The following is a 72,089-nucleotide window of genomic DNA, read 5'->3' as shown; positions in this document are numbered from 1 at the left end:
GGAAAAGTTTTGAACAAAGATTAAATTTTTGATAATTTGAGGAGTAATAAGAATATTTTTAAGAACAAGAGGACGATACAAATTATTTTGAGGAATAATGGAATGTACCGAGGTACTAACATGGATTTTAGATCCATTATCGACTAAAAGCGAAGGTGAAATAAAGAATTTATCGTTAAGGAGACAGAGTATGCGTATACATCTGAATGAAGATGTGTAGCCGCTCTGGTATACACGTTCCACCCATTGTTGGAAGGATATGTTAAGCTTGTAGTCTTCAACATTTTGGGCAAGGTTGTAGCTTGATTTGGGCTTGCTGAACTGGGATGTTGGAACTATTAATGTATATTGTGTATCTTTCCTTGTATTTTATTGTAGACCATTAGTTAGTTTGTTTATATCAATTGATAAACCCATTGTATATTGTATTTATACTTATTTGATTAATGAAATCTTGATGAGAAACATTTGTTGGATTAGTGTCCAAGTCCATAACTATTTTGGTATGTACTTGACCCGATTATGAGCATGGTCCTTTTGGGTTGCCTTCACCATAGCAATATGTAGGATGAATTAAGGAGAGAAAGGTTTAAATATGATTTATTAATATATTATGAGAATAATATATTAAAAGAGAAATCATATTGTTTGATTAATATTAGTCAAGAATTTATTGATAATTAATTTTTTGGCTAGAAGAGATTAATTAAATATAGGGGACTAGACTACAATTATTGGGTAATTGAGTTGTTGGGCTAAGGAATGCTAAAGGAACAATGGGTGAACGAAATTATTATGGGAGCCCATCATATTTTCGTTCGTGGCCTTATCCCAAAAGGTTCCATGGCCTGCTTAGAGTTTAAGATGTCCATTAGGGTTTTGACTGAAACCCTAGCAGCCCACACAAGTATATAAAGAACCCCTTAGGCCCCAAAAACGTGGTGAACTGAATCCTTAGGGTTTCTAGATGTTTTTGGTTGCCTCCTCTCTTCTCCTTCTTCATCTAGTTGCTTAGTGGTGTTTGTGACTCCATTAGAGGTGCAACACTTAAGGTACTAAGCTTTCTGAAGCCAATCAAAGCAAGGAATTATTGTTATTACAATATAACAATCAAAGGTAATTACTAAACCCTTATTTCAGTTCTTATATGATAGATCTAGGGTTTATAGCTTTGGATATTTAATTGAATGTTCATTAGCCAAACTAGATCCAAAAGATATTAGGATTTGCATGTACACCAAAGGAATGATGTTTTGCTCAAAACCCATCAACATTCATCAAACATGGTATCAAAAATTTTATGATCTTGGATCCCTCCCAGCCGACCCTACTCTTTTCTCCCTTTCTATCGATCATACCTTTCCTTTCTCCCTATATACGTATATTCTTCTTCTGTTTTTTTTTTTTTTTTTTTTTTGCCATGGCTAATAAAACCAAACCCTTTATATGCATTCATGTCAAATCCTATGTACCCCTTATACTAGAACTCATTAAATTGAACTATGATGCACGAATTGAACTCTTCCTTACTCATTTTTACGCATATGGTGTTCATGGATACCTTGATGGCTCCATTAAACCTAAAGACTCAACCGATGCAGATTGGGACAACCTCGATAATCTGGTGAAATCTTGGCTCTATGGATCTATGATGTACTCTCTCCTTACCATGATCCTCAAATTGCACTACTAATCATTCCATCTAGACCTCCTTTAAAGCACTTTTAGGAAAACAAGAATTCATGAGCCATCAAATTACACAATGAACTTTGTGCTTTGGTTCACGACGATCGTTCTATAACCAATTACTATTAGAAAATGAAGGCAATTGTTGATTTGGTTGGCAGTATTGATGCCCCGGTCCTAGAGAAACCCTTGGTTACCTACATGCTCAATGGTCTCACCCCAAAGTTCAAGAACATTTCCATGCTTATCAACTACAAAGACCCACTTCCTTCTTTCCTTGAGGATCGATCTACCCTAGTCTCCAAAGATTTATGTGTAAAATGAAATCACTCCTCTTATCCTAGTTATTGTGATCATGGTTTCGTCCCTCAAGTGTTCATTGCCAATAACACCAGACCCGATTCTTGACGTCCCCACCAAAATTGATCGTCCTCCAGTCGGCATATCGGAGAATCCTCTATCAAGTCATTCCCAATTTTCTCTCTTCATCCGTATTTGGCGACTGTTTCTTGGAAAGTTTAATTTGACTTCCCAATGGTGTACTTCTTTGTTTTTCATCAGTCATGCTAAACTTCTTTAGAACCTTTTGGATATAATTTTTCTTTGAAAGCTTCAAACTTCCAGCAACTCTCTCTTTGACTATGCTCATCTTGAGAATTTGTTTCGCAACTCCCAAGTCCTTCATCTAAAACTCTTTGGAGAGATGTTCCTTTAGTCTATTGATTTCCTGTATGTCTAACCCAGCGATGTGTTGGATTAATGTCTAAGTCCATAACTATATTTGGTATGTACTTGACCCGACCTGGTATGGTACATTTGGGTTGCACTTCACTGATACAATTTATATGGATAATCTTTTGAGAATAGTATATTAATATTTTATAAGTTCTAATATATTAATATGGAATCATATTATTTTAATTAGTATTGATCAATAATTAATTTAGAATTAGTTAAGTGATCGAAATGAACTAATTAAATATGGACTCTTAGATATATATGTGTGATGGGCCGTTCATTTAGGGTGGGCTAAGCTTTTATGGATAGTCCACGGAGTGTTTAACCCATAGATCATATGAAATGAAAGATCATAGGTTTAACCCTAGTCTCCACACTATATAAAGATGTCCTTGGTTGGTGAAATGGGCACTAGTGTGGGTACACTAAGAGGGCTAGCTGATTTCACTAGGGAGAACCAAAGTATCCATATTCTCAAAGTCTTCCAAAGTGTTTTGGTGATTTCTGATTCCACTTGAGGCTTCGAAACTAGTGGAGCTAAGCTCTTAAATCTTTAAGACATCAAGCTACTCGAAAAGGTATGTCATCTAACTAGTCTTTGTAGTATAGTTGCCTCATAGTATGCTAGTTAGGATTAAAGCCTTGGAAAGTTTTTATTTACATGTATAATAGAGAAAACATAGATCCAAGGTTTATAGGGTTGCATGTACACCATAGGAGTGTTAGAATGCTCAAAACCCAACACAATGAACATATCATCAACATATAATAAATGAATAATGTAAGAGGATGTGAACTTCTTCAGATAACACCGATGGTCCATCTCACATCTCCTGTACCCAATTTTCTGCATGAAGCTATCAAACTTTAAACGCGACTGCCTTGGGGCTTATTTTAGTCCATATAAAATCTTCTTTAGTTTACACACCATATTATCCTTACCCTTCTCCAGGAAACCTTTTGGTTGGTATATGTAAATATCTTCCTCAAGGTCATTATGTAAGAATGTAACATTAACATGCCGTTGTTCTAGATGTAAATTTCCAACAGCCACAATACTCAAGACCAGTTGAATAATAGTCATCTTCACAACTGGTGAGAAGATTTCATTGTAATCAACCCCCTCCTTCTATTGGAAACCATTTACAACTAGTCTGACTTTATACCTCTTGTTTCCATCAACTACATCCTTGATTCTGAATACCCATTTACCTTTTGTTTCCATCAACTACATCCTTGATTTTGAATACCCATTTACTTTGCAAAGCTCTGTTTACAGCTGGTAATTTAACCAAGGACTAGGTATGGTTCTTGTCAAATGAATCCAAATCCTCATTCATGGATTTCTTCCATTTAATATAGCTTTAGCACCTCAACATAAGATTCTAGCTCTCCATTTAATTTTAGTAATAGGTAACTAACTGATGAAGAATATTTGCTAGTGGGTCTCCGATCTATAGTCAATCTTCTTAGATTACGAGTTTCAATCTGTCGGATTTGGAGCTTTGTTTTTTGACCGGTTTCGGATTTTGGTTTCTAGGTCTTCATCATCTTCAGAACTCTCACTGACTTCATTATTTAATGTCTTTTTAGTACTCCTATTTTTTCCTGAGCCTTCACCTATTTTAGGATGTAAAACATCAGCATCTATCAATTCTTCGAACACTATCTTCTGAATTTGTTTGCTCTTTCTTGGAGCTATAGCTAAATCATCTTTATAGAGAACATCTTTATTAAAAGTGACATCTCTAATCATCATCAGTGTCATGGTTTGGTTATCCCATCATCTATAACTCATATCATCCAGCTTGTACCCGATAAATATACACTTCTTAGCTTTACTTTAAGTTTGTCTTTTTCTGCATATTTAACCTTCACATAAGCATTACAACCAAATACATTAAGGTGAGATAAAGATAGTTACCTTTTCTTTGATTCATGTTCTAGGAAAATAAACCCAATGGGGGCCCAAGGGTCCATGGTTTATAAGGTAAGCAGCTATGCTCATTGCGTCTGCCCAGAATATTTTTGGCATCCCTACATGTAACCTCATGTTTTTAGCTCTATCGTTTAATGGTATGTACATCCTTTCCACAACACTGTTTTGTTGAGGTGTTTCTAGAATAGTCTTTAATGTCCTGATTCTGTGTTTTGCACAGTAATTGGTAAACTCCTTGTTGCTATATTCACCCCCATTATCAGAATTCAGACATTTTATCCTCAGATTTGTCTCATTCTCACAATAGTTTTGAACCTTTTAAAAGTACAGAAAAGGTCAGATTTATTTTTCAGAAAGTAAACCCATATATTTCTCATTGCATCATCTGTAAAGGTAACCTACTACTAGGAACCTCTTGTTGATGAAACTGGTGTGGGACCAAAGACCTCAGAGTATATCAGCTCAAGCTTCTCTGATTTTGGTGGTTGACATATCTTCATGAAAGTAACTCCCTTTTGTTTACTGAATACACATGGTTCACATAATGCGACCCTCACATTCTTTAGTTCTGGGATCCTACCCTTTGAAGCAATAATATTCATTCTCTTCTCACTCATATGGCCAAGTATTTGGTGCCATAAAGTAGAGGACTCCCTATCTCCAATAGTTGCATTTTCTTCTCCTAACGTCAACTCCACCATATATAGAGTACCATTCTTATTTCCTTGAGCAATGACCAAGTTTCCTTTAATAACCTTCAATTTACATTTTGCAAACTTTACATCATATCCCTATTCATCCATCTGTCCCACTAAGATCAACATTTTGTTCAGATCAGAAATGTATTTGACATCCTTCAAAATCTGGGTAGTACCCATTGATGTTCTTAAAGCTACATCTCTGATACCAGTGATCTTCATAGTTTTACCATCAACTAGACGAACAGTACCATTGTAAGGTTTGACATTGCTCATGATTTCTTTGTTGTGGAAAGCATGAAACGATGCTCCAGAATCCATCACCCAAGACTTGACTGAATTTTCTATACAACAAATCAATGCATCATCATAGTCTTCAGCCGCATTCATCTACTTCTTGCCATAATCTGTAGGAGGTTTAGGGAATTTATTTATGAAATGTCCTGATTCATTACAGCTCCAACAAATGATTTCTTTTCAGCTTCTTGATTATCCTCTGATCCTTTACTTTGATCTTTTTCTTCTGTATCCACCTCTATTTTTTTATGCCCCTCTCTTTCTTATTGAGTAAACTGGTGGAACCTTCTCCTATATTCATTCTCCAAACATCTTCGTCAAGAATTAGATCTCTGATGCTTTCGAATGCGAGTTTTGTAGTTTCTGAAAAACTACTGACTACCGTAACTGATCCAACCCAGGTTTTGGATGACGAAGATAATAATGATAATAAATCCTCGACTTCGTCTTGGAATTTAATTTTAACGGAATCGAGTTAAACTTATTAACGTGTTCTGTCACAGACTCTCCTTCCTTCATTTTCAGGTTTACCAATTGTCTGATTGAGAAAACTTTGTTTTCTTCGAATGGCTTTTCATATATGTTGGACAACCTCTTTATCAAACCAAACATGGTATTCTCATTGACGATGTTGTATGCGACTTCGCTAGTGATAATTTGACAATGCCAAGGACCTGTCGATCTGGCAAATTCCATTCTGCCAGATCCATCTTCTTAGGTTTTTGTTCAGATAAAGGTAAGTGTAATTTCTTCTGATATAAGTAATCCTCAATCTACATCTTCCAGAATCTAAAATCATGGCCTTCAAAATTATCGATCTCCACCTACCTGTCTTCTTATATAAGTAATCCTCAATCTACATTTACCAGTTGTTAACAAAAGAACAAAACGATAAACGAAAACAACTATGAGGAATACGAGAAATCAAAAACAAAAATCAAAGCACACAGAACACATAGATTTAAATGGTTCACACTATTTTGCGATAGATTACGTCCACTATCAAACTAGAGAGAGAGAGAGAGAGAGAGAGAGAGATTATTCCACATACGCTTTTCTGCTACAACGTTATAGATATAGCTATTCATGATTATATAAACTAGAAAATTTGACCTAAACATTTAAAGGGCCAAGCCCTTTTTGAAAAAAAAAACAAAAGAAAGAAATTGGCCCACCCAAGGCACACCCAAGATCTTGAGATTGGCTCCCAAAATAAAAATATTCAGTCATTAAAATTTCAATCCTGATGATTAGTCTCCATATTTAACATTCTTATTGTCTATCTTCATGTTGATGATCAACTCCTGACAGGAAAAAAGAAATTTTAAAAAAGTGATGATACATGTTTTTTAAATGACACATTTGGATCTCATATCATATTTTCATGGCGTACAGATTAAACAAGACAAAATTATGGTGTTCATCTATCAAAAGAAATCTGTAGAGCAAATTTTGAGGAAGTTTCAAATGGAAGAGTGCAAAGCAGTGAGCACCCCAATGAATGAGAAATAAAAGCTTAGAAAATAAGACGATGTATATAAAGTTGATGAAGTTTAGTTCAGGAGCTTAATCGGTCGTTTGATGTATCTCAAAGTGAGAAGGGTAGACATTCTATTGCTATTAGTATTTTATCACGATTTATGCATTGTGAAAGTGTGATACATTTTAGGGAAGCAAAAAGAATATTAAGGTACATCAAAGGTACCATCAATTTAGGAATCAAGTTCGAGAAAAATGAAAGATTCAAGCTGCATGGTTTCTCAGATTATGGTTGGGGAAGATTGATTGATAATATGAGAAGCACATCAGGCTACTATTTCATACTAGGCCTATGTGTTTTCTCATGGTGTTCATAGAAGCAACATATTGTAGTGCAATCTACCACATAAGCAGAATTCATACCAAATACAAAAACAATAAATCAAGTTTTATGGCTAAAAATGATTTTGTGTGATTTATAAGAAGAACAAAAAATTAGCGTTGAGGTTTTTGTTGACAATGAAGAGGCTATTGAAATCTCCAACAATCTGGAATTTCATGGGAAGACAAAGCATTTCAACATTAAGCTCTATTTGTTAAGAGAAGTGTAGTAAAAGGATGAAGTCACTGCAAGTGTACTACAAGTTTGAGGACCAGCTAGCAGACATCTTCACAAAACCACTTTCGGTCAACAAGTTTAAAGCAAAGTGTGTTGAAAATATGCTTTAAGGAATCCACTAATGAGCAATAAAAGTACTTATGGTTTCTCTTAGTTTTGATTTTTATTTGAATAAGTTTAGTTAGGAGTTAGTGAAGAGTTATTCTCTAGTTAATTTTCAGTTATGAATAATATATATATATATATATATATATATATATATATATATATATATATATATATATAAGCCATGTATTTCAATGATTTGGGTATTTCAATTTCCCAATTTAAGTCTTTGCTTAGCTTATCTCTTGTGTTCATTTTTGTCCTGTTTAAAACCTTTTTGCTTCCTTTTGTTTATTTAGAACTAACAGATTCGATGTTGTCAAGGAGATCTACAAGTGACTTAAATCTTGAAAAAATAGGAAGCAATGTTAGATTCGTCCGGTTTGATATTTCGCAACTCATTATCAACCTCCATAGCATTTGCATCATTGTAGGTTTAAAAACAAAGATTCAAGATCCTTCCATATTTTCCAAGCAGAAGAATTATTCATCAACACTATCTATAGCTTATAAGAGAGACTGAGAAACGGTGTTGTACATCTACATCTTTACAATGTCGATCCTTTCCCATTATACATGATCTGATATAACTCAAAGATTTTTCGTTATGTTCTTCCAAGTACATATAGACCCAGAGGCCATTACGATGAGTTTCAAATAACTCTTACCAAGCATCATAATTGAGACGTTCTAATTAAAGAATCAACAGAATCGATGCCTTGATGTTTTTTATTCCATAAGATTTTTCGTAAATATCTTGTTTATCAGTTGTGTCACCTTCACCCATTGATGATAGATTACGGAAACAAAAAGAAGCATAGATCAATTAGAAATGGAAAAGTAGTGAAAGACAAAGATTAATTAGAAAGGGAGCAGTAGTGAAAGACAAATATCAAATGAAAGAAAGAAGAGAGGGAACCAGAAGGGTTTGGCATCGGAAAGAGGAGATCAGTGGCTAGGGTAGAGAGAATTGTTGGGTGACAACAAAACAAGTTAAGAAATTCATACAAATATCAAAACAAACTTCAGTGAACTTATGAAAATAAAACTTCTGAAAATGTAAATTAAGTGAACACGATATTTAACGTGGTTCAGTCAATGTGACCTACATCTACGGGTGAACAAGAGAGAGAGAGAGAGAGAGAGAGAGGGCTTTATTAACTTTCTGAAACTATTACAAGCACTCAAAATTGTATCTCACTTTGAGCTGTCACAAAAATCTAGTAATTTACAATGATGGGCGTATGAACCTACTTATACTTGAGGGATCAAACCTAAAACCCTAATGGGCCAATCCCATTGATCCATAGGCCCATGAATGGTGACAACCAATCATATTCCGCCATGTAGCATCTTCTGGATCATTTTTCCATCTTGAGCATCATAGAGGACTTCATAACATACTTGGCTCATCAAGGACCAAGATGGTCCATCTTGTGCCATCATGGCGCAACACGAATATGGATGACGCAAGTGGTTTCAAGTGTGGGAAAAGAACACCAAGATTGGAGCAACAACACCACCATGGCGCAACAGGTACATGCATGGCACAACGAAGCCATGCATGGCGCAAGAGCATACCTCATGGTGCAAGAAGGTTCCTCATGGTGCAAGAGGGGGCATTATGGCGCAAGAAGGAATGTCATGGCGCAAGAGCATCCTTCTTGACCCATCCCTTTAACATATGGAGAAACAATGTCCCCTTGTTTCTCTACAACACTCCCAAGTGCTCCAAAGCTCTTACAGGTGCTCCAAAGCCCCTTCTACATGATCCATTCCTTTGGCACTTGGTCCATTCCTCTGTCACACAATCCATTCCTTTCTCAGATTATCCATTCCTTTATCACATGCTCCTTGAACCCCAAGTGCTCCATTGTGACTTAAGTGCTCCATGTTGGACACGACTTCATACCTCAACAATATCCCACTTGAAGGCTTGAACAAATTCATTTTCCATTCAAAGTCTTCATCATTCTCTCAATCTTTCTCCCTTTTTACGCTAACCGCCATCCTCAAAATCTTGGAAGGGTAGCCGAATCCATGCCTGTCTTCAACTTTTCAGTGGTACACACCTTAGTATATTCATCTGCTAATTTCTCCATACTAAGGATTTTCTTCAGCTTAGTAGCCCCTTGGTTCATTGTCTTGAACTCTCTGGTCAGCCGCATCTTAAGCTCATTAACCTTCTGCTTCTTGGAACCAGCAATTAACATGTCATCAAATTTTAATACGAGGAAGATGTATGAGGAGCTTAACTTCTTCAAGCAACAACCATGATCAACCTCACACCTTCTAAACCCATTCCTCCTCATGAAGTTATCAAACCTTAAGTACCACTGCTTAGAAGTTTGTGTTGGATTAGTGTCTAAGTCCATAACTATAATTGGTATGTACTTGACCCGACTCGGCATGGTCCATTTGGGTTGCATGGCATCGGAACATTTGGATAGAACGTTTATGAGGAGAGGAAATTTGTTACATATTAATATATTATAAGTTCTAATATATTAATATGAGATCATGTTATTTAATTAGTATTGATCAAGAATAAATTTGGACTTAATTTAGTGATCAAAAGAGACTAATTAAATATATGGGGATTAATTGTGTAAATCATTCATTCTTATATATGTGGGCTTATGATCCATGATTCCTTATATTGGGTTTAACCCATGTGGTGACCCATGGAGACTCCATGGAGGTTAAAACCCATGGAGCATAAAGAATGGGTAAAGTCATGGGTTACATGGTGTAACCCTAATGTGCACACTATATAAGGACCCCTTTGGCTTAAGAAATTGGCACTAGTGACACATATATGAGGGCTAGCCAATTTGAGCATGAAGTGTCTCCTTCATCTCATGGTTATTCTATGTGGTTGTGATGTTGTGTGAACCATTTGAGGTGTCACACTTGGGGCAATAGGCTCTCGAGCTTCATGGAGTCAAGCTATATCAAGAGGGATGTATTCTAATTAGTTATATTACCCAAGTATCAAAAGATTGTATGCTAGATAGGATAATACCTTAGCATATTCATATTAGCATGTATAATAGAGAAAACATAGATCCAAGGAATTTAGGGTTGCATGTACACTTAGGAGTGTTAGAATGCTCAAAACCCAACAGTGGTATCAGAGCCTAGGCTTGTTTACAATTATCCTTGATGCAAAGTACTGAAAAATGCTGAAAAAAATCGATTTCAGGGCTGTCTGGGCACTGGACTCGCCGAGTCCATGAAGAAACTCATCCTACTCATCAAGTAGGTTCATACACTCAACGAGTGGGACCCCCAAACAACATATTTTTGATTTTTAAGGATGGAATTGGACTAGAATCATTACCCTAAGCTGTTTTTGAACCTATAAACCTGTTTTTGATGTGGTAATGTTCATTCTAATCCAATTTCAAAGATAATTGTCAATAATTCATGTTTTGTATTATTTTAAGGATTAGGCTAATTACATGAAAAAGTTTGATTTGAATTATCTTGTTCTTATGAGTTTGTAACATCCCAAAATTCCAGGCCAAAAATTTTATCTTTTTTTTTTTAAGTAAGTTATTACATAAAACCATCAGTATAAAAACATTCATTATAATATCTCGTGACAAACCAAAGTGTCGGTAATCAAAACATATTATCATAAAACCATATCGAAGTGTAATCCCAAAGATCTCATGTGCGGAAAACATAGTGTGATGCGCTACGATTGAGCCAACTCCTTTCCTTGAAAACAAAGTACCTGAAACCAAAACTGAAAACCGTAAGCACGAAGCTTAGTGAGTTACCCAGATACCACATACCATACAACCCAACTGATCCATACATGCCATACATAGCCAAGAGCCATACATAACCAACATATCCATAATCAAGTAAGGTGCTATGTGCCAAACATAGTCTTGCTAAGGTGCTATGTGCCAAACATAGTCTTACTAAGGTGCTATGTGGCAAATATAGTCTTGTGGTTATGCCTGGGGTCATTCCCTGGGTCTTACAGACAGGTGCCAAGGGCCAGCCCGTAGTCTTTCATGCAAGTATCACAAAGACAACTATACATACTACTCTACTAGGCTACTCCGCATATAGTGTGCCAGGAGCCACCTCCTGGTCTTTCATACACAATGGCATACAGTGCGCCAGGAGTTACCTCCTGGTCTTTCGTACATATTGCCTAGGGCTAGCCCCCGAGTCTTCCTATCATACATAATAACATACTGTGTGCCAGGAGCTGCCTCCTGGTCTTTCATGCATAATGCCTACGGCTAAGCCCCGGGTCTTCCTATACTACATAATAACATACTGTGTGCTAGGAGCCACCTCCTGGTCTTTCATGCATAATGCCTAGGGCTAACCCCCAGGTCTTCTTATCATACATAAACTAAATGGGCCGGCATTGGTGCCTTAAACCCATACAAATAGTGAGGAGACTCACCTGGTACTGCTGAACTTGCTGGTAATCCCCCTGGCTGTTGTCTGACAACTCTCTCTGAACTGCTGCTCCACTAGCACCCGAGCTACCAATATCAATATAGCACTTAGTCTAATTGTTCTCCTTGGACCTCCCAACTCCTTCTCCTTCTTCTTCTTCTTCTTCAAAGCGTACAAATTACTTCTCCAAGGCTAGACCTTGCTCCAAGAAAAGGATATGGTGGCTAGGATTTGAGGTTCTGGACTATAGGGGCCGCAAATGAGCCCCGGGGCAGAGAATAAGGTGCTTAAATAAGGTACCAAGTCCCGAAATTAGGGTTTTCCCAACCCATACCAGAATCGTCGAGTCCACTTGCCGACTCGTAGAGTCAGTCACTTACTTTACCCCCGGATCCCACTTCGACTCGTCGAGTTCCTCCCTAGACTCGACGAGTCGACCCTCTTTAACTTATGGTTTTCCTTTCCTTTCTTGACCTTTCTGATTTCGGGTGTTATAGAGTTGCTTAGATTAATAGAAAAGTTATGTGAAATTGTTGGTTTCAATCCAAATTAATTTAAGAATTGATTCTAAAATGTGCTTTTGTAACTTGTCCTCATGTTATTTGAAAAGTCACATTTAAGATTCATAAAACTCATAAATATTTCCATAGGTTATGAACAAAGAAAAGTCATATTTTTTTAATAGTTTAACGTCTTCCATAACTTGTCCTCAAGTTATGGAACTTGAAGAGTTTTTGGATTAAAACTACTTTAAACACATAAGTTATGGAGATTGAATAGTTTCAAAACTCACCCTCAAGTTTTTGAATTTTAAGAGTTTTCCTGTATGAATGCTTTAATTCCAAGTTAAGCCCTTAGAATTTTAAAAGTTCAAATTCAACGCTTATACTTTATAATATTATAAGTTAATAATATATATATATATATATATATATATATATATATATATATATATATATATGTATGTATGTATAAGAGCAAGTCTTCTTACTATTAGTAGGCCTCATTCATGAAGCCGTTCTATAAGGGGTATAAGGTTACTACCTATAAAATGGCAGTTTAATGGGTGTCCACTCTCACCCACCGCTTCCTTGACTGGTGGAGGGTCGTTAGCCGAACAAGTAGGACAAGGGCTATAATTCTCCCTTCATTAAAAGTATTAAGGATAAATATAAAGTAACTAAATGTTTTTATAATTCCCAATCTTCGTTTCTTGAGGAAAATGTGAATAAGGTGTTAATCGATGAAATTACACTTTGCACTTTGCTTAAGTCGGTTAGTGGAGCGTGTGTGGTTAACCGACACACTAGCTTGATTTAACAAGGTAGGCAAATGGTAACATAATAATTGTCATAGTATCGGTGGAGCACGTGTGGTTAACCTACACATCGATTAAGGGGTAAATATTAAGGGTACCAAGTAATTTGCATGGTTACTTCACACCTTGTTTTGTGATCCTCGGCATCCCAGTCACAGAACCTGAAGGGCACACTCGAGATTGAAACATGCCATTGAATAGTTCAATTAATCTCAAAAGATCTAGGAGTTTCAAATCTAATTAAAACCTAATAAATTATTTCATTTTTCATAGTGGAAATTGGTGAATCATCATTCACCTACCTTCAAATATTCTATAGCTTGGATTACGGAATCCCACTTCCAAGTTATAAAATATTGTGATGGGTCCTAGCCTTAATATTTCATATTGGGTGTTATATTAAGGACTTTAAATTAACTATCTTGAATATCTCCCAAAAAGATGTATGGTTCAGAAATCTATGATCTTCCCAAATCTCTTGAAACTTCACCTACTCCAACTATTCTCCCTTACCCACAAGTTCAAGGTCACTCAAGCCCTAATGGCAAGCAAGGTCTATGTGTGCTCACATATTGGAGATGAAGTCACATATTAACAAGCTGGGAGAGTGGGTGTCAAAGTCTTAAGAAAGTTGGATGTACAATCACTTTCTAAGTCACATAGTGAGTTACCTTTGGGACTACTATGAAATAGACTGTGACATGACCCTTAATGATCTTATCTATTTGCTTGGTGATGCTGAATCAACAATGATTTAGAGCTTTGGTAAAGCAAATTTGATTAGTAGATCAACTTCCCAAACAACCATGGACATTGACAATGGTAACAGTGGATATCTAGTAAAGCCTTCTCTTCCTAAGGAAAGGGATTGACCATGGTCAACTCGGTTGACCAAAAGGCAAAGAGAAAGGCAAGTATGCGATAGTCCCATGTACCATTCCCAAATAGTCCATATGTTCCAAAGGAAGAGGCATTGGTTGCGAAGCTGCCAAATATACCTGAAAGATCGTAAGGCTGGTAAAGTCAATAAGTTTGACTCTACTTTAGGTAAAGTCCACTATCTAACTCAATTAAATTTCTATTTTGAGATTCTTATTACATGTTGTAATTGGGTCACATGTTGATGTTTTAAAAATCAAAGGAAAAGTGAAGGAAACTTAAAGAAAGAGTATGCTGAATCTGATCGCGAAGATGGATTTATATCGCTTGATTGAAGATCGGATTCTTGAGCTACTCTTAGGATTTATGATAGATTGCTAGGACACATCTAATAGCATAGTTTTCATTTAAAGTTTCATTGTCATGAAAAGTTTTTTCCGCATTTTATAAATAAATAAAAGTTTGTTTTACTTTATTTTATATCTCCTTGCAATGACATTTATGAAAACTTGATGTTTGTATGTTTCTAGAAATATTGAAAATATGAATTTGATTCTTTCATTTGTGGTAGTGTCTAAATTTACCAAATAAGGAAAGCTTCTCATCATCCATGTTTTTTGTTGGATAGAAACTTGGAATCATACAAGTTGTACGGTATGATGAATGAGAACTTTCAGCTTTGGAAAATTAAGACTAGTTCCTTGTTCACATGCATATGTAAGTCAAGTGAAGGACTAAGGGATCGAGTACACATTCTTGTGCACTGGTCAAGTCCACCACAAAAGATCGATAAGACTATTCGTCATGATTTACTAAAGTTTAGTAAATATGGTTATACTTACAGGCTTAAGTATAGTTCTGAAGCATTGGAAAAATTTCAGTGTATGGCAGGACGGATAAGAAGAATCAAATTAGGCAAAAGGATAAAAGTTTCTCAAATCTGAAAAGATGGGAGAGTATTTTAGTATCATGTTTTGTGTTCATCTTAATGATTAAGAAACCATGTCACAATTGGTCCTCTAAAGACATCTTAGTGCATTCATATGGCTACGAAGAGGAATCAAGAATTGCTGAAATGGTTAAGTCAAGAAGATGAGTCATACTTCATTCCAAAAAAAAAAAAAACAATTCTTAGAGTCATACCCCAAGATTGTAACTTGAGTGACACATCTTAAAGAAGGTTTATAATACTAGAAAAATGTAAGAGTAAAGTGTGTCCCACTCTTGTACATTTGAAATTGGTAAGTTGTGATGTTTTGGATAAAATAGAGACCAACTTAAGGCCAATTGCGTGAAGTGTTTGTCTTGATAAAGAATCTGCACTATCTCTTGAATATTTGGCAAGATAGCCTTATATGTCAAAAGGACAGTGGGAGTCTTAAAGATCCTGAAAAAAAAAATCAAGATCTAATCAAAAATAAAAACCTATAGTTTAACACTAGCACACGACGTGAGGTTTATAACCTATCATGTTGACATATTTCTATTTTTGTGCCCATTCTAGGTAAATTTGGCTTTGCATATGAGTTCTTAGAGTTCTCACATGGTTGCATAAGAACTTGGAAACAATGGCAGGCCCTTCAGCTGCCAGGTGGCAAGAAATTCAGATTGAGTTCAGTCCATTTGAGTTTGGATTTGTCATTATCCTTCTCTTGTGATTATGGCTTTGACAAATCCACATGGATAAGAACACATACACCATAAAATCTAAGTGTCATAAGGTTTCTCTCCGATTCATGAAAATGATGGTGAGGAAACACTTTCACTAAGTAGATATTATGTAGATTTCAATTGTGATATTTGCATTCTCAAAGTCATTAGTGGAGCATGTGTGGTTAACCGGCACACTAACCTGGACTTGTGAGAAATGGCAAAGTTCTAAACAATTGCGACTATGATTATCGCATCCCTTTTTATAGTTCTAAAATTCTTTAGACACACATGTGAGCTATCTAAGGAAAGGTGTGTGATATTGATAAAGTTTTATCCAAGCATCTCGTATCAGAAGTTTGAACTTTGGTAAGAAAGTCAATAAAGTATTGATTTCTAGAAGTCCAACTGATTTCTAAGTACATGTCAAAGCTAGTGGGAGCATGAGTGTATTGCTAATAATGATCATGTTAGTGGGAACATGATAATTATGATAACGTTGCAAGTTAGCAATGTTAATTATAGAAAACAAAAGTTTCAATTCATTGAGTTGTAGGGGTTAAAAAGTTGTTTTGCTATAATTAAGGGAGAGAAAATTATACTTCATTTCAAGTCTAAAAGCTTAGATTGAGGTTTTTAATCAAATTTAGTCAATGATATATATATATATATATATATATATATATATATATATATAGATATATATATATATATATATATATATATATATATATATATATATATATATATATGAATTTTGTGTTGGAATGGCTCAACATAAGGAAATTCTATATATGGGTACATTATTTGCGTTCTAAAATCCGATTATGATTACGACATCCCTTTTCATAATTTGAATTATGAGATCTTAGCAAACAGAAATATTGTAGCAAAAGGACTGGTCTAGTATCATGTCTTTATGTGAGACATCATGAATTGTGTCCCATATGCTTCAGATATAGGATCGATTGCATGTGCTATAATATTCATCCTTTCTAAAGTTTTCCAAATGTCTGGGGCATTAAGAAGGGAAAAGGTATAGAATTGGATATGACTAAAAGGATTACATAATTTTCGAGGACAATCTAAGGTTTACCAAAGATTGGTTGCTCACGGACAGTTGGAAGTATAGTGTTAATTTTGGAAGGACCATATTGATATATTCTGAAAAGAGGCAACTCTTGTTCAAGAGTGATAGTCAAAAGGGGAACATGGAAATGTTCCCATAGGTGGAAGTTATTCATTAAATTTGTGTAAGATTAGGATACTTAATGCAAGAAGAATGTTCAAAGGCAGTGAAATTTGAATTTGAGACTTCAGTTCCATGGAGTTGGTCTCCATAGGAATACTTTGTAATGTATGTTGACAAGTCGTTGTGACTTTGTGCATAATCATTAAAAGAGGACCAATGCATATAAGTTTAGAATCTAACAGATTTAGGTAAATGGTAGGAATTTGGAATTCTTGCATTTGCAGTAAGGAATTGGGAGTGTGAAATGAAAATCATTGGAATTATGTTCAATCTATCTATTTCACAAAGTAAAGATCATAGACAAACTTAGTATGCATACTTGGTGTATGGCATGACTAGTGTTTAGAAAAACATAGTGTACATGCTTGGAGCATGGGACAACTATTGTTTTAATTCAAGTATAAAGTTGATAATTTGAAACAGTATGCAATGAATGATGGGTAATCAATATGGTGATAAATAAAAGATGTGCTATCTATATTCATAAGTTCTGAGACCATATTGGATTCGATTATTCTTGTGTTTCACTTTGCATGTTTTGACTTCCAGAATAACTAGGTTTTTTTTCCTGAATGACTAAGTTATTCAAACCATCCACAATCGGTCATATGTTCGAAGTAGATATGAATCAAGACTGTCATGGGTTAGCTTGTAGTGGTCTAAGATGTTGGACAAAGTGGTGCTACGACACTCATGAGTGGTCATAAGTTCCGAGTATTGGATTCAACCCACGCTCATTGAAATCAGTTCATGGATTTTATCACGAGTGGTCATGAGATGATTATATATTATATTCTTCAAACCTAGAGATATGAGTTATTACTATGAGTTGGTTATACATTGATTGCACAAAACCAGATTGGTAACTCGATTTTATAAAACATGCCTTTGTGTATGATTTAACAAGTAGTAGAACAAGCCATATGAGTTGAAGTTTATCCATTCGTTTCACCTTCGGGATAAAAGCGATATATGTGGGCCCCTCGATGAATTAGTGATGACACCCCGAAGTGCTTGGCCAAGCCAGGACTAATGTGATTTGTTCAATTAGTCGGTCGTCATAAATCGGAAATCAGGAAACAGCAAATGGACAGAGAGAATGATTTATAATCCATTTCTCAGTCCATAAGATATCTAGAATGGAGGAATATATGATCCCTTATCTAATGGGCAAGTCATTGACAAAGGTTTGAGTTCATCGACAAGGTCAGAGTTCAACAGCGGCTTTTGAGAGCTACGATTGCCAGTTAGGTTTTGAAGTCATACTTAATAATAGTTTTAGACTTATCCAAGTGGGAGACTGTTGGATTAGTGTCTAAGTCCATAACTATAATTGGTATGTACTTGACCCGACTCGGCATGGTCCATTTGGGTTGCATGGCATCTATACATTTGGATAGACCGTTTGTGAGGAGAGGACATTTGTGACGTATTAATATATTATAAACTCTAATATATTAATATGAAATCATGTTATATAATTAGTATTGATCAAGAATAAATTTGAACTTAATTTAGTGATCAAAAGTGACTAATTAAATATATGGGGATTGATTGTTTAAATCATTCATTCTTATATATGTGGGCTTATGATCCATGATTCCTTATGTTGTGTTTAACCCATGTGGTGACCCATGGATACTCCGTGGAGGTTAAAATCCATGGAGCATAAGGAATGGGTAAAGTCATGGGTTACATGGTGTAACCCTAATGTGTACACTATATAAGGACCCGTTTGGCTCAAGAAATTGGCACTAGTGACACATATATGAGGGCTAGCCGATTTGAACATGAGATGTCTTATTCTCATGGTTATTCCATGTGTTGGTTATTTTTTGTGAACCATTTGAGGTGTCATACTTGGGGCACTAGGCTCTTGAGCTTCATGGAGTCAAGCTACATCAAGAGGTATGTATTCTAACTTGTTATATTACCCAAGTATCAAAAGATTGTATGCTAGATAGGGTAATACCTTGGAATATTCATATTTGCATGTATAATAGAGAAAACATAGATCCAAGGTATATAGGGTTGCATATAGACTTAGGAGTGTTGGAATGCTCAAAACCCAACAATTTGCTTCATGTCATACAGGTTTCTTTCTTCTTGAACACCAGATTTTTCTTACTAGCTGTAAGAGCACTTTCTGGCTGTGCCTTCAAGATGTATCCTTCCAAGTTATCATAAAGGATATCAGTTGTATTGACATCTAGGTTCTCTAGATGGAGATTTTCAGAGGCCACTACATTTAACATAGAAGTAATTGTAGTCATCTTCGCAACTGGAGAATCGTCCACTCCCTTCTATTATATTCCCTTGACCGCCAATCTTCCCTTGCAAGTTTTACGACCATCTATCCTATCCTTAACATGAAACATCTTACTGCTCTACAGTCCACTCAACTTGTCATCCATAGCCTTTTCCTACTATATGGAGTTTATCCTCAAGGCCTCTGGTTTTGACCCATCCTCACACATCAACATGTCATTGGTTGATGGAGAATACCTCACTGGAGTACTTTGCTTCATGGTCCTTTGAATAATATGTGGTTTGATCTTTGAAACACCTACATCTCCACCCTTATAACCATTATCACCATAGATCCCACTATTTCTAGGTTTATTAGAGCTTCCACTACTTCTTGAACATCTACATATTTCTAGGTTTATTTATCACCATAGATCCCACTATTTCTAGTTTTATTAGAGCTTCCACTACTTCTTGAACATCTACATATCCTTTAACCAAAGATAGGTTTTACATGATAATGGGATCCTCCCACTAAAGAATATGAAGTTGGACTGTAAACACTAGAATGAACTGAAACCGACTTCCCAAACTTACATGGATTTCCTATCTTCGCAAATTTGACTTTCTTCTGTCTGCCAATAGAACATGGCTAAGAAATATCTGTCACATTCTTCGATTCTAGCATCCTCCCACTAGATACAGTCTTCCTCATTCCATCCTCACTCATATGAACAAATCTTTTTTGGCATAGCGTGGATGTTCTAATTCCTTCAACGATGCTTGCTTCCTCTTCAGAAACCTCCACCATATACAGTGTACCATGTTTCCGACCCTTAGTAATGATCAAGTTTCCCTTCTTCACTTTCCACTTGTGATCACCAAATGTAACATGACAACCTTGATTATCAAGTTGTCCAACTCAACATAATCTTTAGATCTGAAATGAACTTGAAATTCTTCAAAGTACAATCTGTAGCCAGAGTCATATTGAGAACCAAATCTCCGACACCCATGATATCCAAAAACTTGTTATCTTATAGCCTGGCATTCCCTTGGTAATGCCTAAAGTTCTATATCACATCTTTGGAGTGACTAGCGTGAAATGATGCACTAGAATCCAAAACCCATGTTTCTATTGAATTTTCAACTGAACATATGAGTGCATCACCTTCAAAATCTTCTGCCATATTCATCTCCTTTTAGCCTTTATCTGGCATGAGAATTGGGCAATGACTTTTGACATGACCACTCTCTTTGTAGTTTAAACAGGTCACGTCTCTCCTGTTGTTCAGTCCACCTCTCCTTCTCGAATTCGACCTTCCACTTCCCGAACATCCTCTGTTGGACCCCTTCCTCTATCTTCATTACTTAGAATACTATTTGAAGCTTCTCCGACACTCCATCTACATAAATCCTCACCAAGGATTAAATCGTGAATGCCTTCAAATGTCAACTTAGAACCCCTAGTTGAGCTGTTAACTGTTGTCACTATACCGGATCAACTTTTAGGCAAAAATGATAATGATAGCAATGCCATGACTTCATCTTCAAATTTAATATCAACTGACATCAACCTTGAAAAGATTGAATTAAATTCATTAACATGATTAGTCACTAAGCCACCCTCCTTCATCTTCAAATTTACCAATTTTCAAATCAAGTGAACCCTATTCGCAACTAAAGGTTTTTAATACATGTTAGATAGTGTATTGATCAACTTATGAGTAGTCTTCACATTGATAATGTTGTATGCAACATTCTTTGCCAATTATAATCTCATGACACCAAGTGTCTTCTGATCTAACAATTCCCAATGTGCCTGCTTCATTTCTTCAGGTTTACTTTTGGATAATGGTCCATGTAAATTCTTTTGGTCCAGGTAGTCTTCAATTTGTATTTTCCAGAAACCAAAATTGTGCCCATTGAATTTGTCGATCTTTACTCTCCAGTCTTGAGCCATAGCTTTGATACCAATTTACTAGGTGACAACAAAACAAGTTAAGCACTTCAGGAAAATATCAAAACAAATTTCGGTGAACTTGTGAAAATAAAACATTTGAAAATGTAAATCAAGTGAACATAATATTTAATGTGGTTCGGTCAAGGTGACCTACATCCACGGGCGAGAGAGAGAGAGAGAGAGAGAGAGAGAGTGAGGACTCTATTAACTTTCTGGAACTATTACAAGCACTCAAAATTATATCTCATTTTGAGCTCTCACAGAAATCTTGCAATTTACAATGCTGGGGTTTTGAGCCTATTTATACTTGACGGATCAAACCTAAAACCCTAATGGGCCAAGCCCATTGGCCCATGAATGGTGACAACCAATCATATTCTATCATGCAACATTTTCTTGATCATTCTTCCATCTTAAGCATCATAGAGGACTTCATAACATACTTGGCTCATCAAGGACCAAGATGGTCTATCTTGTGCCATCATGGGGCAACACGAATATGGATGGCACAAGTGGTTTCAAGTGTAGCCCAAAAACATCAAGATTGGAGCAACAACACCACCATGGCGCAATAGGAACATGCATAGTGCGACGTAGCCATGCATGACGCAAGAGCATACCTCATGGCGCAAGAGGAACCCGTCATGGCTCAAGAGGGAGCATTATGGTTCAAGAAGGAATGTCATGGTGCAAGAGCATCCTTCTTGGCCCATCCCTTTAACATATGGCACAACAAGGTCTCCTCGTTGCTCCATATCACTCCCAAGTGCTCCAAACCTCCTTATCCATGATCCACTCCTTTCTCAGATGATCCATTCCTTTTAACATATGGTACAACAAGGTCTCCTCGTTGCTCCATATCACTCCCAAGTGCTCCAAATCTCTTCCAGGTGCTCCAAACCTCTTTATCCATGATCCGTTCCTTTGTCACTTGATCCACTCCTTTCTCAGATGATCCATTCCTTTTGTCACACGCTCTATGAACCCCCACCCCCCCCCCCCCCCCCCCCAAAAAAAAAAAAAAAAAAAAAAAAGGTGTTCCATTGTGGATCTAAGTGCTCCATGTTGGACAAGACTTCATACCTCAACAAGAAGTTAGGGATAAGATCTGATACCATGTTTCCTGATTATTCTCCGATTCCCCTTCTCATTCCAACACTATATATATATATATATATATATACACACATGAAGAGGGACACAAACATTGACAAATACATGGGCCAAACACTATATAGAAAATACATTAAAATAAATAATAAAACACTAACAAGTAGCATTTTCCACTAAGGTGCATGAATGCATATGTTTCCCATGAGACCGAGTCATGCCTACAATCAGATATTACAGATTTTCTAAGACATGCTTCTACGCATTCCTTCGTGGCATTGTCTCTTCAATGGTCTACAAACCTGTCCTGATGGCTGCAGCAAACCGTCGGCCTGTTCCGAAATTAATTTTTCCCATTGTTTGGCGAACATTAAATTATAGATCCATAATTCAGCTAGCACAATAAAATTAACAAAATGTAAAATAACGTAAAACTTAGCTTGAAAAAAATACAATGTTACATAATAAGAAACAAATCACAATCTATAACTGTTCACTTTGAATCTTCATCGTTTGGAAATGGTTATTTCCGTTGACTCACAAATAGCTGCAGCCATCTTGGTTTTTCCGCATCATCCCGCTTGGTTCTTATTTGGTTGGATGTGGTGGTGTACTAAATGCATTGGGATAGAGTTTATGCCCCACAGTACCAACAATTTCTCTAATAACAGACGTCTCATTATTCCTGGAAAAATGATGTCAATTCTAAATTTAGAAAGTCTCTTAGGGTAGGAGTATATTGCATCAATTTATAACTTCATTTGCAATACTTATGTCCTGTTTGGTTGGATGGAAGGGGATAATGAAATAGTGGAATATACAAGGAAATCAAATAAGCAAAAGCTAATGTAATGAATCATTATATTCCATGAACATTTTTAATTCTTGCTATCTAGAAATTAAAAGCATTTTTGTATGAATTCTTTATATTATATGTAAATACAGTATATAATTTTAAATCTATTTTATATATTGCTTTAATCATAATTAACAAACATTTATTTAAAATACTATAGCTTAAGCATAATAAAAGGTCACTAAACCCCAAATAAGTGAGACTAAAAGTGATGTTTTTTCTTATGTTCAAAATAATAAAAATTTGACATCGATTTAAATGAGAAAAAAAATTAAAAACAAATGGTATATCTAGAAATGTTACATAAAAAATATTGCAATTTTCATTCTATTTCATGTGGTCGAAGAAAAAGAATAAACCTATTAACAATGTATTTAAAATTAATAAAATGTAAGGACTAAGGAATCACTCATTCAGAAATCACAATTGGTCCATTCCATTCCATTTTGGGAAAACAAATAGTTTTTTTTTTTCATTTATATGGAATGAACGATTTCATTTCTTCCCTAATTCCATCACCCCAAACACCACCTTAAGTAATAGATAAAACGTACCTAGAAACATGGAAACCGGGCAAATTAGCAACCTCTGTAAGTGCTGCCTTCCATCGATCCACCTTCCCCTTCCATGTAGAAGAAGTTTGATACCACCGTAATGCAAAAAGTCTCTGGTGTCCCCTAACATCTGAGGCTTCAACATCATAAAACACAGGTAAAACAAAATGATTTAACTTTGCCCTTCTCTCAAGGATCAACAGTAACTCATCCAAGCACCGAACTGAACTTGCATAGTTCTCCGACAATACAACAATGGATGCCCTTGCTTCGGAGTTTCTAAGGTATCCACCTCCAGATACGAAATGAAGAGAGTATGGGGAAATTTGAATTCCTGCTGTCACTAACCCATCACACAAATGATTTTTGAATCGAGTGGTAAATATGTAGTCACAACTCAAGTAAACATCAAAGCAGCTAAACTTTTTCCATGGAGAAGCCACTGTGCTCAAAGAAGATGCAACTGGAAGTTGACCCAACAGATCCTGAAATTTATGAACAGACAAGTGGAGTGGGTGAATACATGTTTTTGTAACCCTTCTTTTAGCAAATAAAATTATGCAAATGGTCCCTATGGTTTGGGGTAATTTGCATGAGTTATCTCTAACTTATTTTTTTAACTCGGACTTACTGTTTGTTTTTGTTACGCCTTGATCCCTACTGTTTGTTTTTGTTACACGCTTGGTCCCTTTTTACATTAAAAAACTATTATTTAAATAGGAAAAAATTGTGGGATAGGTAAGGTAACGTGAGGGGTGGGATTGGGGATGTGTTTATTTAAATAAATTAAAAAATCAAGTGAAAAATAGTCTTTTTAGGTAAAACAGGAACCAAATGCGTAACAAAAGCAAACAATAGGATCTTCCAAGTTAAAAAATAAGTTAGGGGCCAAATTCGCAAATTACCCGAAACCATAGGGACCAGTCGTGTAATTTACTCTTTTTTCTACTTACCTTTGCTGGCGAGTCACCAGATTCAGTGGCAGCTTTCATCTCCTTAATGAGTAAGCTCGATGATGTGATCTCCACAGACTGTTTGGTTGTATATTTGGCAAATACAGAAAGGGTAAATATCAAATACACTGAATGATTGAACCATTTCTCGATGATGTTATATTACCTCTGATTCTGAGACACTAGATTCAGATCTAGTGGCAGATTTCATCGACTCCTTGAGTGAGCTTGATGTGAAGTCAATAGTTTCAGTAATAGACGCTTTAGACGTGTCCACAGTGTCCTCAGGCTGTTGCTTGTAAATTTGTAAGTTGAGGAGAAGGTAAAATTCATATGTGAGACAATACTAAGCTCTTTTCTGTTTAATTATTAGGCTTGATGTAAAATTACCTTTGATGCAGAAGCAGAAATCATTGATGGGATCCCCAAAGTTTTACCAACATGAGATGATTTTGACATCTCTCCAATCTTGTAAATTTGCTCCTGTTTGTTTCGATAAACACGAATAAGCAAATCTTGGTTTATCATCAAACTAACATCAAAATATTAAAACAAAAATCTACCGATTCAGAAGCATGGACTATGCATTTAACAGTTTTCAATTCTATAAATGACTGATTCAACTGCTGAGGTCTCCCTGTCTTTCTCCATCCTCGTATCTCTGCAACAATGTGTGATATGAGAAACATCCTTTAATTTGTGGCATAAAATATAATTAGAAACTGGCTAGAATTAGCTTGAAAAGAAGAGTATACCTGTACAGTCAACGGTATCACCAACTAAAATCTTAAACCAATCAGGAGTCAGTCTTCCAACCTCGATAAACTCAAAGAAATCACGGCGACAAAGATAATATGCTCCTGTTCTTAGTTGAAATCCAGAATAATCTCCACCAAGAATTTTTACCCATTCCATGTCATTTTCCAAGATCTCATTTACTACCTCATCATCATCATGTGTGTACACAAGGCTTACACCACACTCGAGTATCTCCAACCCATTCATCACAGTGGTAGAAACATTAACTCTATCTCCAACTTTCAATGTGTTTCCAATTGGCCAATAGCTTAACCATATACCAACTTCACCAGATGCAGGTTTGCCAAAGACTATGGGATTATACATCAAATCAACACCATTGCTAGTGGTGATTTTAGTGAACCATGCCCAATCCTCACCTGATGTTTTATACTTGAGAATTATGTTTAATCCCTTAAGCCTCCTATCCTTCGGTCCCAAAGGCACGTTAAATGACAATGATGTGGATTCTGATATATAATCAGGTGTCATATTAGGATCATTTATGTCTGGTAGAGAAGTGCTCATTATGTTGAATTCATACAATATCTGCACCACACACACAACACATTTCAGGCATTCATATATTAATAACTTTGCAGTTTGTATCTTTGTGATGATTTTTAGAGACACTAACAGCAAACCTGGATACACAAACTTCTGCCTTTGGTGAGCTCATCATCTCCAACCAGGCACACCTTATGATTTTGATGTTCTTTTAGCCATTTCAAATGTCCCAAATCAGTTTCATCAAGTTTGACTAGTGGCACCAGTTTAATAAATCCTTCGATTTCTAACAAATTAAGACAGCCTTCATAGCCGAATTCTTGCAATGTGAATCGACATGATTCGAAAGTTACTCTCTCCAATGACTTACAGTAATATACATACAATTCTGCAAGTGTACTTGGAAGACATAGAATCCATTTAAGTCTTAAGCACCAAGTCAAGTCAAGGACACGGAGATTTTTAAGATGATTGTACATAGGCAAGAATTCGAATAGGTTATTGCCTAGATTCAAGTATTGCAAAAACGATTGAATACTGAAACACAAAGGAGAAGAATCAGTACTCTCAAGGTAGCAGTCATTGAGGAATAACCGTTGTAATGAAGGTGGCAAGGAGAAGGTAGATAGTCCTTTAACTCGTTCATCAGAAGTTGAAACTTTTAGCTCTTTTAACGGATTTGTATGCTGCATCTTCCATGAATTCTCCCACAATGTTTCACACCCTGTCATGTTCAATAGAGCAAGACTCTTAAGCTGTTGAATGGTTTCACAAACATGAACCAAACTGTGGCAGTTCCAGAGAATCAGAGTCTCAAGATTAGGGAGTCGGGAAATATTGTGGATTTCGAGTAACTTGTGGGAGTCTTTAAGATTGAGAATCTGCAATAATGGAAGAATCTGTTGCAAAAAGTAACAAGAATTACTTAGTATGTAAATCCACGAAAAGACCATAAAAATAGAGAAGTTAAAAGGCCATGAAATAAGAAGAGGATATATAGTTCCCTACCATGGGTGGTTCAAAGACTTCCAAGCAGCTATAGCTCATATCTAAAGCAACCAAGTTCCCCATGAATAAATCAGAAGGTATGGTTCTTAAATGGAATCCAATCCAGCAGAGCCATCTTAGTTGTTCTGAAAAGTTTTCGTAGGATCCGGTTACTTGCACAAATTTGAGCTGGAGCAATTTCAGGTTATCCATGTTTTTAAGCGAATCTGTCATAAGCTCTGTAATCTGCAAAGTTAGCAAAAAAAGAATTAGTATCATTACCTCATATCTATAATTAAATGCACCAAACATACCCTAAGGGTCATGATAGTATGCTTAAGGTCCTGATTCGCTGTAAAGTGAAAATTACTGAGATAAATTCAGATACATTGTGTTCTATATCTCCAGCATGACAAGAGGTAGCACTATACCGAGTTGAGCTGAGCTCGAAAGTATTGATTACTACATCAAACTCGAGCTTCAATCAAGTTTTAGTGTGGAATCGAGCTCAAGATTGGTGCCCTATTGACTTGATTACACCCACCACACTTGCATCCTTCCAACAAAGTTGGTGAGGAATAGGTATACATATTTAGGGTCTACAAACTTTCCATCAAAGAAAAATATCAACATATATTTTACCACAATCCCCCTCCCAAAAACAAAAGAGAAAAGACAAATTACACGAACTATGATCTACTAAGAAAATCTTCATAATTTTTTCTTTACATATAAAGAAAATGCATCATTTTTAACTAATGTATTACCTTGAATACATTCTTCTCTTCCTTTAACATTTGCATGTCAAGTGCCATTCCTTCCATTGTTTCTGAACCCTAAACATAAAAATGACAAAGCTTTAGTCTTTTAGATGAAAAGCAATCGTGCGAAAGGAAAAATAGGCTTCCACATTGTATATATTACGCATCTCACCTTTCCTTTTCTTAACACATCATAGGATTCCGTATTAAGCCACACTCTACTACGTTTTGCAGGGTCTTTGGGAGATTCTTCATTGACTATCGTTCTCCCCATCTCTTGGAGTAACCGATGCATCATTACTTTTTTGTTTGGTGACACAGAAAGAAGGCATCTATTAGTTAGGGTTTTAATCCCAGATAATGCTGAGTAATCATGCTCTAATATCTTTACCACATAATCCAAGTCTGTGCCAATAAAGAAACAAGCAATATGCAAAAACAACTCCTTGTTAGAGTAACGTGGCAACGACTCATAGCTCCTCCTGAGTATACGTTGAATTCCAGAATCAATCTCTCTATCCAATAATTTCAATGTACTTCTCCAGTGAAGGATGTTATCTGTCTTTGGTATGTCTGCACTAACAAATAAAGACGAGCCCAACACTTCAAGAGCTAGTGGATTCCCTTCACAATAACGTATTGCTTGTATTGTGAGCTTCTCGAATCCTTCCATGGGAATTTTTGATCTAAATGCATGACGACATAAAAGCTCAAGTGATTCATCGTCATCCAATAATTTCATTTTGTATTTTCGACACCTCAAAGATCTGGGGCCAAGCCATTCTTCGGTATTTAGAACCCTTGTTGTTATAATAATCTTGCTTTGTGTATTAATCATGCTATTCCCAAGTAAAGCTATTAACTGGCCCTGTTCGACAATGTCATCAAGAACAATAAGTGCTTTTTTTGTTTGTAAGGCTTCCTCAATCTTACACATACCATGAGAAACACTAGGTATTTTTCTATTCTTGCCCCCTAAAATGTCTCCCAAAAGTTTTTCCTGTAGCTCACATAAATCACGGGAATCTTTGCATCTACTACCTATGTCTTCAAGGAAACTAATGTTTTCAAAAGTTCGCCAATTTGAATCTATAATGTACTTGGCCAACGTTGTCTTCCCACTTCCTCCCATGCCACAAATTGCCAAAAATTCTTCTTCAGATTGCTTTAGCCAGGAATTGATATCTTTATGACGAGTGTCCATCCCTGTTAGATTTTGTGGAAGACTAACCAATTTGAAATCTAGTTTATTGTGAATTGTATGAACGATATCAGCCAAAAACGTCGTTTCAAGCCTGGAACAATAGAAGGAAAATGACCAAGTTCAGCACATGGCATTTAAGTTGTTTGATGCAACCAAAGAAAACTGTGGGCGATAAACAAGCATTACACATGTATAATCAACTAATGCATGTTTAAATTCAATCATAGTTCATACTTTTAGAGACATAGTAATTCAAAAATTACATTAGAAGAGTATGATGATATAGAAGAAAATATAAAAGCTTGATCACATATCAGAGAAAACGAGGAATGTGAGCAAACAAATTAAGCAAAGTATATTAGATATGTGGGTATAAACTATCAGCCAAAACGTGTTTTGGAAACTACTCTAATGTTTTTCATGTATGTATGATAAACTTCAGGGTTGTACCATTATACCCTTTCCAGCAGCAGACTTAAATTTCCCCACCTAATATGTAATATTCCGTTTTGTCCTTGCTAAAAAAAGTAAAAGTTACACAATTACCATTATATTAGTGTTCCCCGCATATCTTGCATAATCCAAAACTTTAAATGATACAAAGATAAGTTGATGAAGTGATTAGGTCAAATATAACGTGAAACAATATATTAAGAATTTAGAAGAAATTTTGTTGTGAGAAAGTGTAGTATCGCAGTGTTGTTTTGATCAAGAGTTCAGTCATATATAATCCCTACAAGGCAACATATCAGTGTTATAAAAGGAATCTACGTAGTCAAAATTTTGAGCTAAACCAACTTTTTTGTCGGAATTTCACACTACTAACAATAAGAAAAATATTATATATCAATAAGGATGCTTTTTCATTAACCATTAAATTATAAGTAATAGATAAAAGCATACCCAGAAAGAACCATGCCCTTCAAATCAGCAACCTCAGTAAGAGCTGCCTTCCACCTATTCACGTTATCATCAGTCCACCTTGTAGAAGTTTGCACTTTTATGTCAAAAGATTTATCTTGTTTTCTAACATCCATGGGGTCAATATGATAGAAAACAGGTAAAACAAAATGATTGCATTCCCTCCGCTGTTCAATAACCAACCAAAGCTCGTCAAGGCACCATGTGGAAGTTGCATAATTCTCCGACAAGACAATTACTGAAGCCCTGGATTCCATGATTGCTCTCCTAATTTCCGGCTTCAGTTCTTCACCTCTGTTGATTTCATCAGTATCCCTAAAAACGCGAAGTCCTCCTCGCACTAATGCCGCATAGAGATGATCCGTGAAAGAATTGCGAGTATCTTCGCCTCTAAAGCTTAGAAACACGTCATAACTGCAGCCGTTAGCCATGATAGTATAAGAAGTGGAAGCAACGGATAAAGTCTGCGGGGATTGAATATGAAAAAATCAAACGCCGTGGTCTTTCTAATAAGCAAATCAAACTTGGTGTTATCAACAACAAGAGAATTCTTGTTGTTTCCTCTCATCCACCGTCACCAACGATGAATCCGGCATTTAGTTGCCGTTTAAACCATAAACGACGAGACGCAAGAGGATATGGTTTCTCATTTTACATTTTATTTTTATATTTTCTGATTAAAAATACAAAAGTTAATAAAAATACTTAGAACCAGGATCACAACTATAACAAAAACACACGCTAAATAATAAAATAATGATTTTAAAAGTCATATACTTTTTAATTTTAACCATACACTCAAATATAAAAAATATATATATATTTTTATTATTTTAATAATACATAACTCATAACTTTTATTTTAATATTATGAAATTAGAAACATAACAATAATATCTTTTTGTTAATTAATAGCATAGATCAAATAATGATAAAATAACGCTAACATTTATTTTATATAATTTTCAAAAATGTTAACTATTGCATTACTTAAAAAGTTAAAATTATTGAACTCTAAGGTTGAATGTTGTCGTGCTGAAAGCATGACATATCCAACTCATTGATATTAACGTTTTTTATTTTATTTTATTATTTTTAAAAAGGTTAGAGCGTGGTGTTTATTGATAAATATAAGACCTTCTGGTATGGGGCATCACCCTACACGTGATGTCTTATGTGGCATAGAAAGCCACATGTGAACACCGCTCCAAAGATGGGTGGGTGTCTTGTGGTGTAGTACCAGTGTCTCGTGGTGTAGTACCAGTTGTGGAAGAAGACGAGTGTTGTGATTGGTGGAACATTTGTTTGTGTCTATCTCTCTCTTCTTCACCACCTATTCACTAGTAAAAACCATTTTCACAACCTAGCGGATTGGTTAAAATAATGATGTGGCTTCTTTTCACTCTCTTCTCATGAGAGAGAGAGAGAGAGTAAAGAAAGAATGAAACATGCATCATTTGCTTCACACTTTATCGTCGGTGGATGGTTATTGTCGGTATAATGTCGCCGACTAAAAAAGAGTTGTGGGGTAGTGTTTACCGTCAATAAAGGTAGCCAAGTTCGCATACCGATGGTAAAAATATTACCATGCCATCTAGCCTATGGAGCAATAGATATCAAAATAAATTCAAGAGGATAAGTCCTAATCATATATTCTTTGAGTTTCGTGTTTTCCACTTGTATGGGACAAATCGAAACAACTCATAAAATTAAGGAATTTCATAAACACACAAAATAAAATCACATCACAATTAAAAATACAAACAGAAATAAAGAACACACAAAATTTTAAACTGAGCTATGCATGTCTAGACAAAATAAAGAGAAATTTTGATTAATAATTGTTGTTACACATATTTTTTGTATTAGGGTTACATTAATATAGGAAATGTCTATTTATTAAGACAAGTTGACCTAAAATCTACTTTGATTCGGACGTAAGAAAAGTCACCTACACATCATTTAACAGTCGTACACAAAAACTGCTTCTCGAGAAGCGATCTGAAGACTCAAGTGTAATGACCCATACTTTTAATAATATTTCAACACAAATTTTATGGAAATTATCAGAGTATTTAACATTGTTTAAAAACCCAAAGTTTCAAAATCTTCAATGCGTTTTCAGAAAACATATACGGGCGAACCAAACATTTTTTAACCACACTTAAGGCAACAATAATAAATGCATGAAACAAAATTCCAATCCATGTTCTTGATGCTTCTAAGTGCACTCTCTTTAAGACTTTCTACCTACACCTAAAAACATGGACATTATATATATCAGACATGTTGTCTGGTGAGTTATAAACAACATATAATACATAAAACTAATTATTATCTCTTTACTTCTCTTATCTAATTAGTCACACATATGTCAATCACATACAGTAACCATCCATCTCTACTCTAGTAACAAATTAACCGGTCTCTGTCATCTCTACAATTTTCATGCAAAAACTCCAGACAATCTTCATTCTTGGGATCCCTATCTTTTATTCAATATATACATGTGCACATAATATCATTGATGGGTTTTACATGTATTAACATGGATAATTCCTTAACACATAAGGGTACACGCAACCTAAAGATGTAAGTCATAACACTATTGATGTAACATTCTATCGAACAACAAGAACACTCTAACCCTAGGTAATTTTGAATAATATAGAAGGAAAACATACATTTTGATTGTTGTAGTAACAATCAAGAATCCTTTCTTCAATAACTTGGAAGCTAGCAACATAAATGTCTTGCGTCTGATGGTTCACACTTAACACTAGTAACAAGAAACTTTTGAAAGAAGAGAGGGGATGTTAAATTTTCAGCCTAGAGCTCTTGAGGATCAAGTGGCCAAAAATTGTAGCCTAAGGGATCCTTTTATAGTGCAACCTTGAAACCCTAGATAACCCTAAATGAATAAAATAATATTGATTCAATTTGGTAATTATACGGCTTCCTATTTATCTGCAAGGAATATTCCAGATACCTTAGAATACCCTAATTTCGTCCACCTCTTTCCAAGGAAAGTTCTGGACTCTTTCTTGTTCAACTACTGAACAATTGCACTTTAACCCTTGCACTTTTAATTAATACAATTAATTCCAAAATTAATCTACTTAATTATTAATTAATTATTATTATTTCTAATTAGTATATTATTTCCATAACATATTAAAAAATTCATTTATTAATCATATAATAAACCAATAAATCAGACACTCTCTCTAAAAGTCATCATATTCAATTATTAGGTTTAAGGGCAACCCAAAAGGACTTTACTAATAATTTAAGATAATAATAATTCAGTTATTGGCTTAGACACTTAATCCAAAAGTCTCTCACTTGCATAAGCCTATAACTGTAATTACCAGTATAACTTCTAAATTAAACAGCAAAGAGTGCTTCCATACCAACTGTTGAACTTTGAAATTAATAGAAATTGGTCCTAAGATAAGTGATCAAATATTCATCCATTTTACTAGATATCATATTGACATGAGAAATGGATTAGAAGCAATCTTATTGTCTAAAATTTTGTTTCTCAGTTTCCCGATTTGTGATGATGACATAAGACTTCAAATTGAACACATCAATTGAGTCATGGCTGACCCAACACTTTGATCGTTGATTCTTCCCCAATGAAGCTGCTCTATTTAGATAGCCATCTTGGTAATGCTCTACCTTCTATCTCGTTCATCTTGCTACTCATTCTCTCTTTGTATCATGCCTAAAGAAAATAAGGCCCCGAAATCCAGTCTTAGTGATCGTATCTACGATGTCACAATTATCAAATCCTATGTTCCATTGCTTTTCGATCTTGATAGGTTAAACTATGACTCATGGAAGAAATTATTTAAGAAAAAATATATTTGGTATAAGGTGTATAATCCCTTAACAAGAGACTCATCTAGCACTATTGATCCCGAGTGGGAAACTATTGATAGTATAGTTAAATAGTGGATTTATGGAACTCTAACTCAATCAGTTCTTCAAGTTATTATCAACATGGATGGCACCGCCAAGGAAGTATGGGAATACATTGAAAGTTTCTTTCATGAAAACAAAGAATAGAAGGGTATTGAACTTAATGACAAACTAAGAAATATTACTATTGGTGACTTAACTGTTTTGGAATATTACACTCGTATGAAGTCCATCTCCGATCTTCTCACTAACATCAGATCTCTAGTCCCAGAATGTACCCTGGTAACCTATGAAATCAACGGTCTGTCTCAAAATTTTGTCCATATCAAACTTTTTTTGGGTAACTCCAAACCCTACCCCACCTTCCTTGTGTTACAGTCCACTCTCACTCTCGCAGAACAATCTATAATCAAGATCATGCTCGCCTCACATCAACCCCACCAGTACATCATGATCACTCGTCCTCTCTTACTATCCTCAATACCGAGCTTCAAACCATCTCCTCCACCAATTCTAGCACCAACAACAACCATGGAAATCATAATTTTGATTACTCTAATGGTCGCAGTAGTGGCTGGAATTATCATGGTAGCAGATAGTATGGCCTCAATGGCATAGGAGGCAGTAACAGACAAGGTAGTGGGGGTGGTGGGTCCTCATAACGTCATTTATATAAACCCTTTGTTCTTGTACGAAAACATGATATGTATATGGGAGGAGTTTTCCCCACTAGTTAAGTGTAGGTTCCCAAATTAAGTAAGATAATACATAAATAATACTATTTCAAGAATTTACAAAGTTTATAAATTCGAACCTTATGAGTTTTACATATGAACTATATGAATGCTTGTACATGGTTTTGAATGCTAAATTTAACTATTTTATGTTTTTCACAAAGAGTGATATGACTCCATTTTATATGATGTGGTATTCAAAATCCTTATATGAAATGCATTTTGGTCATGGGAACCGTAAAGTTTGATATAAGTTTGTTTTACTTATTTGCCAAAATTTGTACCTTTAAGTTTGAACAAATGTGTAGCACCTGGTTCCTGCTACGTAAAAATTTATCTAAGTATTTGTCATTTTAGCCTTGGACTCGGCGAGTTGTAGGTCCGACTCGCCGAGTAGGGACGCGGTCCGGGGGCACGCTTAAGTTAGCGACTCGGCGAGTCCATATTCTGGACTCGGCGAGTCACTGCTGTTTGATGAAACCCTAAATTTCAAGGGTTTGCACCCTATTTAAACCCTCATTTCCACCCCAAGCTCGCCCCCATTCACCCTCAGAGCCCCCAACATCGTTTTTGCCCTTTTCCTTGTGAGATTGAAGTGTTCTGGGTGTGTTTTTGAAGTTTTTGAGGAGAAAGAAGAGTAGATCAAGAATAGAAGAAGGAGGCTAGGCTTATTGGTGTTATATTAGTGATTTCGTTGAGGTATAACTCATTTTCTCTCTGTTTTTATGCTTGTTGTCCCTTGTAGCTCCATGAAAGTCTTTCTTGAACCTTTCCCCAAGCTTGTTTGTGTATTAGAGTGGATGATAAGTTGTTTAGCCTCTAGATCTAGGCATGATTGAGCTCCAGGAGCTTGGATCTGCTGCCTTTATGGAATCATAGTGCATGTAAGCCCTAGATCTACCCTTTTGGTGCATTTTGAGCCCTAAAACTCTCATGGATGTTTATTTACACATAAAGTTTGACACTTTACGTGTAAACTAGGCCCTAGGAACCCAGATCTATGAATGGCATGAGCTGGATCCAAGCAAAATCGCGTGTATGTGGCCGACTCGGCGAGTCGTTCATCTGACTCGGTGAGTCGGGTCGCGAGTCCCAGGGTTGTTCCCTTTTGTGTTTGCAAGTTGGAGTAGTGAGTCATAGGGTATGACTCAGTGGGTTGGAAGCTAGAATCACTCATCAAGTCACTCGACGAGTCAGTGCCATGACTCGGCGAGTTCATGGCAGTCTTCTTGTCTCAAGAACAACTCGACGAGTTGTTCATACAACTCGGCGAGTCACAGCTTAGAGTGTTATTCGGATGAAGGGGAACTCGGTGAGTAGGATGAAGGACTATTGGACTTGGGTATAGAGAAAGGGACACAGCGAGTTGGCAAGCCAACTCGGTGAGTCTGGTCAACTGGCAGTTGACTGTGACTTGACTCATGATTTGTTAAGGGTAAATGGACAATTTACCCTGAGGGCGATTAGCAGAATTTTACTAAGTCTTTGGTGGGAATTACAGTCGGAGGATTTCTGGAGCAACAGCAGCAGCAGACAGACTATTCCTACACAGATCAGCAGCTACTACGAGGTGAGTTGCCTTCCAGTAGCGGTGGGTCTACGGCCACAAGTCGGCCCACCAATAGGAGTTGTATGATGGATGATTGTCTATGTGATATTCATTTAAGGTTGCTACTACCTGTGATATGTTTATGTGCTAGTATGATATGTTGCTATGTGCTAGTGGCAGTAGGGGGAGATAGTCCCCAGATTACCGGTCGATAGGGCCGAAGGGGCGGTCATGCCCAACCATGCTAGATAGATTATAAGATATGTGTGTTATGTGGTAGTAGTAGGGGGTGAAATAGTCCCCAGTATCCGGTGGAGAGGACCGAAGGGGAGACCAGCACCCAGATATGCTAGTCAGTATCCGGTCGAGAGGACCGAAGGGGAGGCAAGCTCCCAGTTATGCTAGACAATATTCGGTCGAGAGGACCAAAGGGGTAGGTCGGGCACCCGGTTTTGCCTGACGATATATGCATGCTATGTGATTGTATGGTATGTGGTAAGTTGGGGAACTCACTAAGCTTCGTGCTTACAGTTTTCAGTTTTGGTTTCAGGTACCTCTTCTTCGAAGGGGAAGGAGCTGGCGCGGTGGCGGCCCACCACACACATGCTTCGTATTCCGCATCATGAGATCTTACTGGGGATTTGTACTCTGACATTATTATGTTTTATGAAATGTTTTCCAGACATGCGATATCTTATTAAAATATTATGATCAGTAAAAGTTTTAATTCGATTGTTTTGCTAAACTTATGTTTTTAAAAATGAAAATTTTGGCTCGTATTTTTGGGGTGTTACAAGTTGGTATCAGAGCCCTGGTTTGAGGGATTCGGACACACCTTCGGGAGTGTTTGAACTCAAATCAAGGGAGTAAAAGATTTTGGAAAGAGAAAATGTTTTCTAAAAGGCTAAGTAAAGGGTTTTAAGAAAAAACGAAGTGTGTGATGTGCGCGATCGGTCGAGCTCAAGTAAGTATTCCCCAATGTACCCATACAAGTTTATTTATGTTTATCAGTTTCTGTAGAACAACATGCTAGAATAGGACTAAGGATCTAGGAGTGATGCCTTATGTGCCTGCTTTATGTGCTTCAGTATATGAAAGAGTTGCATGCTATAATTGAGTAGACAACAGTAGGGTAGCCTGTTTAGGTTATTCCTAATAGTACGAGTTTAGCATTGTATGCTAGTTCAGTTTTTCTCTACGAGGATAGAGTTGCTTGATATTGTTTCCTTTATGTCCAAATGATGTTTGCTTTGTGCTATGTGGGCTTTGAGTGATGGCAGCTAGCTGTTAGGTGGATACGTTATAGTCACATGTGATCAAGGTTGAATAATCTCAGAGTGTTGGATTTGACCCTATTGTGTAGCTCTTGTTTGAGTCCTAACCGTTGTAGGGATGAGTCCCTTACCCGAAGGATTATCCGAGCCTCATCGCATGCGATTGTATTCAGGTAATAGCTAATTGGCATCACAAAGAGACCATCAACAGCTGAGGATTGGGATGGGTGGGTCAGCAGTTTCCTAGGGAAAGCCTAGGATAAGAGTAGCAGTAATCAGCGGTAGTGGAAGGGACCTGGTTGAGTCGAGGAGGTCTTTGGGGAAGGTACGGATAGATGTGGAAGGTAGTATGCATGGGCCCGTACTACTGAAAGTAGAGGATCCGTACCCGAACTAAGGAAGGCTAAGATAAGTCCAGGGAACTTGTAGTGGGTGTGATCCCTCCAGGGGTATCAGTATCACTAACAGTTGTTATTTCTTTGTATTTTAGAATGGTGGTACTACGCCCGAGGCCAGCAGTTAGCAGTACAGGAGAGGGATCGGGTTCGGGACCAGGTTCCGAGCCAGTAGATGAGGGACTATGCGAGTTCATCGCGTCAGAGATCACCAAAGGCATCCTTGAGTCGACCCCCATTATCTTCGGGTCGATTAAGGAAGGGATATTGGAGATGATGGAGGATCGCCGCCGTGCATTCAGGAGCGACATGGCATCTGGCCAGTCAGGACCCCATACACTGTCCTTCAAGGACTTTCGGGGTAGTGATGTACCGGACTTCCATGGGGCGAATAACCCCATAGCTGCCAGACGATGGATTGCATACATTGAGTCTGCACAATTGACTAGCTTCTGCCCTGAGTGGTCGAAGGTGAGATATGCAACATGATGTTTGAGAGATCGAGCTAGGGATTGGTGGGAGTCCGTCAGTGACTCGTTGGGAGCCTCGGCTATCGAGGCTATGACCTGGTCGGACTTCATGACCAGGTTCAGGGCAGATTTTTCGCCGGCTGTCGAGCTTCAGCAGCTGGCCAAGGAGTTCCTATATATGAGACAGACGACGAAGACTGTGGCGGAGATTACCACCAAGTTCCGGGAGAGGGCATTGTTGGTGCCCCAGTACGCGGGTGACGAGGATATGAGGAGGACCCGCTATCATGATATGTTACGAGCTGATATTCGGGAGCATGTCAGTTTTTCAGCTTGCCCTACCCTGGACTCTATGATTGCCAGGGAAATGGAGAGGGAGATAGATCTGGAGCACATCCGAAAGAGGAAGACGGAGGAGGGGCATGTTATGGGGGCTTCGGGGAAGAAGCCCAAGGGATCAGATGTGAGGCCGAAAGGCCAACAGGGACGGCGCCGCTGCATGAAATGCGACAAGACGCACGAGGGAGAGTACAAGTTGGGATCATCAGGCTGCTACAAGTGCGACAAGTTAGGGCACTTCAGCAGGGATTGTACCGCCCCTGCACCTGTGATTCAGACATTGGAGTTGCTGTGTTTCCACTGCAACCAGAGGGGCCACATGAAGGCCAATTGCCCCCAGTTGACATCACCAGCGTCAGTTAAGGTGCCAGCTCCAGCCACCCTGCGGATTACAGATGGCCGACAGGGCAAGGCAGAGGCTCCAGTGGTGAGGAGCCGAGCGTTTCAACTGACTGCAGAAGAGGCACGCGCCGCACCCGATGTGGTGATGGGTATGATTCTTTTTTTCTGCTTTATTTTATGATGTTATGTTATTGATATGTGCTCTGTGTATATGCATTAGAATCATTCCATGTGAACGGTATTCCGGTTCAGGTTTTGCTCGACTCGGGTGCCATCAGGTCATTTGTTTCCCTATCGATTAGCAAGAGGTTTACTGAGTCCTTGGGCATGTTGGATTGCCCTTTAGAGGTAGAGATTACCGATGATCGATCGGTGCGAGCATCAGCAGTCTTTAGGGATTGTGTTTTGAGGTTATTTGAGGAGTGCTATTTGGTGGATTTGGTTCCCATACTGTTGCGGGGAAACAAGGTGATTATAGTCATGGATTGGTTGAGCCCTAATAGGGCAGTGATAGATTGCGCACAACAGCTAGTGCGGGTCAGGACCCCAAGCGGGGTAGAGTTGGTGATCCACGGCGAGAGGCCACCGTGTGGACCTATAGTATGTTCAGCAGCGAGAGTTAGGCGCTACCTTCAGCAGAGATGCGCGGGGTATGGCGTGTATGTTATGGATACCCGGGAGACGGGTAAGGCGACGGTGAACGAGGTTCCAGTGGTGCGAGACTACGCTGATGTGTTCCTGGAGGAGCTTCCTGGAATACCTCCGGAGCATCAGGTGGAGTTCAGGATCGATCTAGTTCTGGTGCGGCTCCAATAGCCAAGGCACCCTATCGGTTGGCTCCTCCCGAGATGCAGGAGTTGTCTACGTAGCTGCAGGAGCTACTAGACAAGGGATTTATTCGTCCGAGCAGTTCACCCTGGGGAGCCCCGAACCTATTTGTGAGGAAGAAGGATGGGTCGCATCGAATGTGTATAGATTATCGGGAGCTGAATAACGTAACGGTGAAGAACCGTTACCCACTCCCGAGGATTGATGACCTCTTCGATCAGTTGCAGGGAGAATCTTGGTTCTCCAAGATCGATTTGCGTTCGGGCTATCATCAGATGAGGGTTAGAGAGGAGGATATACAGAAGACTGCGTTTTGGACACGTTATGGCCATTATGTGTTCGTGGTGATGCCGTTTGGGCTCACCAATGCTCCTGCCGCGTTCATGGACCTCATGAACCGCGTGTGTAGGCCGATGTTGGATCGGTCTGTGATAGTTTTCATTGATGACATCTTGGTTTATTCCAAGACTCAGGAGGAGCATGAGGAGCATTTGAGGGAGGTTTTGGAGACCCTGAGGAGGGAGAGCCTGTATGCCAAGTTCTCCAAATGTGAGTTTTGGTTGCGCGAGGTGCAGTTTTTTGGGCACCTCGTCAACCAGAACGGGATTTCAGTAGACCCGGCCAAGGTGGAGGCCGTGATGAGGTGGGAGGTTCCGAAGTCTCCATCTGAGATTCGGAGTTTCCTAGGATTAGCAGGCTACTATTGAAGGTTCATTCAGGATTTCTCCAAGATAGTCGTACCCCTGACGCGGTTGACTAGGAAAGCGGTGGTCTTTCGATGGGGGCCTGAGCAGCACGCAACGTTCGAGACTCTGAGGCAGAGATTGTGCGAGGCGCTGATCTTAGCCCTACCCGAGGGCGTGGAGGATTTTGTGGTATATTGCGATGCATCGATCTCAGGCTTAGGCGCAGTGTTGATGCAGAGGGGGCATGTCATTGCTTATGCCTCGAGGCAGCTGAAGCCTCACAAGGTGAACTACCCGATACATGATTTGGAGTTGGGGGCGGTGGTCTTCGCCCTCAAGATATGGCGGCATTACCTTTACGGGGTTCGTTGTGCCATTTACACGAACCACAAGAGTTTGAGGTACCTCATGGATCAGCTGAATCTGAACATGAGGCAGCGTCGGTGGTTGGACGTGGTGAAGGATTATGATTGCGAGATCCTTCACCACCCGGGGAAGGCCAATGTGGTGGCCGATGCGCTTATCCGCAAGGCGGCACCGATCAGGGATGTTTGCATGAGGATGACCGTGGTGACTCCCCTGTTGGAGCAGATTCGGGAGGCTCAACAGGAGGAGCATCGGAAGAGTAAGCGAATAGTGGGACAAGTCACCTCCTTCAATTATGATAGTCGGGGGTTATTGACACTACACTGTAGGGTGTGGGTGCCGTATCATGGAGGAGTGTACCAGATCTTGATAGAGGAGGCACACAAATCCCGATTCACTATTCATCCAGGGGCGACGAAGATGTATCGGGATCTTCGCTGGACTATTGGTGGCCCTGCATGAAGCGGGATATGGCATGGTACGTCGAGCGGTGTTTGAAATGCATGAAGGTCAAGGCCGAGCATCAGAGACTGCACGGCAAGATGCAGCCGTTGGATATCCCGTTGTGGAAATGGGAGGATATTACGATGCATTTTATCACGAAGCTTCCACGAACGGCGCGAGGAGTAGATTCGATTTGGGTCATCGTGGATTAGTTGACCAAGAGCGCCCATTTTATTCCGATTCCGGAGAGTATATCGGCCGAAAAGTTGGCCGATATCTATATCAGGGAGATAGTGGCGCGGCATGGGGTGCCAGTGTCAGTGATATCAGATTGAGATGTGCGGTTCACTTCCAGATTTTGGAAGAGGTTTCATGATGAGTTGGGCACTGGTCTGCATTTTAGCACCGCCTTTCACCCGCAGACGGATGGCCAGAGTGAGCGGACCATCCAGACTTTGGAGGATATGTTGTGGGCGTGCGTGTTAGATTTTGGTGGTAGTTGGGATAGCTATCTTCCCTTGGCTGAGTTCTCATACAACAACAACTACCACGCGAGTATTGACCGTCCCCCATTCGAGATGTTGTACGGTCGGAGGTGCAGGACCCCGATATGTTGGGGTGAAGTTGGCCAGAGGGTTATGGGGAGCACCGAGGTGGTGCTCAAGATGACCGAGAGAATCCAGCAGGTTCGGAGCAGGCTTCAGACTGCGTAGAGTCGACAGAAAAGTTACGCCGACAAGCATCGATCAGACCTGGAGTTCCAGGTTGGGGATATGGTTCTCCTGAAGGTGTCGCCTTGGAAAGGCGTCATTCGATTCAGGAAGCGGGGCAAGTTGGGCCCGAGATTCATTGGACCGTTCAGGGTTATAGCCCGGGTGGGCAGGGTGGCATATAGGCTGGATCTGCCAGCCGAGCTCAGCCAGATCCACAGCACTTTCCATGTCTCCCAGCTGCGGAAGTTGATGGGTTTTGGTCATAAGAACATCCTATGTGCTCATACAAACCCTAATGCTTGGATCTAGGTTTCTCTATTGTACATGCAAGTTATCCAAGACTATAAACCCTAATTCTAGCATACAAGTAATCATATTAACATAAGAATGGGTTTCAGACATTACCTTGATTGTTATGTAGCAATAACAATCCAATTCCTCCTTGTATTGACTTTAGAAAGCTTAGAGTCACAAATGTCACTCCTCTAATGGTTCACAAACACCAAGAGCAAGAGGATGAAGAGGAGAGAGGATGGAGGCTGCCCTAAAACGTGTGAAACCCTAGAAGGATGCTTAGCCACGTTTTTGGGTCATCATGGTTCTATATATAGTGAGGCTATTAGGGTTATCTAACAAGGAAACCCTAATTAGATGTTTAAGCCCTAAGCAACCCATGGACTCCATTCCTTAAGGCCTTGGACGATTTCTTATGGGTTTCCCCATAGAATTCGTCCACCCCTTAATATAAGACAATCCATAGCCCAAATTGCAATTATAATTACAATTCCAGTCCCTTAAGTTTAATTAATCTCTTTTAGTCACAAAACTAATTACCAATTAATTCTTGACTAATATTAATTAAACAATATGATTTCTCCTTTAATATATTATTCTCATAATATATTAATAAATCATATTTAATCCTTTCTCTCCATAATTCATCCTATCAAGTTGCTTTGGTGAAGGCAACCCAAAAGGACCATGCACCATCGGGTCAAGTACATACCAAAATAGTTATGGACTTACACACTAATCCAATAGAAGTCTCTCGTGGATGATTCAGTAGTGGTGCCATTAGAGGATATACAGGTTGATGATAGCCTGAATTACATTGAGCGCCCAGTCGCAATCCTCGATCGGAAGTCGAACGATCTAAGGAACAAGAGGGTGGAGCTAGTGAAAGTGCAATGGAAGCACCGCAAGGGTTCGGAATGGACTTAGGAGCCCGTGGAAGAAATGATGGAGAATTACCCCGAGCTGTTTCAGGATCGAGTGGCAGATTTCGAGGACGAAGTCTAAAATAAGTGGGGGAGATTTGTAGCACCTGGTTCCTGGTACGTAAAAATTTATCTAAGTATTTGTCATTTTAGCCTTGGACTCGGCGAGTTGTAGGTCCGACTCGCCGAGTAGGGATGCGGTCCGGGGGGCACGCTTAAGTTGGCGACTCGGCTAGTCCATATTCTGGACTCGGCGAGTCACAACTGTTTGATGAAACCCTAAATTTCAAGGGTTTGCACCCTATTTAAACCCTCATTTCCGCCCCAAGCTCGCCCCCATTCACCCTCAGAGCCCCCAACATCGTTTTTGCCCTTTTCGTTGTGAATTTGAAGTGTTTTGGGTGTGTTCTTGAAGTTTTTTAGGAGAAAGAAGAGTAGATCAACAACAGAAGAAGGAGGCCAGGCTTATTGGTGTTATATCAGTGATTCCTTGATGTATAACTCATTTTCCCTCTGTTTTTATGCTTGTTGTCCCTTGTAGCTCCATGAAAGTCTTTCTTGAGCCTTTCCCCAAGCTTGTTTGTGTATTATAGTGGATGATAAGTTGTTTAGCCTCTAGATCTAAGCATGATTGAGCTCCAGGAGCTTGGATCTACTGCCTTTATGGAATCATAGTGCATATAAGCCCTAGATCTACCCTTTTGGTGCATTTTGAGCCCTAAAACTCTCATGGATGTTTATTTACACGTAAATTTGGAAACTTTACGTGTAAACCAGGCCCTAGGAACCCAGATCTATGAATGGCATGAGCTGGATCCAAGCAAAATCGCGTGTATAGTTTTTGCATGTGGCCGACTCGGCGAGTCGTTCATCTGACTCAACGAGTCGGGTCGCGAGTCCCAGGGTTGTTCCCTTTTGTGTTTGCAAGTTGGAGTAGTGAGTCATAGGGTATGACCTAGTGGGTTGGAAGCCAGACTCACTCATGAAGTCACTCGGCGAGTCAGTGCCATGACTCGGCGAGTTCATGGCAATCTTCTTGTCTCAAGAACAACTCGACGAGTTGTTCATACAACTCGGCGAGTCACAGATTAGAGTGTTCTTCGGATGAAGGCGAACTCGATGAGTTGATCATACAACTCGGAGAGTAGGATGAAGGACTATTGGACTTGGGTATAGAGAAAGGGACTCGGCGAGGTGGCAGGCCAACTCGGCGAGTCTGGTCAACTGGCATTTGACTGCGATTTGACTCATAACTTGTTAAGGGTAAATGGACAATTTACCCTTAGGGCGGTTAGCAGTATTTGACTAAGTGTTTGGTGGGAATTACAGCCGAAGGATTTCCGGAGCAGCAGCAGCAGCAGACAGATTATTCCCACATAGATCAGCAGCTACTACGAGGTGAGTTACCTTCCAGTAGCGGTTGGTCTACGGCCACAATGTCGACCCACCAGTAGGAGTTGTATGATGGATGATTGTCTCTGTGATATTCATCTAAGGTTGCTACTACCTGTGATATGTTTATGTGCTAGTATGATATGCTGCTATGTGCTAGTGATAGTAAGGGGAGATAGTCCCCAGATTACCGGTCGATAGGGCCGAAGGGGCGGTCATGCCCAACCATGCTAGATAGATTATGAGATATGTGTGATATGTGGTAGTAGTAGGGGGTGAATTAGTCCCCAGTATCCGGTCGAGAGGACCGAAGGGGAGACCAACACCCAGATATGCTAGTCAGCATCTGATCGAGAGGACCGAAGGGGAGACCAGCACCCAGATATGCTAGTCAGTATCCGGTCGAGAGGACCGAAGGGAGGCAAGCTCCATGTTATGCTAGACAGTATCCGATCGAGAGGACCGAAGGGGTAGGTCGGGCACCCAGATATGCCTGGCGATATATGCATGCTATGTGATTGTATGGTATGTGGTAAGTTGGGGGAACTCACTAAGCTTCGTGCTTACAGTTTTAAGTTTTGGTTTCAGGTACCTCCTTTTCGAAGGGGAAGGAGCTGGAGCGGTAGCGTCCCATCACACACATGCTTCGTATTTCGCATCATGAGATCTTCCTGGGTATTTGTACTCTGACATTATTATGTTTTATGAAGTGTTTTCCAAACATGCGATATCTTATTAAAATATTATGATCAGTAAACGTTTTAATTCGAATGTTTTGCTAAACTTATGTTTTCAAAAATGAATTTTTTGGCTCGTATATTTGGGGTGTTACAAAATGGTATTTATAAATGAGTCCAAATACATTTTCATAAATCAATTATCGTATACTTTTGATAGAAAGGTACATATTTATAAAAGTTGGTCAACCATATAAATGTTATAAAACATTTTTGAGTATAAAGATGCTTCATGTCAAAACCTGTAGAACTCACCAACAATTTTGTTGATGTATTTTAAATGCATGTATTCTCAAATTATTTAGCAGGTCAAAAGTGTTCATTCAGAATACTTTCCATTATTTTACTACACCTTGGTAAATGTCGATTCTTATGTGTGTCTCGATTTAGCAATGGTCTTGTCAATGTAATTTCTATGTCACTAATAATATAAGATTATATTTGTATTGTTCAATTTATGTTCAATAACTGTAATTATTGATTTACGTCCCGCACCTTGGTGTTTCCGCCGGCAACCGAGGGTGTAACCTAATGGTGGAAGGTAATGATTATTTTGATTCAGGATCCTTAGCTCCAAGATCTTCAACATGCACCACATGTTCCGATGTGTTCTATTGCAGGTTTAAGGACATAAGCTATTGAAATCTTAATGTCCAGATGAATCATGAAGCTAGAACCAAGATTGGCTAATGTGACTGCTTCTGACCTTTTGTATTATCTTCTGTAGGTACCTGTTTTATGTTAAAATCTTGGAACTTGGATGCCAAGTTTTTTACTATCCTCAGTTATGAAGTTAGTCTTTCATTTTTTACTTCATAAGTTCCACTGAATTGGTTAGTAACTCATAATAAATCTGCATGTACCTAGAGATTTTAAATCCCAAGATCTCGGGTGATTTGCAAGCCCTAGATTAGTGCTTTATATTCTGCCTCATTGTTGGTTGCATGAAAATCACAACTTTCTGCAGAGGATATGTTGTGAGTAGAATTTTTAACTTACTAATTCTATATCTTGAAGTTGTACTAACATCCAGGCAAGCCCAAGATCTTAGATTTAGTCAATATCTTGGAGTGCAATCTCATTTTTCTATGAAATGTTATGCATCAACTTTAAACTTGACAAATAAGGAATAGAGAAATTCAAACCATATGTAGTCAATGCCTCATGAACGTTGAAGACTCTCGTAAAATCCGGGTCAAGCAATGATCAAGGAGGATCTCAAGAATGTCGAAATTATATTATTATTGTTATGTATATAAAGACTAGTTGATCAAGATTCACAAACACAACACACTTCCACTGCTATTTCTTCTCTGATTCGCTCGACACTTGATCACATTCACTATATTTTTGTAAGATCAACTATGTTTTGGTAAAAAATTAACAACCTAATTTTGTAACCAATTTAGTAAGTATGGTGTGATGTTAAGAACTAGATTGCTAAAGATCTTAAAATATGCCCAAGATCCTAATAGTGTCCACGATCTTGGGAAGAAGATAGTGATATTTGGAAAACTATAGAACTGAATTAGTTTGTTTTAAATTGTAAACAAGTATATGTTACGTAAATGGGACAAAAGTAGTGTAAAAATGATTATCACCTGATTTTATGTAGTATGTTTCTAAAGTACTAAAAAAAGTATCAAAATCCCACAAAATATCTTGATAACTCAATATGTAAATATATTAACAATCAAACAAGTGTTCAAAAGGTATTATAAGTGATTAAACAATCATGAGTAAGTAAAGTCAAAGAAAAAACATTATATACGAGGAAAGCCCTTAATCCTTTCGGATCTCTAACTTAAAACCTTAGGATGTGATAAACTCACCTGCCTTAAAACTTATATGAAATCATAAATAAAAGTTACATGTTCTAACTAATCTTAGAGATAATGTGTTTGTGCTTAAGTGTCAAGAGAACCAATGAAGAAGGAGAATTTAATGGGTCCATGTGCATATGATTACCTAGTCTTTTATACATAATGATAATAACTAATACTTCGAGAATCTTAGGAATCTCCTTGATCTTCTTTTGACCTGACCTTCTCGAGGGACTTCAACGTTCTTTATGTTTGACCACATGCTACTGACTTGGTCTAATTCTTTTTTGTTAAGTATTAAATCCATGCATTAGATTACACAAGAGAAACAATGACAGTCCAAGATACTGAATAAATCCAAGATCTTGGGCTTACCCGAGAAGTTAGCTCAAGTTCAAGATATAAGAATAGTAAGTTGAAAATTCAACCCATAATAAATTCCCCCATAAATCTTCAGTTTAAGATGCTGCGTGGTTGGATATTTTTAGTGTTTGAAATTATATCACGCTGATGTGACATGGCCTAATTTTTCAAGGTCATTCTTATCCATCAATTATCCAGGGAAGTTTGAATTTTAAATGACCTAGATTTTTGCTTGAAAAAAACTCTTATAAACCCATTGCATTGCTTTCTTCCTCCAGTTGCTCTCCAACCATCAAAGTTTTATACTTACGTAATTTCTCTTATTTCCATTCTCATATTGTTCTTGTTTGTTTGATAATGAGAAAAAGACTCGTTCGAGCTAGGGCTAGATCTGAGAAACCTAGGATTTCAAAGATTTAGCTTTGTTTCATGAGAACAAAAGCAAAGTCAGTAGCTTTTCAAATGCCGAAACTGAGGTGCTTCGATGATCATGTAAATTTACTCAAGGTACAATCTTTAAGGTTCATGGACCAAAACTAAAAGGCATGTCATCTTTCTCCATCTTGGGTTTGATTTTATGATTTTCCTATTTCCATTGGTCTATCCTTTCCTTTTCCTCTATTGATTTCCGAGTACTTTCATGTTACCAAACTCTCTTATGCCTAAGTCATGATAGTCGTTTGAGTTTTGGGCTATCTTAAATAATGTGTGTCTATAAGCTCTAATCTTTTGGTATTCTCGAATGGTTCTCAAAGTGAAGAATGTTCATCCTCATTTAGTCATAAAAATTTCTCTCACATATCGTGATTGAAATTTGAAAATGGAGATATTTCTTCGTTAAAGCTAGTTCCCTTGGACAAGACCTTCTTTCCCAGGATTGGCTAATTGAGGGTAGGGATTTTGTATTTTGGGTATTTCTATTTCGTGTTCTTTTTTTTTTTTAATTCTCTTCTTTTTCCCTTAGAGTGACCCAAAGTTTCATGAGATTTGTCTTCCTCAAGAGGATACTGAAGAGAAGGTCCAAGAATTTCTGAAGCTTTTAGTGGAGAAAAAGAAACTTTGGACGGGTAGAGGCTTTCATAAAATATTAAGTTGTAAATCCATTGTTAGTAAGTTGTGAATGCATGATTTTTTATGAGTATTAAGTTGTGAATGCATGATCTTTTATAAGACTTAGCTGTGATTAAATGATTTTTTTATAAGTTTTAAGCGGTAATGCATGAATTTTTATAAGTTTAATATGAATTTGGAATGTGTTTTTATTATATTCTTTTCTTAAATAATTTATATTTAGGTTTTTTAAGGTGTAAATTGTGATGGGTGTATGAAGTATGAACTGATATCTAATACAACATCCAAGGCTCCAAACATCACCAAATGTAAGTTTCAACATGTTAATGTATTTTATTAAATTGTGAATTTGTGCATTAAATTATGAGTTAATTGAATTAAGTTGTTAATTTGTTGTATTAAGCTATGATTTTTAATGAATTTTGTGTTAAAATATGAATTTATTGTATTAATTTTCTTGTTAGCATGTTTTTGAGGCATAAATATGTAAGAATGTATTAGTTTTTATAATTGCTGCATAAAACTCAAAATTAGTGAATTAAGAAGTTTATTAAACTGTGAATATAGTATTTAAGCTGACAATGCATTATTATGTAATTTATTAAACTATGAATTTGTGTATTAAATTGTGAATTAAATGTATTAAGCTATGAATTAGTTGTATTAACCTGTGATTTTTTTTTTTATGAATTTGTGATAAAATATGAATGTTTGTGTCAATTTTTTTGTCAATATTTTTTTCTAGCATAAATATATAAAATGTATCAGTTTGTATAATTGTGACACAAAACTCTAAGTTAGTGAATTAATAAGTTTATTAAATTGTGAATATACAATATTCAACCTAAAAATGCATTATTATATATACAGATCTGATTTGGAAGAAATGATTTTTGCAACGTTGACATAGATGGTTAATGTCGGTGTGTGGTAGTTACTGGTGGTGGCAGAGTTTGAGTTTTAAGTTGTGGATTTTATCTACTAAACTGTAATCCACTATATTAAGTTTTGTATTTTATATATATATTTTTTGTCTTAAAATATGGGCTGATGTATGAATAAAATATTATACTGTAAAAATTATAATTTTACCCTTTTCATATCAAAAAGACAAAAAAAATCAGGATTTTAATATGTTTAATAAGAGTATCATGTATATATTTATTAATCAATGGAGGTCTTAGGGTTCTTAAATCTTGTGTGGTTCTCATTTGAATCTCTCTCTCTCTCTCTCTCTCTAAACCCGAGAACTAAAAGTGGAGTGTTAGATCAAAACTAATTCATTAAGGGTATGATCGTAACCTTATCAATTTCATTTAATGTTTAATTTTTGTGTTATTCTACATATTAATAGAAATGTCTAAAAAGTTATATAATAAATCAAAATTTCAGATTTTTTTAAATGTATTTTTTTCAGTTTTTTTTTAAAGTGCACATTTTTTTAATTTTTTTAATGAAAATATGAATTTTTGAAAAAAAAATTTCGAGTTTTTTGCAAAATTTTAAAAAAAATAGTATTTTTCAGTTTTTTTTTAAATAGTATTTTTCAGTTTATTTTTAAAAAAAAAAAACAGATTTTTTTAGTTTTTTATAGAAAACATGAATTTTTTAAAAAAAATTGAAAAAAAATTATTTTTTTACAAAAACACTGAATTTTTTTTAAAAACATTTAAAAATCAATAAAAAAAAGTCGAATATTTAAAAATACTATATTTTTTTAACCAAAAAAATCAACATTTTTGGTACATTTATGTATATTTTTACAACTGCATATATGCATATTTCATATGCTATAATATTTGTAAGAAAATCATAAGAAACTCATTTTATTTAGTAATCTATAAACACAATACAATAAGTATTTTATTTGACACAATGTAAAATATCAAAAACAAAAAAATGCTACAAAATTTCAAAGCATTTTCATATCTTCGTGTCAATATTTTGATATTTTCTTCAATTTATCATTTTCCACATCTTCAATATTCACCACAATTTCTTCCAAATCTACAAAAAAATTAAAAAGAATCTGATTGATGCAAAAACACTCACAAAAATACATATGTGATTTACATGTGAATCACATGTAATTCATATGTGAATCACATGTAATTCATATGTGAATTACATGTGATTTACATGTAATTCATATGTGAATATATGAATTACATGTGATTCATATGTGAATAACATGTGAATAAATTTTGGTTTACATGTGAATCACAAGAAATTCATATGTGAATAACATGCAAATAACATGTGAATTACATGTGAATCACATGTAATTCATATGAGAATTACACGCGAATCACATGTAAATCATATATGAATTACATGTGATTCTGTAACGTCCCGATTCCAGGTATAAATTTAATTAAAACATAATTTATCTTATGTCCTACTCGGCGAGTTGGTTGCCCTGCTCGCCGAGTAGCAGTGGGTTTGGAACGCGAGTTTAGTGACCTACTCGGTGAGTCCACCAAGGGACTCGGCGAGTAGGAGCTGGCAGATGAAACCCTAAATTATGGGGTTTTACACCCAATTTAAAGGATCATTGGCCTCCACCAGCCTCCCCTTATGCCTCTTGTCTCTCTCAAACCCTAAAACGTGTGTGCGTGTGTGTGTGTGTGTTCTTTGGTGTCCAAGCTTGAAGGAGTAACTTTGGAAGGAAGCATTTGAAGAAGAAAGGAAAAGCAAGGCCGGGAACTCGGGAAAAGCTAAGGGATTGCATCAGACATCACTCTCTGGAAGGTAATAAGCTATTCCCTTAAGCTCTTTTCACTTTGAACCTCCCTTGGATGGGTGTTATGAAGGACTCTCCACGTTTAAGCTAAGATTTGAAGTTATAACTTCAGATATGGACTTCCCTTGACCTCTAGATCCATAAAGTTCCCAGATTGTGCAAGGTTGAAACTCTCCCAAGGTGTAAAACTCCATTAAAGAGCTTAGATTGATCATTTCGGGCCTTTAGAGCCTTGCATGTACGTAAAGATTGCAACTTTACGTAATAAACGTGCCTTAGGAGCTTGGATATGTAATTTGGGGCCTTGTCATGGCTTAAAGAGCATCTGCATGGATTAAGATCTACATGGACTCGGCGAGTTGATTAAGGGACTCGGCGAGTCCGTTGAAGATGGCCATGAACTCGGCAAGTTGGATGAACTCGGCGAGTTCGTTGAAGATTGCCTTGAACTCGGCGAGTGTTAGAAAACTCGGCGAGTTGGCTAGGGTTTCTCCCAAAATCTTGGTCGTATATGAACTTGATGAGTGAAAAGGAGACCTCAGCGAGCAGGTCGAGGATTTCACGACTTCTCGAACTCAGGAACAACTCGGCGAGTTGGAGACCTGCACTCGGCGAGTCGAGTCAACATGGACTGTTGACTCTGCTGTGGACTTTGACTTGGACCAAGGGGTTGACCAATTGAATTATGTGGGATTTAAGATTTATGAAAAAGGTTGTGTGGTACTTTTAGGTGGTGAAGTTCGTGTTGGACCCGGGAGTTGAGCTTGCTTATTTACGACGACAGTTGCGAGGTGAGTTATCCTCACTATACTAAGGGGTCTAAGGCACCAATGCCGGCCCATTGGATTTGATATCCTAGTAGTTATTGTTATGTATAGTTTGAGTTAGTAATGCATGTCAGTTGATGTGCTAGTCGGGTAGATCTTTAGGACTGCCTGTGATACTGATTGATTACCTGTGTGCGCATTTATCTGTTACATGTCGACATGTTATGTGGGGTGGGTTGAGGTTGTACTACTCCGTGCGGTAGCCAACAAACCCGAGAGCATTTCGGATACGAGCTGAGGGCCCGGTAGGCATTCCAGACTCGTACTGAGGGCTCGATGGAATTCTAGATACGAGCTGAGGGCCATATAGGCATTCCAGACTTGTACTGAGGGCCCAGGGGTAGTCCAGCTTGTAAAGCTGTGGACCCAGTGCACGCTGTTCTGTTTTGATTAATATGATATGCTGATGTTGATATTGCTATGTGAACTGTATGTGTCTCGGTATTTTGGGGGTAACTCACTAAGCTCTCAGGCTTACAGTTTCTGTTTATTGTTTCAGGTACCGCTGGGGATCGCGACAAGGCTAAGGCTTGATCGTACAGCTCCTCCTATTGTGTTATGCTTTTGGGAAAACTCTGATATAAATGTATTTTGAAAACAAAGTTGTAATGTTTTGATGAATTTGTCGTGTTTTTTTAAAAAATTTAAATTTGGCTTAAATATCGAGTGTTACAGATTCATATGTGAATAACATGTGAATAACTTGTGATTTACATGTGAATCACATGTAATTCATATGTGAATTACATGTCATTTACATGTGTATCACATGTGATTCATATGTCATTTACATGTGAATCAAATGTAATTCATATGAGAATTACAGGTGAATCACATGTAATTCATATGTAATTTGCATGTGAATCACATGTAATTCATATGTGAATCACAAGAATTCAACGATTGACCATAAACAAGTAAAATAAAGAAAACCCCATAGAATTAGTTCTAGGTTTATAAAAAAAATGTAATTACAAGTTTTAGGATTTTTGCAATTCTAGCATTAAAGGTATATGTAAATGAATAGATTGGTTACCAGGTATGATGGATCTTGAAATGTCATTGTCACATTTGACCAAAATAAGACATGCCATGAAAATAAAAGTAGAGTATCATCTGTAAATAATGATATTATTTTTTCTGGTAATGAACTAGTAAAGATGAAAAGAACAAAATATTAAAAAAAAAAAAATAGAAAATATTCCTGAAACCAAGCACAAACCTGAAGAAGAGAAATGTCGGATTTAGCCCCATAGATACTCTTCCTCTATGTGGAGGTTATCATAAAAGGCTGAAGCAATTTGAGCTTTCAGTTCCTGATCATATAAGTATTAACTCCATCATTTGGTGATGTAAATATACTTATCAGATTCAATTACATGTATATAACTACATTTTATACATCTCAAGCTCTCAACTGCTTATTTATTTATTTTATTGTTTTATCTCCCTATTTCAGATAATCCTATCTCAAGAGAAACAAATTCAAAAGCTTAAAGCACTGGTACAATCTCTTCAAGAACAGTTGCTAGTATGCAGGGGCAAAGATTACATTGTGAATGACACTACATGATCTTGAACTGAACTACTTAACGAACTAAATCATCACCAAATCATGGAGTAATAATTAACTTATTAACATCACCAAATTTCTTATATTACTTAGCACAATCAATGATGAAAATTTTCATTCAATGAACACCATGGATGGTTACTTCCACAGAAAAATAGGTTTTATACGTGTTAATTGTATAGTGCAGTCAGACACGGGAAACTAACCTACCTCAGTCGGCATTGTAAGGTCCAATTCATTACGAGACTATAATTTTTCAAGAAGATAAAATCAATTCACTACGAGAGAGATAGAGAGTGAGAGACTAACTTGTTCCTTGCACTGTTGTCGGGCTTATGAACACCATCAATACAGAATAACACAGTAAGATACCTCCTAAGGATTTAGATCAATATACCTGATTCCCGATGGACATGGAAGTAGTCATTGATTGTTTGATTGGAAAATCATCTGGAAACAGGAAGAATAACTTAAGAGTCGACAATTATTGTTTCTGTTGAAGGTAATAACATATTTTCGAGCATAAATTAGATATGTTAATCCATGGAATGACATCAATTTGTTGATTCATCGATTATCTTCCAAGGATTTAGAAATTAGGCATTGTGAATTGTATGTCAATGTAAATTAGAACCTGTAAAAATATCAGTACTCTCGAACAAACTCCACCATCACAGCCATTGGAGTTTCTTTTTCTTCATCTCCTGTTACATGTTTGATTGGAAAATCGGCAATAATGGTGGTTGACTCGAGACAACAGTGAGAATGCGGAGGCGATTGTAGACAACCACTTCTATTCACGATCTATGACGGTGGCTAAGATCCGACACTTTAAGGCAAATCAAAATCAACAAAATAACGGTGTCAGTGTGGAGGAGTAGAGGTGGAGGTGGTACTCTCTGGTGATTGAAGACAAGTGAGAATGTGGCATCGATGAAAGTAGTATGAATTAGGGCACAAAACTTCGAGAGGGAAGAATGACACAACCACCGCGATGTTAAATCTATCAATCATCGGAGAATCTTTAATGAAGACGGTGGTTGTTGACGGAGGTAGGGTGGTTTTTAGAGGGAGGAGGGAGGGGTCGACGAAGAGGGAGGACGTCAATGGAGTCGGTGAAGAATTGGAAAAGGGAACAAGCGATTGAAAGACTAATCACGATTTATTTGGAGAGCTAATTAACTATTCCCTTAAATGCCCTTATCTTATTTTATTAAGATACCCTTCCATGATTTTTTTCTATTTATTTACAAAATTGCCATCAAAGATCTTGGCCCTTAACTTTTTTAATCTAATAGTCCACTTTTAGTTCTTATGTTCTCGGGAAAATATGAGTTTTCAAATGATCCTTGCTATATATATATATATATATATAAAAGACTAAAGGGGCTAACATAACAACTATAGTATACATTAATAATAAACATGTTAGAATTTACATTTAAATAATTTCATAAAATATGATACACATCAGATACTTGATTACTATCTGAACATTGACCCATATGTAGATAGTCTTTGCTTAGTTTGTCCTTGCAATTTACTGCTTAATGCGTAGTGATCGTCGAATATTTTTTGTATGTTTTGCATTTTGCAATTATATTCTTACTTTTATTAAAATTTCATTGCTTCTAAGTTGTATATTATCAACTTGATGTGAAGGTTTAAGACCAAGGACAAGCTATGTTTAAAAATGATAGAAACGGTCAATTGGTAGCAATTATAACCTATTTTTTTTCTTCCAGAAAGGATTTCAGCTTCAGCAGCTCTTCTGCAGAAAAGGTCCGGCTGACTCTGGCACGCCTCTGTGCCACCACTTGTGATGGCGGTTCCGGATGAAAACACACAATAACCACCGTCAAATTGTCAAATGACCCTCTCCTTAAAGCTTCTTTTGCCAACTCCATGCAACACCTGTTGATGTCATTGTGCTCCTGCAGCTGCCGCCTCACAAAGTCCACTGCGTTTTGGCTACTGATCACGTCCCAGATCCCATCACTTCCAAGGATCAAAAACTCGTCTTCTTTGGTTAGAGTTATGAGTTTGAGCTCTGGTTCAGCTGTCAATGGGCTGATGTCGTCGCCCATTTCTTTGAGCCCTTTCATGTCCCAGTTACCAATAGCTCGCGTGACGGCTAATTGGCCGTTCAAGTAGCCGTCTTCAATGAAGCCACCTAAGGATTCAACCCGAATCCTTTCTTTGTTGTAGATTGGTGTATGGTCGTTTGACATATCAAGAGCTCTTCCATTTCGAGAGAGAACTGCCCGACTATTTCCAGCATTTTCAACGAGGAGGGACCTGTTAAAAATAAGTAATCGTAAGCCTTTTGACCTAACAAACTAAGTTCACATTTTAACAAAACAAGCTCCAATCAAGATGGTCCTCATGAAATAAAACATTTGTTAACTTTTTTTTAAATATCTAATTTACATATTTACCCGTCGTCATCATTACATGGAAACTATATTATCAATCTTTGTAGATTAATTTGCAGGGCAGTCTGACAGAAAAAAATGGATCTTATCGTTATTATAAGTTTTTATTTTTAAATAAAAAAGATATATAATATATAATAAAAAAGTTAGACCATGTGCAACTGTCCACTTTGCCCCCTCAACGCCCCATGTTAATTGGTCTTTTTTCATAATTGAAATGTGTTTACGGCATTTGGCCAATAGTCAAAACGTTTCTAGGATTAACTCTAAACCACACTCATTGACCATCCAAAACATTTTATAAATCAAAAATAATAAATAAATTATGAGACATATATAAATCAAGAACACAATTAACTAACCTCCCGAAGATTAGAGCAACAAGTGCAGTTGTGCCAGAAGAAAGAGTGGATTCAAGAGCATATGACCTAGCAAAGGCAGCATCCATTTCCATAAACGACCTTGTGACTACTTTCTCAAGTTCCAATGGAAAATCAGCATCGGCAACGATGATTCTTGGCAAATTATCGCGCACAAAATCTGACGCTTCCTTTCCTCCATGCCCATCAAACACCTATTCCCCCCCCCCCCCCCCCCCCCCCCCCCCCCCCCAAAAAAAAAAAAAAGTATTAGGTTTACACATCTTAAGGACCAGGGAAATGAACTTCTCATTTATCAAAATTACAAAACCACTAACCCCATAAAATGAAACGCTTTCTTCACCAAGAATCTTATTACTAAATTTTTTAGCTAGGTCTTGAATGCATATATGAGTATCCTCCATATAGGGTCGACTTCCACTATCAGACCACTCTCTAGAACGAAGAATGGGGATGAAATTACTCGGTTTCTCTTCTGCAATCTGATGAAAAACACAATATGTGATTAATGAAGCAAGTTGTCTACCACTTGTTTTTCATTTTGTAAAAAGAAATATGTAACCTTATAGAAATTTTATATGGTTTGAATGATGGTTAAAAAGCATAAGATCGTTAAAAATGCAGGTCCAATAAATGGCATCAAAACATGATAAAAACCAGAAAGTTTTGCTATCAATTGCATGCACATATTGTAACTAGCTAGCTGAAATTCAAATTGTGATCCTTATTCTAGAAAAGGCAACATTTTAACATTATTATATATATATATATATATATATATATATATATATATATATATATATATATATATATATATATATATATATATATATAATAAAAAGCAATTCCCTTATGAATAGTATTGTTCTGTGTTTTTACAATTTCACCACAAAAGTTTTTTATTTCACATTTTGGCTACAAATCTATTTTCTTATTTCATACTTTGGCCACAAAAGTTTCTTATGTTGGCAGATTTGGTCCCTAGACTTTCGTACATCGGCAATTTCCATCCATTTATTTCGTAGAATGGCATCTTCCAGCCCTTACTTCGTCAAATGACAATTTACACGCATTTTACTTTGTAAAATGTCACTTTGACCCTGAAAGTTGATACAATCTTCCGTGTCTTATTCCCCAATCTCAATGGTATTTATAATACAAGAATAGTTGAGCTAATCTAAGTTAGGAAAATATTTACAAAATAATTTCAGCATTATACAAAATATACGGCTAATATAAAATATATGACTAATACACCCCCACAGTCGAAACGGTAGGTGGCTGAATGTTGAGACTGGATTTGAAGTCATTGAACAGAACGCATGGGAGTCCCTTTGTGAAGATGTCGGCAATTTGAAACCGTGATGGCACATGAAAGACTCGAACTTCACCCCTAGCTACTTTTTCTCGAACGAAATGGATGTCGATTTCTATGTGTTTAGTGCGTTGATGTTGAACCAGATTGGTTGACAAATAAACAGCACTCACATTATCACAGTAGACAATGGTTGCTTTGTGAGGGAGATGATGTAACTCACATAAAAGATTTTGTAGCCAACAAGATTCTGAGACAACGTTTGCAACCCCTCAGTATTCGGCTTCGGCGCTCGATCTAGAAATAGTGGTCTGCCGTTTGGAGGACCAAGAAAGGAGATTGTTTCCCATAAAGATGCAGTATCTAGATGTCGAATGTCGGGTGTCGGGACAGCCCGCCCAATCAGCATCGGTGTAGGATAGAAGCGATGTAGTGTTGGAGCCGATAAGAGTTAAGCCATGATCTATTGTGCCACAAATGTATCGAAGTATTCTTTTTAGAGCCGTGAAATGGGGAACTCGAGGGGCATGCATGTGCATGCAAATTTTTTGAACTGCATAGCTAATGTCCAAACGTGTAAAAGTGAGATATTGAAGGGCCCCTGCTAGCTGCCGAAATTCTGTTGGATTTTCCAAAAGTTCGTCGGTTTTGGCGCTAATTTTTCCTGATGAGTCGACCGGTGTTGGAAGAGGTTTGCAATTTTCGAAGCCTGCTCTTTTTAGAATTTCTGCAGCATATTTTTGCTGTGAAAGGAACATCGAACCTGCAGATTGGCGTGTGACTGCAATACCCAGAAAAAAACTTAAGGGCCCAAGGTCTTTCATTGCAAACTCCTTGGCAAGGAGACCCATTAATTTATTTCGTACTGAATCGGAGGATGTCACAAGAAGAATATCATCCACGTAAAGCAATAGGTATTCGGTATCACCTCCATGTCGGTAGATGAATAGTGAATGATCAGAGCGACTATGTTGGAACCCAATTTGGAAGGCGTATTCAGTGAACCTTTGATACCACGCTCTCGGGGCTTGTTTTAGGCCATATAGGGACTTCTTTAAGAGACATACATGGTTGGGAAATTGTGTGTCGCGAAATCCCATTGGTTGATGCATATAAACTGTTTCATCCAAATGCCCGTGAAGAAACGCGTTTTTGACATCTAATTGGTGAATTTGCCAAGATTGAGAGAGAGCAATGGTAAGCACGGTTCTGATGGTTGCTGGCTTGATCACTGGACTAAATGTTTCTCCACAATCCACGACTACCTGTTGAGACCTCCCGTCACAAACTAACCGTGCCTTATATCTTTCCAATGTACCATCAGATTTCATTTTGTGGCGAAAAATCCACATACTTCGGACAGTGTTCATGTGAGGATGTCTTGGTACAAGCTCCCATCTCTTATTGTCGATAAGTTCCCGGGATTCATCAAGCATGACATTCTTCCAATCCAAATTGTTTAAGGATTTGGTTGGGTTTTTGGGAATAGGAGTGATAAGAGTGGAGGCATGGAGGTTAAGGTTACATTTAGGTTTGGAGATGGCAGACATGCTACAGGTTTTTATAGTACGGGTAGGAATATTGGAGGTGATGATGGGTTCGGTGGTGTTGGTGGTTTCTGTGGTGTTGGTGGTTTTTGGGATGGTTTCGGTGGTGTTGGTGGTTTTTGTGGTGTCTGAATGTCCAGGTTGTTTGGGGCGTCGGCTATAGGTGAATTGTATGGGAGGTTTGGGAAGTCTTGAAGGGGCTGGTGGTGTTGTTGGGTGGGGGGGGTGATGTTGGAATAGTACCGGTGGGAGAACTAAGCCACGTTAGAGGGTAATGTGATTCATCGGTGAATATAGAGTAGTTAGTATGTAAAGAAGAGGAATGCTTAAAGGGAAAAGAATGTTCGTCAAAAATGACATGGCGAGATGTAATGATTTTCTGTTTAGATGTATCGAAACACATATACCCACGGTGGTCGGGTGGGTAACCGAGGAAGACACAAGGATGGGATATAGCATATTCGAGAGGAGATAACATGGTTTGGATACTATGATTCGTAACAGAGGGTGCTTTTGTCTTTACCTATTATCCGATGATGGGTGTTCAGACTGAGAATGGATATGGTAAACTATGGGGCCAAAGGATCATGTCAGTGGAGTTTCAATGGAGTGTATCTTACGAGGATAATTGAGTTTAGATTTCGAGGAGTATGACTAGTGAGGTGCCAGTTGGAGTTGCAAGGCTCTAGGGAAGCAGATATGATGTGATGCGGAGGATTGTGGTATGGGATGAGTGATTGGCCGATGGTTGAGATGTCACTTTCTGTGTAACGCCCGTAGATCCGGGCTAGTCAATTTAGAGCAATAAGTGTCGAAAAAGAATCTTCGGCAAAAAATTATTCAGAATAAATAATCTTAACAAAGTTGTAGAATAATTCTCAAGGTTTCCGTACATATAAAGAACGCCGAAATCCGAGTTATAACAAATAAGTTATGGTCCGTCAAAGTTTTGCGGCAAAACCGGCACGGCACCGGGAAGCGTAAATAATGAATTTACGATAGAAAAATTTTTGGCCTTAGTAATCTGAAAAAAAAAATTAGTGTACATTAAACCGAGAACATACAAAAAAAAAAAAGAACGCCCAAATCTGACTTCATATGAGGAAGTAATGAATTTTCCAAGATTTGGCTTAGCAGTGCACGACCCGAAACACGAATTTTAGTTCGAGTGGTTTTTGGCCTACATGGCCTAAATTAGAGTTGAATATCTCATTAATAGGAACTCAATGGTAAAAATACAGACGAAAACGGAGTCCGTATGAAGGAGTTACGAATTCTTCGCGGTCATGTAACAGCTTAATCTCCTTCTACTATTAAATTTAAAATCGGTCGAGAATTAGCCGATGGAGTCTAAATGAAAGTTGTAGATCTTGTTTTTACCTACGCGTGGAAAAAAGAATGTCGAAAACGGAGCTCGTATGCAAAAATTATGGGGTTTAGAAATCGGTAGGGTGCTGCTGCAAAAGGGGTAACGTGGCACAATGTAGGCTACACACGTTTCACCACCAGAATGTTGACACCCGGCCTGGAACTCGACGAGTTTTGGGGATTTCCAGCCTATAAATAGAGGTTCCGGGTTCCCTCATTCTTCACACCTTCCCAACTTCACTTTCTCTCTCTAGTTTCTCTTTCTAAAGCCCCAACCCCCCCCCCCCTCTAAAGTCTAGGTAAACACCCTATCCCCAGAAGGAAGCCTCGAGGCTCCCCGAGCACCTAACGGCTCCAAAGAGAAGAGCCTCGGGCTCAGAAACTCTGCCCCGGCGGAGCCCGGTTTCCAAGGAAACCCACTGTAAGTGTGCTATACCTACCCTATCTTTAGTAAAACTTATGTTTCAATATAGTAAAGTTATTAGGAAATTATAATAAGCATTTACACTATTATTATGAGTTATATAAGTGTTGTTATAACGTCCTTTTAACCACTCGCAGTACGGGGGTTCCGGTTTGGAGGGCCGCTTGGGTTACTGGATTTAGAAGTGCTTTTATGTCAAAATGATCCTGCCCTCCGGTGTTCCATGTCTGGCCTCGTCTGTATATATAGTGGGTGAAAAGTATTGTGTTAACGCTTATATAATAATAATAATGGCTAGACTATTAATTAGTCACAGTTAACATCAGACTAAACCCTAGTGATATTGATACTAGGTTTTGTTGATGAAAATGTTTTAAGAGTAACAAAGTGCTGGTCCGAGTGTCGATTCACCACCTTACCAGGTGAGTGTATAGTCCATTTCATGAACATGATTTTAATACAGGTATTGATTGAAGTATTAAATATATGTTTATGTGCGAGTTATTTGATGTCGCCTGAAATATGTGTTAAAGAACATACCTGATTATATATAATAATTTGGGATAAAGAGTAAACCTAAATTAATTATGAGGAATATTTGGTAGTATCTTCTTACGAGTATGAGTGAGTTATACTCCGAGAATAGAAAATTAATATATGTCATTGATCCGGGAGCATGGATTAGACATAGTCATTATCCCTAGTCCGAGAGTATGGACTGGACATAGTCAAATGTCATTAGTCTGGGAGTATGGATTAAGACATAGTCAGTCGTCCTTAGTCCGAGAGTATGGACAGGACATAGTTATTCATCATTAATCCGAGAGTATGGATTTACACATGGACACTTGTTCCTAATCCGAGGGTATGGAATAGGCACAATAATTAATCCAATAGCATGAAATAGATCCGAGAGTATGGGTTAAGTAAGAGGTAAAGTTTAAGATTCGAGAGAATGGATAGTCTCCTTGTAAGGATCGACGGGGTGGGGGTAAGAGATGATTATATATATGGGGAAATTGTACATTTTGTGTGTTCTAAATTATTTATATGACATAACATTGTGGGATTGAAATCCCTATGTACTCACCAGGTTTCCCAACCTGACCCACTCCAGCTTATTTGTATCACATGTATCGATACGAAGCTACTTTGCACTGAGAGATTTAAAAGGGATGTAGATCACTAGTGTAAATAAATGTAAGTTCTGTTTATGCTTATGTTCCTGTATTGACGATGACATCCCAAGGTTTTAAAAGGAATAAAAATACATTTCTTCGGAAATGCTTTGATAACATATTTATCATGTTTTTCTGAGAACAAATTCCGCAACATTTTTATTAAAAGAAGTAGTCTGATTTTTATAAAGCATAAACAAAATCGGTCTGTTCTAGCCGTGAAAATGGGGATGTTACATTCTGTGACGTGGGATATGATATTTCCGCTTCCTATGTATAGTAAATAGTTAACGAGCTTCTGATTTTAGAGTTTGGAGATAAACCCCGTGGGGGTAGCATATAGTTGCGATATTGTCACCAGAGGATTTTGTAGTATCGTATGTTGTGAGGTATTTCTTATTCTATAAGACAATCATCAAAGAGGATTGAGATAGATGAGGAAAAGGATATGCCTTAGTCGAGTATGGTAAGGCACGGTTTAGCAGTAGTTTCAAGTAATTAGGAGAAGTATATTGGGGCAGTGGCCCTCGTTGTTTATGTTGGATATCAACTGTGATAGTGAGGTTTATTGCTTCTATAAAAATCATGCGATGGAATGTTGGTTGAGGAATCAGAGATGAGGTGTGAGATAGTCCGTTATTTCATCTGAGGATCACGACTAATTCTGGACAGTTGAGATGTCCAGTGGTGTGTCAATATGATACCGGTGGTGACTAGAGGCAGTCACATTGGGAGGATTCCGAGGTTTTCATATGAGATTCAAGCTATTTGGAGTTATTTGGTCATTACCTGGAGGATCATCGAGTGCTGCATGGCACGTTCCCTGAGTCAAGAGCGATACACCTGGAAGGTCATCCGGTTGTGTGGTTGTGTAGGTATGCCAAATTGCCTTGGTTTGAACCATAAGAGGGGGGAGAACCGTCTATTCTGTTGGGAGGATCAACAATCTGATCAGGTTGTGGTTTTGAGGATTGAGTGTCGAAGATCTGTAGTATGAACATATGAGACTTGGGTTTACTGGTGGACAAGGTAAGGTAATAAGCGATATGATACATGTTGCTTGTGCTCGAGAAAGGAAGAGTATATCCATGGCAGGTGGCAGTTGGTCGTGAAATCTTATTGTGGCCAGGATTGTTCGAGGTTGCAAATTTTTGAGTTCGAGACGGTTGGGTCATCAAGTTTAGTTTTCAATTATTTAGATTTGCCAGCTCTAAGTAGAGATTGTTATCTACACTCCAGGAGGAGCAGCAGTTGAATTGTCAATTAACTTCAGAGTCAATATAGCTAGTTTCGCATGGGATTGATTAGTAGAGTATGAGATTCCGGATTATCGTTGACGCGTTCTCAGTCACCGACGATTCCTTCATACTTCAGGTTATCATTTGGGTGCTTCAAGGGTTTGGAGTGGTGAAAGTTGAAGATCTGAGATAGTGGCGAGCTAGAATGAGATTCGATGATGGTGTATCGAGGTATCTAAGTGTGATGCCCTAAGTTGTTGGACCATTTTGAGACTCGGGTTTGTGAGGCAGCAAGTGGAGTATCAAGTGACTATTGTTCCAGTGGGAACCTAACTGTTAATTGTCATTGGATGAGATTATCCAGGGGTGCGGAATATATTGAGAGAAAATGTCTTGTCTTCGAGGATTTCGTTAAGAGTAGTGATCCATAACATGGGTAGGTGTGTGCACCTATCCATGTAGGACCGCAGAACAGGAGCTGGTGAACTCAGTGTGGGGGATAAATTTCCAAGGAAACCATGGAGCGATGAGAGTAAGTAGATCCACGTGAGAGTAATTACTTAGGATTGTAAAAAAAAACATCGGATGAGCCCACGATGAGTGCGAGAGTGTCATAAGCATGTAGGGATCCGTATTATTCACGAGTCAGTGAGAAAGTGTTCTAAGCTTGCGGAGAGCCATAGCATTCACGAGCCAGTGAGGGAGTGTCTTAAGACTGTAGGGTGCCGTAGTATTCATTATTTAGAGCATGACATAGAGGGGTTTGTAGGCTTGGGTAGCCTTGTCGATTGAGTCTTTCGGACCCTGGTCGCCGGACCAGGGGCGACGAAATGGTTAGGAACCATTATATCTCGAGTTGATGTAGTCATCGATTCTCCCAAGAGGCTACAATTGCCGCGAGCAAACATATTAATGACGAGGAACGCTTTTTTGTTATGCTACTAATACTTGTACTTGCTCTGCTATTCTGCCCCATCCTGGCTGAGGAAGAGTTACAGGCGCGTAAAAAAAATTACGCTGATGGGGGCGGGCATACTATGTGTAATGCTTAACTCATTTACGATAAATAATAAATAAAAAGGCCATTCCATTTCGACAAAATACCCACACCCAAGTTCCATAGCTTTTGGTCCGCTATCCTGATCATGATTTTGCTGCCCCCAGAGGGAAAGGCCCTTCCCTTTTGGGCCGGTTGGTGGTGTTGCTGCAAAGCGGAAGGAATTGAAGGAGTAATGTACGCGTAAATTCACAGATTATGAGTCGTGAGTTGAGTATCAGGTTGGCAATGAGTGGTTCCAATTCTGCTATTGAATCAAAATGTCGAGCTTGGATTTGGATTTATTTGTGTATTGAGTAGGCATGATGAAATTATGGAACTAGTAAGTGGTAGACGACAGAGGTCGGAAGTGGAGCGACTTCAGTTAGGATGGTAGTATTCGATTGATGTAGAACGAACTTTGTAACTTTGTGTGTCATATGAGGGGCTGAGATAGCTATTGTGAGGAAGAGGGTTGTAAAGTCGTTTTATTCAGTGTGCAAGGGGTAGCCTTTGGAGGCTCAACTGTCGGGTTGGGATTTGACCTGGTGATCAGTGTTGGAAGGGACATTTGAGACGAAGTTAGGGCTTGTGATTATATATGTCTGAGGATGATTTCAAGCAAGTATGAACATTTTTTGTGCCTGAGGATAGAGTATTGAGGTTCATTTTCAGATGGGTTCTGATAGCAGTATAGGTGGGTGAATCCTTCGTGCGATGTGACCCTTCCGTTCCTTTTTGGGTTATGATCTAGATCGATTAGCATGTCTGACATGAGTGGTCAACAACCAATTATTATTCAAACGATTTGTTCCCATCAGTCACAACAAGATAATCAGAGTTGGGAGCATGTTTTCAGGGAATGTTATTCGATAAGCGAAGGACATGATGATGTTTTTCATGGGTGGTCTGATAGGGAGACAGACCACAATAGTTTCCAGGTTCTAGAGAGTCAGAACTAGTATTGCCACAAAAGAGGGGTCCGTCCTTCTTCAGGTTGGGAATTCCTGTTGGCTTCGGTCCTTTTGGGGGAGGGATCGTGGAGTGATATGAGATTTTTCGAGTGCTTCTCGGGTTATGGGTTTTGATCTATGTGTTGTTAAAAAGTGATTTCATGGGAGAAATATAATTTAAGTTGGGGAGAATTGTAAAATTCCGACTCCAAGATATTATTTTAATCAAGTTTCTTGTTGGTTGTTTGAGCAGCTCGACGAGTTGGAGGATCAACTCGTCGAGTAGAGTCAGTTTTAGATACGTGGGTTTAGTGACCACCTCTGCGAGTTGGTGTTGTAAGAGGAAACCCTAAATCTCCAGGGTTGGGTCCTATGTAAAGGACCTTAAGTCCTCATTTCCACCTCACCAGCTATCTCATCTCCCTTTGTGAAACCCTAATTATCCATATTGCGCTAAGAGATAGAAGAGAGTTAATCTTGGGCCTTTTTATGATCTTTTGGAGGAGAAGTGGAGAACACCAAAGCATGGATCAAGAGGAGGATTTTGGATTTAGATATTCTTCAGAGATTTTCTTCAGTTGGAGGTAAAAAGATGCTAACTTGTTCATTTCCTTATGAGATCTAGGTTTAGAGAGTTTTAGGGTTTTTCAACCATCCATCTTGTGTTATTGAGTCATTTGAGCATCGCTTGAGGTTGGAACTCAAATGTGGACTATAGGTGGCCTTGTGAGTCCAAAGACCCAATCTTTATTGAGCTGGAAGCTCTTGTGCATCTATCCCTTGTTGGAGCTTGTATTTGTTGGGTTTTGGTATACTACAACATCCTATGGTGCATATACAACCCTAGAAACTTTGGATCTATGTATTCACTAATTATACATGTAAATGGTTTCCAAAGCTTTGAGCATATAACTAGCATGCATTTTACATAAACAATATGTAATACTAGATAGGATAACATACCTCTTCTTGTAGCTTGGATCCTTTTTGTAATTGGTGTTGCTAGAAAGACTTTGGCTTTTAAGAACTTAGTCCCAATAGTTTGGAAGCCTCAAATGGAATCACAACACACCTAGGATAATGGTGGATCTTAAGAGAGAATCTCCATGCACCAAAAACACCTCCAAGGACTCCAAGAGCTTATGTATCTTTCAAGTGGCGATTTTGGCTATGAATGGACATATTTATATGTAGGATTCCAAGGGTCATGGGTATAACCAGAATCCATAAACATGGATTTTATGATCCATGGTTCATGTGGCCCAACTCTTTATGTATTCATACATAAACTTGGTCCAACATGGATCATAAGCCCAACACGTATAAATATAACTAATTACCATAATTAGCCCCCGTATATTTAATTAGTCTCTTTTGATCACTAAATTAATTGTAAACTAATTCTTGATCGATACTAATTAAATCATATGATTTTATATTAATATATTATAACTTATAATATAATAATAAATCATATATAATCTTCTCTCAAGAGTTCATCCTAACAAATTGTCCTGATGATATGCAACCCAAATGGACCATGCTACTCTCGGGTCGAGTACATACCAATATCAGTTATGGGCTTAGACATCTAATCCAACAATATTTGAATTATGAGCCTAATATGCCATGCATGAATGTAAAGCTTGCAGCTTTATGTGATACTCGAGCCTTAGGAAGCTAGATCTGGAGTATGGGGTTGTAGACCTGCCTCAAAACGTCTAAATGAGAAATGGGACTTAATGGAATCGGTGAGTTGATGAGCCAACTCGACGAGTTGAGAGGGTTTTATCCATCTTTGGATTGAGAGTGAACTCGGCAAGTTAATGGGACAAATCGACGAGTTGTTAGGGTTTTCCTGGCTTCTGGATACTGCATGGACATGATGAGTTGGATAGTAACTCGAAGAGTTGACTCAGGTTTTCACGATTTATTAAGTTTAGAGGCACTCGACGAGTTTATCAACTGTACTCTGTAAGTTCAGTCAACATAGCCTGTTGGCTTGACTTTTGACTTCTGTTGATTTTAAGGTTTTGGTCCACTATGGATTTTGGAGGCCATGGAGGGGCAAAGATTAGACCAGCAGCTCGAGTGTGGAATACATTGCTTTACTTAGCGAGGTGAGTCATCTCACTATACTTACCTGAGTGGTAATTTCTGTGTAACCAAAGGGTCTTTAATAATATACAGGACCAAGGGTCCAACCTAAACTGTGAGATCGGAGGGTCTTCAGTGAGACACATGACCAAAAGGTCCATGCGGGTCTTAATACATTATCGATCGAAGGGTCCTATTTGTTTATACTATGATATGTGCTATCTTGCATGCTATTTTTTTGACTTATGCTGCTATATTGTCCTGTGTATGTGTATTCTTACGAGCTTATACTAAGATATGTGCTATTCTGCATCCCATCTTTATGACTTATGCTATCATTTTGTTCTACGTATATATTGGGTTATGATAGAGGATCCTATGTGCTTATATTAAGTTATGTGATATTATCCATGTTTCCCTTGTGATTATGTTGTATAGTATCATGTGCATTATTGAGATAGGACCAGAGGGTCTTCATTGAGATACATGACCGGAGGGTCCATTCCGAGCTATAGCCATGAGAGGCTTATTATTTGTGTATGTGGTATTTTGGGGAACTCACTAAGCTTCGTGCTTACCGTGTTATGTGATATGTCTTTCAGGTACTTCTATAGATCTCGGGAAGGCGAAGGCTTACACATCTGTCGGCTTATAAATATTTGAGGATTTTGGGATACTCTAATGTTGTTTAGAAAATAAATTACAATTGATGTGATGATGTGGATTTATGAGAAGTATTTTGAGAATTAAAAATGAAATATTTGTTCAAAAAATTGCAGTGTTACAGTTGTACCTAAAATGGAATCACAAAACACCAAGAACAATTAGGATAAATATGTAGAGGTTATGGAGACACAAAAACATGCAAGGCTTCTTAGACTTACTAACACACATTTTTGGATTAGGGGTTACATTTATATAATGTGGAATCCAAAGGTTAAACCCTAATCCACTTCCTTGGTCCACAATCCAATAATCCATATGATAAGCCTTTTGGATTAACTTGGTCCATTACTAATCAATATTGATCATTAGCCCAAACTATATATATGTATTACTGATTTATTTAATCAGTCCCCGTTAATTTAATTACTCTTTTTTTATCACTAAATTAATATCAAATCAATTCTTGATCAATACTAATTAAATAATGTTATTTCACAATAAATATATTATACTTATAATATATTAATAAATTACAAATAACCTCTTTCTCAAATATCCTTCCTAAGAAATGGCTTTGATGAATGCAACCTAAATGGACCATGCTACTATCGGGTCAAGTAAATACCAATTATAGTTATGGGCTTAGAAACCTTTTCCAACAGTTGTTCTATCATTAACATAATAGAAAATAACAGTGTGCGTAATTTGGGGTATACTTTCTTGCTTCGACTTATCAGATCGCATCCTTCCTTCTTTACTTTTGAAAACAATTTTTGAAAAAATCAATTTAAAAACTTTGTAGTTCCCTACTTTGACTATGGATTCACATGAATGCTCATCCAAATAACTCTAATCAAGACTCTCATACCAACTTGTAACACTCAATAAAATCACAAAAAAAAAAATAATTTTCAAAGATAAACCATTCATCATCATTGTTTACAAAATAGTCATTGTTTTCAAAGTATTATTTCAAATCAAAGTTTTTCCCCAAGATCCAGTAACAAAATAGGAAGCCATGTACGATCATGGATTCGCCTTCCCACGATCCTCGGAAGCACCTGAAACCACAAACTAAACTGTAAGCCAAAACTCAGTGAGTTCCCCCAAGGTACCACCACACAAACGTATATTCATACAGATAACGGGTCCACAACCTGCTGGTTGGATTACCCCTGGCTCAAAACCTTATGATTAGAATGCCCAATACATAACGGGTGATGAGTTGAAAACTCTTTTAATATCGAATAGATTCTTACCAAGAAAATCAAGAAAGCAAATAAAATCGTGAACAAATAATGAATCAAACAACTGTTGAATGATTAATCTGCAACACCCCAGAAGAGCTCGATAAAGAATTTCTACTGTAGAGGTGTGCTAGGGTTACAATAAAATTAAGGGAATAATCAATGAGAAGCGTACAAAGAACGATGCATGCATGCACCATTTATACTAAACCCTAATGACAAAAACACGGTTGGACAGGCCCAGGTCGAGTGTACGTAATGGACTAAGATAACAAGCCCAATGATGCAACTCCTGGACTCAACAATTTCCCCCTTTTCGTTAATTGAGGCGAGACTTTATTTTGGTTGAGTGAGAGTGGATTTCTTCACAGTCTTGAATAGCTTCGGTATGATGGCGAGAAGTGTTTGATGAAAGCCAATATACCACCGAAGCATATTTGTAAAATTATTCTTATCAGCTTCACTGTTCTGTTTGCACCTGTTTATGATGTCAAGAATATGCTTCAGACAAGAAGTTGAGAATAGGTGTTTATCAACAAGAGCGAACAAACATTTTTGGTCTTCGGCTCGGGTGAACATGACCGTGTGGTACTTCGGGTCAATCTTACCCATCCGTATCTTGTTGACATTGCTTGCCTTCCCAATTGGTTTGATAATGGGCTTCTTCCTTAAGGCATTGGCAATTTCTTGATCCATTTTGGAAACCTCATGAATGTAAGAAACTAATATTCGTTTGATGTGATCAATGATGGGCTCATGTTGTTGTTGATCAGTTAGCAAAATGTTGTTCAACAGGATCCAATCATGTGGATTTAAGTTCGGCAGATCAGTAAGAGAGATCATATGAACCGAGTTGTCCGAACCTTGGGTCACCCTGAACTTCACATTGATAAAATTCCCGGCAGAGGTTGGCTTCAATACGTTGACTATTGTGATATTCTGTGCGCTCCAAGTCAAGTACTGTGGTTGAGAGAAAGTGAGATAGTAATCAATTAATTATCAATCAACCTTCGGCTGAGGAGAGGGGATAGAAGCAATCGGTTCAAAGCAGTGGAAAAAGAATACCCTTCAAGTGATTGGCATGTCAAATTGTGAGTCTCTCAAATTTTCACGATCAAACGAGATGACCGGTTCGAGCCAATGAGTACTGGGAGACTAGATTGCTTCTTTTACCAGTTTCTCCAATGTCCACAAATGAAATAGAGTTTTTCTACTTTCAAATGCGTCGTGATCTTCTTTTTGTTTTCTTCCCCTCTCTTCTTCTCTTGCGATGCGAAGGTTTTCATCAAGCTCTCGGTCACAACGCTTTCTCTTTAGAGCTTCTCCTTCGGATTCTTCTTCATCATCACCGAGACCAATAATCTTTTTACTTTTTTCCTTCACACTAGAGCCCGAAGCAACATTACCCTTAGGTTCAGTGGTGACTTTCGACTTTGGAGGTTGAGTAGGAGGAGGTGGAGCTGACTGATCTTTAGTAACATCTCCCCCTTGTTTCGTAGGTAAAACTGGCTACAGAATACCCTCTAAATGATGTAACATGGCAAGTTCTGGGAGTAGCTTCTCAGCCAGATGAGTGCGGAAGCTTATAGTAAGAACCGAATCATGAGCTTGAAGTAAATTGGAAAGGAGAGAACTGACATCACTAACACAATCCTTTATAACTGCCCGCTCAGAATTGAGTTCGTCTATCTCCTTATTCTCCAAATTAATCTTGATAGTCTGGGTTTTGAGTTGTGTGGTCCAAAGGGCCAGATCATCCATTACCTTACTCTCCATGGCTAGATCAGTCTGGAGTATTTCAAGACGAGCATTTATGGATGTTTGAAGCTAAGTGTAGTTGACTTAATGCTTCTGTGAGTTGTTTCAAATTAGCCTAAAGAGAGGTCACAAGCTTTTCGACAGTAGCATTCACCTTGTTCGCATTGTCCTCTGCTACTACTTGAAGAGACTCAAGAAAGAGCTTTGCATCAGAGATCAAAGAAGCAACATAGTCTATAGCAGTTTTACAGGACTTGGTACAGGCATCAACAGCCTGTGTTGCCTTGGCGATGGAGGCTTCATGCTCTTTGACCAGAGTGGCCACAAGAGTTTGGATTGTGATGTTGGAATATGCCGAGGATGAGGCAATCAACTTGTCAAGCTTTTCATTCAGATCCTCTAGATTCCTTTTCATTATTGAGGGCATCATCATCCTCATCACTTTGGACTATGTATGGGTTGTAATAAAATGAGTCATACAAACTTAACATCCTTCCCACCGAGAACGGTTTCAGTTTCAGTTGAGCGAGATGGAGATAGAGGTTTAGAAGTAACTGGAGTTTTGGTTCCTGAAGTAGGTAACCTCGTATCAGATACGTTGACATGGACTAGAGTTTCAGTTGTTTTGGTAGTGGTGGAAGTGGCTTAGGAAAAGATTGGGGGTGGAAGCGGAGCAGATGTA

General features: G+C 37.8%; 1 protein-coding gene and 1 pseudogene across 2 annotated transcripts; both read right to left on the bottom strand.

The window, feature by feature from the left end:
• Positions 1–22,828: 22,828 nt before the first annotated feature.
• Positions 22,829–30,587, bottom strand: LOC145004119 (disease resistance protein RML1B-like). Of its 2 annotated transcripts, none has more exons than XM_078963014.1 (12): positions 29,935–30,587; positions 28,000–29,122; positions 27,834–27,902; positions 27,088–27,312; positions 26,217–26,978; positions 25,530–26,121; positions 25,338–25,435; positions 25,165–25,257; positions 24,941–25,069; positions 24,775–24,852; positions 23,822–24,306; positions 22,829–23,096 (listed from the first exon to the last, which is right to left on the bottom strand). In XM_078963014.1, exons 1-12 carry the CDS (start codon positions 30,381–30,383, stop codon positions 23,000–23,002), a joined length of 4,200 nt encoding a protein of 1,399 aa, XP_078819140.1. In that variant the 5' UTR covers positions 30,384–30,587; the 3' UTR covers positions 22,829–22,999. The 2 variants fall into 2 exon arrangements, with proteins under 2 accessions (XP_078819140.1, XP_078819141.1); XM_078963015.1 differs by having other exon boundaries at positions 24,941–25,063.
• A 24,606-nt stretch (positions 30,588–55,193) lies between these two features.
• LOC145006940 (putative protein phosphatase 2C 27 pseudogene) lies at positions 55,194–56,213 on the bottom strand (annotated as a pseudogene).
• Between the last annotated feature and the right edge of the window lie 15,876 nt (positions 56,214–72,089).

Source organism: Lactuca saligna, chromosome 7 (genome assembly GCF_052625555.1).
Source record: "Lactuca saligna cultivar CGN05327 chromosome 7, ASM5262555v1, whole genome shotgun sequence".
NCBI lineage: Eukaryota > Viridiplantae > Streptophyta > Magnoliopsida > Asterales > Asteraceae > Lactuca > Lactuca saligna.
This window is presented reverse-complemented; position numbering and strand designations above follow the sequence as displayed.

What these genes read in the sequence shown, in the direction of transcription:
- LOC145004119 (XM_078963014.1), bottom strand. Translation starts at nt 30,383, where the DNA reads ATGGCTAACGGCTGCAGTTATGACGTGTTTCTAAGCTTTAGAGGCGAA. An exon ending in TGATACCGTTGACTGTACAG is followed by an intron (nt 25,436 to 25,529) that starts GTATACTCTTCT and finishes ACATTGTTGCAG; the next exon opens with AGATACGAGGATGGAGAAAG. An exon ending in TTTCTGCTTCTGCATCAAAG is followed by an intron (nt 25,070 to 25,164) that starts GTAATTTTACAT and finishes CAAATTTACAAG; the next exon opens with CAACAGCCTGAGGACACTGT.